Consider the following 71570-nt stretch of genomic DNA (forward strand, 5'->3'; position numbering starts at 1 on the left):
ATGCACTCGTTGCAGTCATAATCAATTTTTTCTTTGAAGGTAACTATTCACACTTTTTTACCTTCCACACACTCTTATTACGTTTTGTCAATTGATCTTCTTTAACCCATTCAATCGACGATCATAAATTGATAGCGGTGCGTGAAAGGTAAAAATAAATGTGTGAATAGCATCACCCTTCTTTTATATATACAACGACATACTTACTATTAGGGGTGAGATGAAAAATTAGTATTAAACTCGTTATCTACAAGATTTGAATCTAAGATAGTGAGACACTAACAAATAAATAGCGTAATACTAATTGGCTGCAATCATATTTAATTTTGATTTCTTTATTTATTATTTTCGTTTTTGTAGGTCGGTAAAGATAAAAGTGCCTCATGAGGACTATAACTACCACATCAACTAGTCTAACTACCACCCGCATTTATAGGGCAAAGGACCAAATTACAAATCATTTTGAGAGAGAGTCAAGTCAATAATATTCAAGAATTCTAATTTTATTTTCCATTTTTTGGGCATTTGGGGTCAATTTATCTATCTTATTTTAAATCAATTGGGCACGTTGAGAAGGAAATTAAACATTTTTCATATTGCTAATTACGTCAAATATTCATCGATGAACATGGGCTAGCTAGCCAGTGCTTTACGCTAAGAAGCCACATGGTCCACATGGCTTTGTTGCCAAGAGAATGAATGTGCATATATACATTAGTACTTACGAGGCAAAAACCCAGTTCATAATTAAATTTAAGTTTTTTTATGGGAATATTTTAAGGTTTTTTTTGTTTAAGTCAAAGGGATTTTGTGTGTTAATATATACATTTGTTTGAGATGACCAGCTAGCTGATAAACCACATATAATGGGCAATTGGAAATGACCTGTCACACCTTAAATTTGGAGTCGGTAGTGAATTTCGAATTTCATACGCGAGTTAAAAATAAAAATAAGTAAATAGAAAAACAGAGTAAAACATGGTAAAAATTAAATTTCTCTCATAAAAAAATAATAAAAAATTCCTTTTTATGCTAGTAAAAAATTATATCCCCAAAAAAAAGCCACATTCAAACTCAACAAAAGCACCCAAGAAAGGATGGATTAGATGAAGGAGACGTGAGCTCTTATCTGTTTCGAAGATAATGTGTCTGCAAGTATGTCAATTTACAATGAAAGAGTTGAAGCTTTGAGAACCATTGGGCCAATGCATTTGAAAATTTGAATGGAGTTACAAGGATTGGAGGCTTCATCAGGAATATAAAATATTAATGATCATCAAAAGAACTAAATTAAACCATGTAATTAATTTCCTTGCTTTTGGATTAAGAGAACGTAATGCAGTTTAGTGTATAATTAGTATATAGAACTAGTGTTTTCTTGTACTAAGTATCATTCGACATGATTATGTTTTTTTATCTATATAGTTGTGATATTCTGTTTTTTTTGGTCATGAAATTTCTCTAGCTTAGATTTGGTTCCTGAACCAAATGTCGGTTCGGTAATCATTTGGTTAGTTTTTATTCTTTTTTATTTTTATTGTGCTTGAGATGCAGGAAAAGTGTATGGACGAATAAAGGGATACATAAGAGTGGTCTGAGGAAGGAAAGAAATAAAGAACAATGAATGAAAACAAAATTTTAAAAGTGAAAGTAACGTAAACTAATGTTTGGTTTATGATTTTTAGTTTTTGTAATTTGTGTCATTTTCCTTATACATTTCTTCAATATATCTCCTAGAATCCCACCATCAGCCTCCATTGTTTTATATCCTCATTTCCTCTATATCTTTCCCTCCATCACTAACACAAATTTACAAACTAAATTGTTCTCAAATGTACCCTGAGATATTTAAATTCTTCAAGTGTGAAGCATTACTTCCTTTCAGAAACCAATTTGCTTACATGGTAGGACTAAAACCAAATTGTTATCAAACGTGCTCTAAGATATTTAAATTTTACAAAATGTGAAGCATTAGTTCCTCCGCGAAACCAATATGCTTACGTGGTAGGACATGGAACCAATGTTATACAACTTCGATAAAAAGGATTTGAAGTTGGGTTGGTCTTCCCAAATTACCCTGGACCACCTCATCCAATTGGAGCCCAAAAACATTTTTGGGCAGCTTGGGAGAACAAAAAGCTACCCAACTATCAAGGCTTGGGTTGGGCTGGTTAGATTTTAACTAAGTAAAGAGCCCCAAAGAGGAGGTATTTCACAAAAATCTGCTCGGCGTCCAACTTATAAGAATGTTAAACTCTAGCCACGGAAATTTGACAAAATAAATGATGATAACAAATAATGTTTTTGCTCACCACCTTCAAGTGGTGTTAATGCTCATCACTTTATTTATTATCGTTAGATGAATTTAAATTTTAAGATTTATATTTATTCACTACACAAATTTTGACATTTAAATTCATATAACGCTGATAAATAAAGTGGTGAACATCATCATCACCACTTGAGGGTGCTGAGCAAAAATATTCCTTGATTACGATAAGGCATTTTGTGATAAACATCATCTGGAGATGTGCAGGTAGGAGGTAATATCAATGTTAGTAATAGGCCATCTATCATAAATATTGACATGGTATGATAGCATGCTGATTAATCGGGCTCAAGTTAGAGGGCCTTACTTGAGTTGCCTGATTTAATATCAATGATTTGGCAGCGAGCGTGGCCCTATTTGGTGTTCTTACTTGTATAGTCTGTACCGACTATTTTTAATAAAACTTCGTTAGTAGTAGTCGACTTATACAAGAATTTCTTGTGGTTTAGGCCATTGAGAGACAAATGCTAATTAGCACAACTCTTATATACAAATATATCTAATAAAGTAATATATCCAAGAGTATCATTTTTTGCAGACATGATTCAAGATTCTAAGGAATTATTCACCCACGATCCTTCTTGTTGTGTTGAATCTTGAAAAGCAAGCACATATATACATATATACATATATATATATATATATATATATATATATATCAAGCCCTTTATCTAAAGAGATCTTTATTTAAAAAAAAAAAAAAAAAAATAGAGATGAGTTGTGGGGGTCACACTACGTCGAACTTTAATGATTCAGACCGTCTATTTTTCAAGTTGCACCTTATAATTTGTCCTTGCAAAATATTAGCCAAATCAAAAATATTAGATACATCTAATTGAGTTCAAAGAAATTGACGAACATTTTGTTCTCTAAAAAATAATGAATTTTATGATGATAATTAAATAGGCAAATGGTTCCTTCCATCCTACCGCCCACCCTTCCATCCCTTTTGTTTTAGCTGCAACCTGTCTCTCTCTCTCTCATGTGACATGCGACAATAGCACAGCTAGCTAGCCAAAGCTTGGACGGAGCTACCAAAAGGCAACGACGATAAGGGTCTATCAACAAGAAAGGAATATTGCAAACAAAAGATTTGATGTATTAAAGAAGAAAATTAATAAAGATTTACGTGAAATGTATGGTGCATGGAAAGGTGATATGTCCCAGAACAAAAGAAAAAGGGCACGTGATTGCTAGCTAATTGAGCAAACACACTCCTACAGTCCCACTTGGTTCCCAATTTGTTGGCTAGTCATTGGCTTAATCCATTTGTTTAGTACACTAATCACCCCTACTTTATTCATTTACTTAGCGTCTTTAAGTGACTTGACAACTATCACTTGCATTATTGATGATTACCTATTTGTGAATATACTATTTCTATATATCAAGATTTCTAATTAGAATTTTCTTTAATATGTCGCCACTAAACTCTAATTACGAGAAAAAAAATTACGATATTTATGATCACAAAATTAGTTGTTAATAATGTCGATCTTAGCGATATCTCTTAAGACAATATTATTTGTTTGATAGTGTTACTAAAATGTTTCCACCTTCACACATAATCAGTATGATAATAACTCAATACAATATGTGTATGCTCTTTCTTCTTTTAGTACTCATCCCGCGCGACGTGTATGGTGAGTGGTAAAGAAATGTCACAAGATTTATATTAAAGGAATAAGGGAGTGTAAGGGCTACACTCCTCGTGACATTCAAGTAATTTTTCTCTATAAGTAGGAGAAACATATTGTGTCATCATGAGTAAATCTTTTAAGGCAAATTGAGACTAAACCAATTTTAATAGAACTTTTAAGGAAAACTACCAATCCCTTCCCATTCTACTTAGATTAAGCCCTAAATTGTGGGCAAATGTATACACTTGTAAGCATAAGGCCATTTATATTTTTATTCTCATTGCACATGACCCACATGTCACCAATGCATGTGCCAGAAATTGTCGCCCGACCATAGTCATTGTGAACGAATCTTTTTTCTGATCAACGAAAAATTTCAAGTCATGGTTCAACAATGACTTAAAAACAATATTTGGAACATTTTCATCTTCAATTATGTTTTGTTGTGTGAGTTTATTATTTTTTTACATGTATACAAAATAAAATTAGAGAACTTATGAGAAAATTCATTACTTAATATGTTTTTTTTTTGAAGGTCACTTTTGGACAATGACATTGAGATTGGAAAATTTGATCAGTCGGTTGTCAAAAAATTTGATCAATTAGTCACAAGGAAAAGTTTGGCGGATTGAAAAACGCGGTAGGATTGAAAAACACGGTAGGATTGAGTGACAATCATGTAATTATTTTTTATTATAATAGTATTTATAGAATTGTTTTGGTTGACTTTTTGATTGGTACCTAAACTAAAAACATAGCATTTTAGCTAAATAAACTAAAAACATAGTACTTTAGCTAAAAAATTTCATATAATTGGTATTTAAACTAAAAAATCGCTATCTATTATCTACAAAACTTACCACACGACCATAACTTGTGCTGTGGATATTTAGGACATGTTTGAGGTTCATTCTCTAAAAAAACACTTAGTTTCATAAGTGCTTTAACTATAGTTGTTTTGATTTTTTTTTAATTAAAAATCAATAACTTAGAAAAGCATTTGAAAGTTCTTTCTTGAATGAGCATTTAACATGTGTTTCTTCAAACAAGCATTTTTTGAGTCATAAGCACTTCTAAGTCTGTCTACCAAACAAATTTAGAAGTGATATTGAATGTTAGAAATCGAAATCAATTTAGCCCTTTTAGAAACAATCTCAAACATACCCTTAATAAGCATTGTAGACATAAAATGATACATCTTGGTTGTAGACAAATTCTCTCCATAAGTAACTCTTCAAAATGCTTGCTACTAGTACTATAACTAGTAGTATGCCTATTCACTTGACTTATAAATAAAATGTTTTATGTTCGATTTTTGTAAATATTTAGTTGATATCAATTTATTATATTGACAAGTCGAGGCATTTAATTCAAATCTTCATCACTTTGTTATAAAAGTAAAACTATCGTTGCATATAAAAAAGATGAGACTTGCTTAAATCCACGTAACATCAATCAAAGTACATTAATCTCAAAAAATGGAATTGGATCCTCTTCGAGGCAAAGCCTCAAGATTCTCCTGACCCAATAATACGGGTCATTGGAGTTTGATCCAACGACTATAAATAGAAAGCTTTTTTAAAAATTATAATAATTGTAGCTGTTGGATCAAAATCCAACGATCCGTGTTAATAGATCAAGATGATACCAAAAGCTTTTCTTCGAAGAGAATCCAATTCCTTAAAAAATAAAATAAAACAAAAGCACATGAAGCCCATTTCACTTTAAAATAATAAAAAAAGTAGGTGAAGCCCAAACTCCAGTAGACCATAAACCCAATCCACTCGCAGCCACTCACCCACCAACCAGTCCAAAATGTAACCGACACGCGTGTAAAAAGCAAGAGGGTGACCGGCTACCGGATACGTTGGCGGGCGTGGCAGGACAGTTACTGTGGGTTTCTCGAAGAAAGTGAAGGAAACGTGCAAGACAACTTCTAATCCAGATGGTTTTGACGGGATAACCGCGAAACCGCATTTGGCCACTCATTCCGTTATCTTCCATGCCTTCTCTGCGCGCCACCCAATCAAATCCCCTCCTCCTAGTAACTAACGCCGTCAAATATTCTCTGCCTTAATCCGTGTTTTTTCCACTACCACCACTTCAACATCTATGTCCGACTAGGACAGACGACAAGTCATGTAAAAGTGTTGCAGTAATTCCACGTGGCGAAACATCGTAATCTTAATTGATCGTGTGATGTTAGAATTATAGATTTTAAATAATCTTTCTATGCAGAAGTGTAAAATCATTTCGTTTCTTTTCTTTTTCTAGAGACAAAATAATGTTAGTAAAAATAATCTTATTAGTGACCGGATAAATAGTGTATAAACCATTAAAAGCTGTTGCTTAGGAACACGCTAAGTGTTAATATATAAACAAGTTGGCATCCATATGACAGGCTGAATCTGTTCTTTCATTTAAATAATGGGCCATATTAGAATATAATTAAATATATTTGCAAGACCATAATTTCTACCCCTCTGGAATAGTGAAGCCGCCAAATCAATCCGTTGATCTGTTTCGGAGTGAGTCACGCACTCTGGATGTTACCATAACAAAATGTCAACGAGATCCTCGAAGCCATTCAATTGTTGCAGCCTTAATGGGACTACGCGGTCAGTCGCGCGTAGGCTCTCCAATATAATCTACATCGTGCCCAACAACTCCCACTAGATACCACCAATCACCAAACAGATCCTAATTGCCAAATCCTAACTGCATGTATGATTGGCCAGACTAATGGTACCCTAACCCATGATGCGCCTACTACGAGAGAACGAGTAAGATTCTCTCTCTTTCTTTTTTTTTTCCTTTCTTTCTCTTTTTTTCTATTTGAACGGTTACGGTTAAGTTACGTCAATATCTTATACTAATTTTTTATAGAAAGAGAAAGACAAAATAAAAAATGTGAGAGGAGAGAATGAAAGAGGAAATAAAAGAATTCTGGTCCGTTGTCTTGTCCCATGTTGTTGATGCAACTTGGCATTAAGCCTTATTTTTAACGACTCAGACATTTGGCATAGCACTCACAAACTAACTCCCGAACGCCTATAAGTAGGCCATTCGACTCTTAGATTAGACACTCTCATCCCTCTCAAAATATATAACTTACCATCCATCACTCATTTCTAACTTGATCGTCGGAACACCTACGTCGAGAATTATCCTCCCCGACATCTAGTTTCGTGATCCTTCCCTTATCTTTGTTCTTGCAGGTTCACTCGCCAACCCGAGTAGAATTTGGTCCAACAATATTAAAGGAAAACTAATGAAAATGACTTGAAAACTTTGAGTTTTAATCAAAAGGACAAAAAGGTGTTGTAAGTGAATAATACTAGGAGTGACTTTTTAGAGTAAAAATGTCATTTTCGTTAAAAGTGAACAGTACGAAGAGTGTTTCGTTAAAACTTCCCTAATATTAATGGATAACAGTGAATTGTTTGAAGTGTATTTTCGTAATTTGATTAGACACTTAATTACTTTAGAATATACAATTACACATTATTGGGGGTAAGAATCTACGATCACATGGCTATAGCCAATAGAGATGTATGTGGGTGATGTCAAAGGTTAAATATTTTATTCTTTTGCATATTCTAATTATTCTAAGATCGATCGATCAAGGATTCATGAGTGATATAATACTACTATTCAGTTTAACTGTTTACTAGAGATTAATAGTTCGTTTGGATGTGTTTTTAAAATGACTAAAAACGCTTTTAAAGAAAATATTTTTGGATTTCAAAAACACTTTTAAGTACTGTTTTAAGGATTTATTTGCAGTTTTACTAAGGATTGGTATTGAAAATATTTTCACTAAAAGTGTTTCTAATCATTTTAAAAGCATATCAAACGAAGTCTAATTCGATGGTTGTAGCTAACTGGTACAAAGCAAAAGGGTTAGACTTAGCTTTAAGAAGATGAAAGAATAGGTTAACAAATACTCCATCTTCCTCTTTTACAAAATAAATTTGAGTGAGTGATGATAAAAGAAGAAGAAGCATTTTGTCTCGGCTTCAAACTCTGTAGTTGAAGAGAGTCTATGAAGAATCGACTTTTGAGAGGGATTCATTAGCATTTCTTTTTTCATTTTCATTGCCCATTCCAACAAAAAAAATTATCGTCCGAAAATAAGAAAATTGTTATTAACATTCCGAAATTCTCATTTTGCACTCTAAACATTTTATATTTAAAAAAAAAAAAATACAACATTTGTGACAATTATGAAATAAAATTTTCGAAGCGGTAATAACAGTTCTCGAAAATAAAAGGAAAACAAATATGACTTGGGAGGTATACGTGGCAAGAGAACTCTATCTCCACCTCAGCTGGTGGATTGATGGATGTATAAGAAAAGGAGGGAAGGAAGAAGAGGAAGAACTGGTCCAAGAGATAGAGAGAGAGAGAGACAGAGAGAAAAAAGAAGGAAAAAAAAGAAGAAGGGGGTTTAGGGAACCTGCAATTACCCGGACATTATTGCTCTTTTACTGGCTCGCCTAGTTTTGTGGTCAGAAAACCATGAAACATATATAAGAAGGGGTTTAAGGCCACTGTTTCTTCTGCATGGTTTTTGTATATACAAAATCATTAACATTTTACAATCCAATTGGGTTTTTCCTTTTGCCTTTTTGTAGAGAGATTTAGAGAGAGAAACCACCAATTCTTGCTTCGTATTCTCGCAGATCTCTTACACATTTCCCAGATTTTCTGTTTTTTCTTTCCCTGAAAATTTGTAGATATATTGGTTTTAGATTTAACCCAGAAGAAGATCTTTGTCCAAGAGGTGAGTAAATCGAGCTTCTCTGCAAGGATTTTGGTTTGATGCAATTTGGGTTTTAGTTTTTGAGAATTCAGCGCTGTTCTGGTCAATAACTTATGGGTTTTGCTTCGGTTGAGCAATTGGGTGTGTTCAATTACTGCATGCAATTTTGAATTTCGATTGAGATCGGGACCTGATTGGGGAATTTGGGTCGTGTTTGGATGTGCTGAATTGGGTTTGATTGAGAATTTGTGGTCGTGATCAGAATCATGGGTTTTGTTTTGCATGAAGTCCATTTCTTTTGATCTGAGGTTTATGGGATTTTAGTTTAGCTTTGAATTCATTCATCGCTGCGTAAAACAGATTACAGAACTAAGATCGGAATTGGCGTTGGATTTGTAATTGCTTTTGCCGAATTGGATTTGATTTGGAATTCTTCTTGTTGTGTATTCAATTTATCAAATGGGAATTCGTTTTCTGGGTTTTGGGTTTATGAAGTTAAATGCAATTTACATTTCTAAGTTCTTTGTACATTAAACAACTAGTTTCAGATGTGATTGGAGCCTTGACTTCCAATTTGGTTCCGGTTCATGCTTGATCTTGTATCTGTTCAATTACCTGGAATTTTCTTTTGAAAAGACCTCTGATTAGGGTTTTAAGATCTGGTTTATGATTTTCTGCATACCGCGGAGCAGATTAGATTAGTTTAGTTTTTATTATGTTTTCGTTTCAAGCTTTGGTTCAAGTCTTTCGAGTAGTTTTATATTCCAAATCTTACCGTGTTGGATTTTGCTATTGTTCCTCAATCAGTCTAAGGGATCTGTTTGATTTCTAAGAATTGTGGGAATGATTAGGCACTTACACCTGGAGAGGTGGTTTGGTGGTTAGGAGACTTGGAGGCCTAATCATGAGTTTTACGTTATTGATCACAGAGGCAGTCTATTCTTGCTATATTTTAGTTAATATGCATCTTTAAAGAAGGAACATTATATCACTACTTCGATCTCATTGTGGGATTTTATTTTATGTTGGTTTTGATATAGTAGTATGACGTAGGATTCTGAATTTATTGTTATCTTCCTTTTGTGATCAATGTGATTTTGTTTCGATTATGCAAACACATTTTCCCCAAGCTAAGCCTGACACGTGTTCTTTCTATGAAATGAATATCTTATGACAGTGAACTGAATGCGGGATTGATGCTTCTTTGTGTTTGATGAGTTCAAATTGCCATGTATGCTTGAGATATGGTGTTGAAGAAGAGGCTCGATTTTGGATTTAATGGCTTCCAGGTCCCTACTATACCTAGAGCTCCCAGATCAGCTAGGGTAAGCAGTCCTGAAATTCTAGGGTTGCCTCTTTTTGTTTTCTCCTTACCTTTTTGGTTTTGGATGATAAACCCTGTATTGAATTCATGAATTTCGGTTACTGGTTTCAGAGGCGCCCACATAGGAAGTCGGTTGAGGATGGCCAATTCTGTGCATTTGAATTATTGGCCTCTTTAGCTGGAAAGTTATTGCAGGAGAGTGAAAGTTCTGCCTCCAGTAATGCTTCTGAAGGAAATTTGCAGCCTGCCTTTGGCATAGACGTTAAGCAGGAAAGACAAGATGAACATAAACCTCTGAAAGAAGAGTGCCCTGATCAGGGAAGCTCCCAAGAAAGCGTTTCTTTAGGGCTGACATCGCAAAATGTCGGTCAGAAGGGCATTCTAAAAGAAATTCTGTGTGCCAACAGTGATACTGTTTTGGAACGCACTTCAGTTATTACAAGTTCAGACAGCTCTGCAAAAGCTGGGCGCCGGGCAAAGTCTGTAATTTCCAGTAGCAGGCCCACATTTCAAAATTATTCTGGTAAGGTAGAGGGGGGATCCCCTGGTATTGTGGAGTCCTGTTATGGTAATGTAGCAAATGGAATTGAAGTACAGGAAGATAGTAAGCTGTTAGAAACTGGAGCTTTGAAGATAGCTAACCCATGCAGTTCCAAGGATCCAACTGAACTGCATGCAAAATATCCTGCAATGCTCAATAGAGACAGCAATGTCAAATTGTCATTGTTCAGGGATCCTGTTCCTAATGCTTCTTTTTCCAGGCATAGGAATGATATTGAATTAGGTAGCAGAGATGATGACGAAAACTTTACTAGGTGCATTAAACCTAGCAACAGGGTGAAGGTCTTTAGGCCTCCACCACGTGTTGGAGACCGAAGAATAAGGAAGTTACTGACATCCAAGTACTGGAAAGCGGCTCCAAAGTTGAGGGAATGTGAGCACTATAGATATGGTAAGTTTCTTATTGTGCTTTGGTTAGCATCATAAATCGATGCAAATTCATTTAATGTTGAGCTTATGTTTTTGGTTTTTCTAGATGGGGGAGTAAAAACTATTTATCACAAAAGGAAAACCTTTTACAACCGTGAAAGATCTCAACGTGACACTCTTTATAAGAGGAGGAAACTGGTTGACCGGAGTTCGGTAGTGACTTCTGATGGAGGGTTTAGTGGTGAAAGTGTTTCTAACTCACCCGATAACGGAGATAAAACTGGTCCAGCTGGTATGCTACTTTGGCACAATTATGTAGATATTTTGTTGTTACTGTTTCCTTATGTGTTCTTGGGACTTAAGGCTTGTGGTATTGGTTTTTCTTAATAGTTATTCTTCTGTGCAGCAAACGGAGTGTCAGCTTCAGTTATTGGTCATCAAACATCTTTCTGCTCTGAGGAATCTCATGGTAATTAAAGTTTTTAAGATTTGGTGTTAAACACTTTCCTTATTCGATTGTATAACCAGTATCATTGTGCATTATCTTTCCTTCTGCAGTGAAATTGAGAATCAAATCCTTTAGGGTTCCAGAGCTTGTCATTGAGGTCCCAGAAACTGAAACAGTCGGTTCATTGAAGGTATTAATTCAGATGCATTATTTTATTTTACGTGCCATTGGCCATAAAATAATGTACGGGTTGCAGGTCTTCTCCTTCCTCTTTACGATAAGAATTTTCCTCAAATGGCATGGAATATGATTGTTTATTCGCTAGTATTGGGTCTTGTTTAGCAAGTAGTTGTTGACTATTCATCACTTCTGGGCCTGAATATTTTACTTTTGTGATATGAAATTTTACAGAGGACAGTCATGGATGCAGTGAATGCCATACTTAGGGATGGTTTAAGTGTTGGAGTACTTGTTCAAGGGAAAAACATAAGAGATGACAACAGAACGCTAATGCAGATGGGAATTTCTTCCAAAGACAGTTTGGATTCTCTGGGTTTTATGTTGGAGCCTAGTCCCGTGCAAGCTTCTGCATTTTTGTGTTCTGGCGATCCTCCATTTTCATGCGAGATGGTGGCCAGGTAATTGATGTGTTGTGAGAAGTCCCTTGTCTAAAGTTGGAATTTTTTTGATTGCCCATTTGGGTCGACTTTGTTTTCTTTCATAGTTGTTGATATGCATGCTGAGATGGTATTTTTCTGCTGGAATTTATGACGTTTGTTTTGTGTATTTAATTAAGTCTATAGCTGCTTATACAATATATTTGAGGCTGTTTAGACAATTAAGAGATGAATTTCCCTCCGGTATGCGTTATTTGATTTAGTATCATAAATTCTTAATTAATGCAATTTTGTAGGCAATAGTGTGTGCTAATTATTCATGATGATCGTGTTATGATGCATATGTGGAAAAAAAAATTGTTGAGCTTTAATCTCAATGGATAGGACAAGTTTTGCATTACGGTTCTGCTCTGTTGACTTGAGGAACAGCTTTTCACATGTGTTCTCATTACAACAAATATGCATCGTTGTTTCAGGTCCCCAAGAACACCCGTCTTGGACTCTCCAATGTCTGATGTGTTGTCTGACATTCCTCCTATAACCAATTCAGGGAGTCTTGCTGAAACTAAGCATGAACCAGTTTCCTCTCATATTGACATATTGACCAACAAAACAATGCTGGAATCCCAGGCGATAGTTGCGATTCCAGAAATGAGCATGGAGCCACTAGCCATAGTTCCCGTGAGCCAAAAAACTAAGCGATCTGAGCTTGCACAGCGTCGAACCAGGAGACCATTCTCTGTCTCAGAAGTCGAAGCATTGGTGACAGCAGTTGAGGAACTTGGAACCGGAAGGTGTGATGTTCGTTACCACTTAAATAGTATCAGTGCGAGATGCATGATTCCATTTTGAAGGATAATAGTGGTTTAACAATGTTATGAATCTGCAGGTGGCGCGATGTTAAATTGCGTGCATTTGAGAATGCAGATCATCGAACTTATGTGGACCTGAAGGTAAATTTTGTTTGTATGGTTATCTTGTCCTACATCACTCGATTATTATTTTGTTTGCAGGTACATTGCCATTGAGTGCTTCTCTGGAAAGCACAAGTTACATGATTTATGTTGTATTTGATGTGCTTTGTGGTGGTTTTATGCAGGACAAATGGAAAACCTTAGTCCACACCGCAAAAATCTCTCCTCAGCAAAGAAGGGGAGAGCCCGTTCCTCAGGAGCTTCTGGACCGAGTGTTGGCTGCCCATTCTTACTGGTGCCAACACCAAGCAAAGCAACACAGCAAGCACCCGGCCTTGCCAGCATTCTGAAGATCACAGACGCACCCGACCGATAGGCAGGGAGCTGAAAGGTATCCGATTGTATGATGTAGAAAAAAACAGGAAACGTTGACAGAAACAGGGAAAGAAGAAGACAAATGTACAAATGACCCAAAATTTGTGTAAAATCCTCACCCCCACAGTTTAAATTCAATTGCCGGCGTCTCTGTCTGAGGGAGGCCGGCAAATGTAAATGGTTCGTCGGAATAAAGATTATTCTAACAGAATCTCACAGTTGTTTGAATTCAATTTGTTTTTATTTCACCAACTTGTAATGCAGAGAAATGTGAATGTTCATAAACAGGAATAAACTTATTTTAATTATCTTCAATATGTTGCTTCTGTGTTAATAACTTCCATGTGAATGTGATGTGAGTTTCTTGCATTGCAAGTCAGTCAACGTCACTGTTTTCAATTCAAAGATGGGTTGCAATTGAATGATTGAGTTGCGTATAATTTACACCTTTGCTGTTGGACTAATTATTTATCTAATTTTTTGAATTGGCCAACTAACTTGGGCGGTGGCTCTGACATATTAACACATTTGGCACGTGCACAATCACGTGTAGAGATGAAGAAAAGAAATATATCCTGTTGATTTGTTATCTGGCAAAGTTTGTAGTGTACTACTCAACTTCTTGCCTACTTACCTACGTATTTTGAATTGGTCAGCATATCACCAAGGAACTAAATTGGATCTAAAACACCTCAAAACGGTGCGGGTTCGGGTCACCCGTTTCTTTTGCGGGGTATGGAGGCGGATAACGCTCGTTCAAGTGTATACCTGATTGCGCATGTCCAATTGGTTTAGTGGTACCCAGTTTTCTCTTTGATAAAAGTAGATCTCAAGTTCGGCTCACTCGATTATGATACCTATATATCTATATATTTGTTATGATTTTAATAATAGGTTGTGATTAATATGCGAGTTAACCTTATGTTGTAAAAGTATCTTTGTAAATATCTGTGTGCGAGTAAAATTTCATCGGTTATGGATATGTGTTCACAGGTCAATATTGTTCTGTTCACCATATGAGGGCCTCTTGAGAATCTGATCTCCTCACTCTTGATCACATGGCCATATTATCTTTGGGTCCTTGGCCCAAAATAAAAAAATTAAAACAAAATAACACCCAAAAAAAAAAAAAAAAAAAAAAAAAAAAACTTCAAAAATGAAAGACTTAAATTGAGTTGAGCTTGGTGTGACTCGTGCGAGGCAGCAAGTGTGTAACTAAAGAGGACATTAAATGTAATTAGTTGTGATGAAGAGGGAAGAAAGGGCTAATTAACAGGCACGCAAGTGATATTATTTGTTAATACATAATGAAATTCGCATGCATCAACAATTGACGGTCACTTACACGATCGTGAATACTAACTTTGAACGATTTCTTTATCAAAATTGTGCACCTTCCCATCCAATTTCGAGTAATTTGGGCCCGGATTTGAGCACGAATTCGGATGGGGAATCATCCGAGGACTGCGATTTTAGTGATGTAGTTCTCAAGTACATTTAACAAAATTCTTATGGAAGAAAAGACCCAAATATATCATGAGCCTGCAGCACTTGAAGCTGCTGAGCTATCATTTTATGAGCTTCTTGGAGAGAAGCACTCTCTTTCTCCTCCTTGTGACATGACTTCGTATGCTGATCAAAACAATGAAAGCCGAGATGAATGTCATCCTTCGCGTTCTAGTGATTACAATACTACCTCTTGGATTGGCTTCGGGGTTGTGATTCGCGTGAGTACAAATCCTTGCATGTTTCTTCTCAGTCCAATTCTTTGTCATTCCATGCCTCATCAAATGGAAGTGGTAACGTTGTAGAAAGGGTGTGAATTCTTTTCCGAGCACTCTAGAGTTCCTCACTTTTTGAATTGAGATTGAGTCGGCTGTGCAATTTGAAAGAGGCTCTGAGGAAGCAAGTAGGTTTCTTCCGAATGGTAATGCACAGATTGTTAATTTGGAAAGTAACACGATGTTACTTAACGAGGGGAAGGCAGATGCTATACGTATGGGAGCTGAGGTAAAGAAGAAGAATGAGTACTTTTTCTGATGGGTGAAGAGGAAAGAAGAATCCTTACTGCGAAAATGTGAATGTAGATGCAGGGAAGTGTAACAAGCAATTAGCAGTTTAAACTGAATCAACTGTGAGTTCGGAAATTGGTGATACGGTTTTCACAAATTGCGCACAAGAACAATCTGCTCTTGGGACAATCAAGAATGTACACCAGCATGGTCAGTCGAATGAGGCCAGTGGTAGAAAAGGCCGTGGAAAGAAGTGGGGATGTAAAAAGGAAGTGGTGGATTTGAGAACTCTTTTGACTCCTTGTGCACGAGCGGTTGCAGCTAATGATAAGAGGACGCGCAATGAGTTGCTTAAGCATATCAGACAGCATTCTTCTCTTATGGCAATGGGAAACTCGCTGCAAAGACTAGCTCACTATTTTGCTGATGGTCTTGAGGCACGCATGGCTGGATCCGGTGCTCAGATTTACAAAGATCTTGTGTCCAAGCCACCATCAGCTGCAGATATCTTGAAGGCTTACTATCTATATCTTGTCGTGTGTCGTTTAAGAGGCTATAGTTTTTCTTCTCAAACAAGACAATAATGGAAGTAGCTGAGAAAGCAGCAAGGATGGTATGCAGAAACTTATAAAGTTCCATTTCGGTTCAATGCAACAGCACAAAAGTAGGACACCATTCAAATTGAGGATCTTAAAATTGATCGTGATGAGGTGCTTCTTGTGAACTCGATGCACAGTTGTTTTAAAACTGATTAGGACCATAAATCCGGATATCTACACATTGGGGATTTCGGGAGGGCCTCTTCCACTTTTCCACATTGTTCGATATGATTGAGATAAATGTCCCGCATGATGCTCCAGAGAGGATTTTGAATGCGAGGGAGGTCTTCGGTAAGCAGGCAATGAATGTCATTGCGTGTGAGGGTTCGCAGAGGATTGAGAGACCAGACATACAGGCAGTGGCAGCTGAGGAATCTGAGGGCCGGGTTTACGCAACTTTGAATCAGGAGATTGCGAAGGTAGCAAAGGACATCCTCTCTCTGTCATTTGTCAATTTGTGTCACGTAAGATATGCCAAGGACAGGTCCTGCTAGCCAGATTACTCGGAATCATAATATCGGCAGCTGAAACAGCGTATGGTCTTCGGGCGAGAAGAGGTTTGTTGTTGAAGAGCGGTAGCGAAAGCCATGATTACACTCTTTTAAGAAGGATCAGCAAATCTAATCCGGTTGCCCAGAGGCTTTTTCTACTTGATAGCTACTTCCTGAATCCTCTAGTTTCATGCCGCTGTTTAAATCATATTTCTCCCGGTAATTGCGGCATCCAGCATGAGGGACAATCTTGTAATTTTATTTATCTTAATTTACAGTATCTGTAGTTTCTGTTGTACTTACAATGACTATTTTCATCCGCTATTATTTACTCCAATAAGCCATCAACAGCAAGAAATTTGAACTTGGAATTGTAGGGCTTTACCCCGAAGGGAGCCCTTCCAGAAATTCTCAGAGGCCCAGGCTGAACCCAGGCCAGTGAGGGGGTTTGGAAATAGTTTTCAACCAGCAATAGACGCGCCTCGGTTAGAACCTCATTAGCTGCGTCATTGCCCCAAGCGCAAAGATGGTTTGTGATTTTTGCTTCTGTTCCATTTTATAATCTCTCCAGCAGCTTCCCATCTATCTCTGGGCGATGTGGGACAAAAGCAACAACTTTGTCTCACCAATTGTATTGTATTCCTCGCTTTTCCCCCATTCAACAGCTACCTACTTTATCCAACAAAATTGCATTTTATTGTAGGCAATAACCCACCTCAGAATTCAGCGCTATTACGATTTACACGTTTCAATTTCCTCACAATAATATTGTATTATGAGAGTTAAAAGTCGTACTTATATGCTATTTAGTACTACGGTCTAGTGATATTCCTTTTCATTTGTAAGTGAGAGATCTTAGGTTCAATTCTCGCCAAAACAAAATTGAACCATATTATTACTAGCTCATTGAGAGATTTAGCCACTCCCTCACCTCTTAGTGTAAATAGTATCGTTTGTTTAAAAAAAAAAAAAGTCGTACTCATATATATCTTTTAGCTATTTGCTAATTTGATTGTTTGTCAAAATAATGACATGATAAGTATCGATTCGTTTGTGGATTGGTATGGAAACCAAATTGGCACAACATAAACAAAAAATTGTCATCATGGAGCTTCGTTTTCTTCCCGGTTAATATTTAGTTATTTAGTAGCATGAAAAGAAAATCAATCGCACAATTTAGTCACAATTCTACCGCATTATCAATTTAATTAAGGAGATTAAGGGTGATATTTGAAAAAAAAAAAAGAAAAAAAAAATGGGAGTTCACCTTAGGTGACGTTTTTGGTCATATACAAGTTTAAAAAAAAAAAAAAAAAAAAAAAAAAAAACTCGCTGTTGGTTGGGGTTTAGGGTTTTATTGCGAAGAAGAAACAGAGAGGAAGAAAGGGGTAAAGATGAGTGGGGCAGGAAAACCAGATTTCTTCTACAGAGAGGCTCAACGCCTGGGCTATGTGGCTCGCTCGGCCTTCAAGGTATTCATTGATTTACCATTTTTCCTAAAATTCATGTCTCTAATTGCCACTAACCCACCCACATCTTTCAACAGCTGCTTCAGATGCAGAAACAGTACAAGCTCATAACCCCTGGCTCCTCTGTTCTCGACCTCGGCTGTGCTCCCGGCGCTTGGCTTCAGGTCCTTTTTGGTCGTTTCAAAATCCTAACTTTATACTCAAATTTCGATTGTCTTCTCATAACATTCATGGGTTTTTGTTGAAATTTGCAGGTGGCTTGCCAGAGCTTGGGTCCCCTAAAAAATGGCGGCCTTGTTGTCGGGATTGATCTCAAGGTCTCATTTTGCACTATCCTTTCGCGATTTATTTTCTTTCTTTTTCTGTTTATTCGATCATTTATATAGAGTAATTGGGTTGTGAAATGCGGAATTTGCAGAACAGAAGGTGAAGGTTCCAGCTGAGCATTGTGATTCGAGGGTTCAAACTGTTTGCGCCGATGTGATGAAACTCCCCAGAGCCCATGTCAGGGAACTATCTCCACAGGTATTGTTGTCTTAGCTTCTTAGCTTTAATTAACAATGGTTCAAATTGCTTTTGCTAATTTATGTCTTTCGATTGTGAGAACAATTCAAATCTTCACAGCAACTTTTTATGACCAAGAATTGTTAGAAACTTGGTTAAATATGCTGTTGTTTCGATTTATGATCACGTTGTCCTTCAACCCTGTTTCAGGATGTTTCAAGGTGTGAGACAAATAATATTTTGGTTCCTTGCCAACTTTTGACATTGTACCATGTGCACATGAATTTCCAACTTAATAAAAACCAACCTTAGCTTTTTGCGAAGGAAAACGTTTATAGGATCCTCTTGCAGATGTAGGATAGGAATAGGGAAGAGATTCATGGTTTTGCCGTTGTGTTTGTGCAGCAGAAAGGGTTTTCTGTGGTACTCTCGGATATGTGTCCCCTCGTTTCTGGAATCTCAAGTAAAGATGCAGCTTTATCGCTCGAGTTAGGTATGCAAGCACTGAATTTGGCTGTTGGTGGAGCTGCCTTAGCTCATTGCAATAACGAAATTCAAACAGAGGAAAGTAATGATGGGGCAACTATAATTTCAGATGATAACGGTGTATTGCGAAGGGGAGGCAATCTTGTGATAAAGCTTTTAGAGAGTGAAGATGTGCAAGGTCATTTTCTTAATTCCTTTCTTGTTTTTCCCCTTTGGTCTGGTAACATAGTAGCAGTAATTGCTCCATTGAAGCTCTGTTTGGATATATTTTTTTACCCATCTTCTGGCCGTTTGTTCTGTAGAAATCAACAAGATTTGCAAACCGCTGTTTAGAAAGGCATCGCTGTTGAGGCCTAAAGCTACAAGATCATCGTCAAGAGAGATTTATTTGATATGTCAAGGTCTGCAGTCGCAGGCAAAGACTTAGAACGAAGATTGCACCCCAAACTTAGGAGTAGAAATCCAGCATTTCTGAACATTGTAGGTGTTTTGCAAGACGAGTAAACTGATCGATTGGCGGCTGTGAATTATTGTGTCCTGAATTGAACCATACCACATTCCTTTCAACGACCTTGTACTAAATGTGTCTTTCGAAAGATTACGATTGAATGTTACTGATGTTGTTATTGGTTTTCACTTCTATTTTATGAACCAAGTTGCGATGTCGTACACGTTTCTTAGATCTTTGAGCTAACAGAAAGGAACTGATGAAAATTATGAATGTTAGATAGGAGGCTCTGGAAATGAACACCGAAAATGTATATTATTGAATTTCTTAATCAGACGAGAACACTTTACAAAATCCAAAAACTTCGTGTGGGGTAAAAGAACCAAAGAAAAAGAAGAAAATTTGTGTTTTCACTACCGATAAATTACAGTATTCTTCTGACCACAAAGAAAATAAGAGCATCTCCATTTACAAGATATCGCTTCATGTATATGTGCAAGAGAATCATCGAATCTGAGTTCGTCCTAGTGACCAAAGACCTGTATCCTTCACTGATGTCTGAAATAACAAACGAAAAGAAAAGGATCAGAAAAGAAGTCGTAACAGATTTGGGAGGGAAGATTGGATCATGATATTCATGCATACATGTGTCTTCACAGATGGGAAGACGTTCCAGAATCTTAGAGTCTCATCCCCGGCACCCGTGACTATTGTCTGCAGTAAAAGCAATTTTATTTGGGTTAGAACAGAAATTTAGGCTTAAACAAACAAGAACTTGTGCGTATACAGGGTGGCGTATACGGGGTGGCAAAAATGGTGCAATACCTGACCATCTGGTGACATTGCAAGGTACAGAACTCGCATGCTATGGCCGGTTAAAGTGGCAACCTATACAAGAGGACATTCCGGAAGGAATTAGATAGAAAGCTTGCAACCAGAAAAGGTTTTTTCTGCATTTTCTTATGCTTCAAGTCGATTTGAACATTTACAAAGTTTAAAATGAAAAGGCCAACCTTTCCCATGGATGGATACTTCCAAACCATAATTTGATTCTGGGAGTACCCATGAGTGCTGACTATCTCATTCACATTCTTACTCCATGTAAGATTGCAGACCTGTAAGTTTAAGTCGACTCGAGTGAGTTGAGGGTATTCTCTTTGCTTGTAGGAATAACAGAACTGAAATGTACCTGGCTTCCTGTGTCGATGCTGTTCAATTGGTGGCCGTTTGTAGTGTTCCAGAACCGAATACTTCTGTCAGCAGTTCCGCCTCCAGATGCGAGAAGGCCACTCTGGTGGGGTGACCATGCAATGGCCTTGACAGCAGCTGTGTGCTCTGTCAGCCTCAAAGCCGGTTGCTGAGAATGCTGGTTCCAGACCAAGAGCTGGTCACCAACAAGCCACTAAGTTAGCCATTGACTGAAACATAGAAGAGAGCAAGAGAAGAGAACACGAACGGGAAAAAAATAAAAAATAAACAGCTTAGTAATGGCTACCTGATTATCATTGCCACCGGATGCAAGTTCCCTGTCGTCATTGGACCATTTCAGCCCACATACCTGAAGAATTGAAATTTGAAGAAAAGTTCATTTTGTTTGCGTTTTCCCAAGAACCTCATTTAATCACAAAATCTTTTGAAGTCTTCATACCTCAGACTTGTGGCCAACAAGCTTGCTGATGTAATTGTCTGGGACTCGAAGATCATGTTGAAGTATGTTCCGGTCTCGGCTTCCTGAAGCTAATATGCGCGAGTTCCACGCCAAAACTCCAGTCCTTGTTTGATGCCCGCCCATCGTTCGAACCCTCTTGCACTGCGTCCCATCCCAAACCTAGAACAAAACATCACAATTAATGGCCATCTGTCTATCAAGTGTAAATCAGAGGACTATCGATTCAAACAAATAGCTACCTGAACTCGACCAAGACTTGTGCCAATTGACAAGTATGACCCCTCCCGTGTCCATTGGACAGAGCACACGCCGTCATTAGGCCCCAAGTCACAGAGTTTTGTCACCTGAGGAAAAACAATGCATCACAAACTACTACAAACTGAAGAAAGTGGCAGAGACAGCTTTTGGATTAGACTTCGAAACCACAGAATCACAAAGTTGGAAATCTATGTTTAAACTCACCTTGCTGTTTGATGCACTCCAAAGATAAACACTGGTCCCCAGTCCAACTGCAAGGACATTTTGGGAAGACCAGTCCACAAGGTTCAAGTAAAAGTCATCTTGTAGTGATGGAGCATCCAGAACCTGCAACCCATCAAGCCTTTTAAGATCAACCATTTTAATTTTCCCCTATAATTCCCTTCTTAGCCATACCAACAAAATATCAAGCTATTACTTACACGATATCAACATCATAATATCGACATAATATCATATTATCAATGCTAGTATGATGATATACCAACTTATCAAAAAAAAAAATTATGACATGTATCGAGTAATCCTGCAAACTAGCATAGGAAATGCAGCTTTTCAAATCAACCATTCTCGTAATCTAAGACCACCTCCAATGGTGGGCTAAAAGCCAAATTACCCCCCCCCCCAAAACCTCTCTAACCCAAGGGGAAAATTTGGGCTAAATGCTAAATGCTAAACCAAGGCCAAATTCCCCCCAAAATTTAGCCCAGAAATCGAAGTGGACTCCACCCAATATTTATCAGAATTTAAATTTTTTTAGATTAAAATGTTCATAGAATTAATTTACGGCAGTCTGCATATTTATTTATTTTTTTAAATTTAATTTAACCAAAAAAAAAAGCCTAAGTTCATTATTTAATAATCCCAGGCTAAAATATTTTAGGTTAGAACGGTTTGAACAGAAAAATTGTTTATAGGCTAAAAACTAAATTTTCCGGGCTAAAATATTTGGCTTTTAGCCCAACTATTGAAGATGGTCTAATCCATCAGATCAACTTGCTACTGCATTACAATTAAGCTAATTAAGCTAAATTGAGCTGAATTAAGCTATATTTAGCTAAATTAAACTATTTTAATCACTTTTTTCTTAGCAAGGTTCTGTCTTTCGTATTCCTAAGCCGCCAAAATTTTCAAAATTAACATTAAAAATTAAAGATCTAAAGAGGGAAGAACAGGTTACAGGGGATAATTAATTACCTTATGGGGTGTCTTGGGGACCTTGCGAGGAGGCTTGGGAGGCGTCGTCTCACTGGAAAACCCACTGTCATTTCTCAGAAGGGAAGGCGAATACGGCGAGTTGGGTCCAGAGTTCTCCGTCTTGAACCGCAACATGTTCTTGCTGGGACTCATTGGGGACGCCGCACCACCTGCAGGAGAAAAAGACCCGAAATCAGACCCGAAAAGCTCCGATTTCAACAATCTGGCATACGCCTCGTTGCCGCCTTCTTTCACCGGCGAGGCCTTCTCGTTGAGCCCGAACGTGTGAAGCCGCGAAGAGGATCTGCAGGGGATGAATCTGTCGCTGCAAGTCGAGGACTTGGACGGCGAGGACAGGTTCGAAATCGCCCGACAAGAACCGGGCGATGCTGAGAGACTGGAAACCGCCCGAAAGGAAACCGGCACGGAATCGAGGCGGAGCAGTGTCTCGGACATCCCGGTGGGGAGGTTGAGCCCGGATTTCCTCGCTTGAGGTGACTCCATTGCCGGGTTTTCTCGGATACGGTTCTTGGTTGCTTGGAGGAGGAGGTGCTGGGTTGCTGGGTCTGAAGAATGTGACGATATCATATAGGTATAATTAATGGGGTTTTTGAAAGAAGAAAGAGGAGGCCAAAGGACCAGCAATGGATGGAAAGTCCGGCCTCTCTCTCTCTAGAGTTTCTCTCTCTTGGTTCAGTGTGGAGGAAGACTTGTAACGGTCGAATAACAGTGGGGTTTATAGGAGCGGTGCTGGGGTTTTTTCTTTTAATTTAATTTTTTTAAATTTCTGTAAATAAAAATGTAAGACGCGCAATGTGCATGTATAGAATGCTACAACGGTCATTTTTTTTGCTTTGCTCGAGCTCGTCTAAAGCTGGCAGTTTGGTGTAGTTACAAAAGTAGGCCGTTGCTTTGAAGTCAATTGTTTATTGTTTGGCATTTAAATCTATTGTGATTCAATGCATCGGAATTTTTTATCGTTAGATTATTATTCATTAAATTCATAACTGTATATCCCATATGTGTCGTATACTAAAATGTAGTAGAATTTTTGGCAACAAAGAGCTACCATTGTGCTTTTTACCATATATTCTTTCTATTTTTTATGGAGGGATTGAGTAATTATGGACTAGTAGTGATACTAATCCACGTGTTATGATATGACTAACAGAAAATATATATCTCAGGGAATAGTATATTAAGTACAATGTGTTATACTATTAAATATTTATGTATTTGTAACGCAACATTATTGTGTCATTCCTTAACTAAAAAGTTCTTTTAGGGTTTGGGTTTGGTTTGGATGAGTACAATTGTCGCCCGAGTACCGCATATTAGAAAAACTCTCACACCAAGAGAGATATGCATGGAGTTTTAAAAGTGTGAGAGATAGAACATTAGCATTCCAAGGGCCATAAAACACAAAATTGTAACAAATGGAGACGCTCGAGAGGAATGAGGCTATTTCATCAACGATATTAACATGTTGTATGCATCTAGGTTTAACAACATCAATAATGCCATACAATATCAGCGTGTTATGGAAGAAGCTGAGTTTAGTGCCATTCAATGGACATACAGTAAGAAGGGTGACCAAAACAAAACAACCACAATGTATAATACCGAAACTGGTATCTCCGGACACAGTCTTCACCCTACTCATAATACTCTTCCTTGCTGAAAGTTTGTGTCGGGAAATGGGACTCAGCAGCGTAAGTGGAAGCCCCGCGCCATGCATCTAATATCGGATCCAATGCCTTGGCTATCCTTATGGGAGAACCACACGGCAGCTTCATCCGGATTCCAGCCTCCAAGCCCTCGCTCATGCCAGGAAAAAGACTACTCCCAACAGTCATAAATATTGAACTGGTTAGCCTCTCCTCCAGCTCTTGGACCTTAGTCGGCAGCCTCCTCAGTGACACCCCAGTCATCTCATCTAAGCCTGCCTGGTTGATCCCAATCCAGTTGGGATGAAATAAGATCTCTGGGCATCTGAACCTTTCAATGCCGAAAACAATTTCAAAATCTTCCTGGGTGAGAGGACAAAACCGTGGTGCTTCAACAGATTGAGGGTTTGCATTATCTGGTTTGGGAACAAATGTTGGGTCTACTTCCTGTCAAAGCAATGATCCAAGATAAATAATCATGAATCGAACAACAATGGAAATCACAGGCAACACATAAGTGAACCAGAATAAACTGACCTTGAGCCTCGAAGATAGATGTGCTAGCTCTGCTTCATCCACATCTGATCCCCCGTCATCATCATTGTTATCTTTGCTCATGAGTTTGTACAGTTGCCAATCTTCATCTTTGGCACCGAAAGTATCCTCACCCTTGCCGTGATCAAAAGCTGCTGTTGTCAAAAGGCGCAACCTTTCCCTTTCTGCAGCATTTAATCTCTCCCCACGGCCAACATTTCCAGAAAAATTATTCCCATTTGTATGAGCCCCGCCATTTGTCTTAAGTCGTTTTTTCTGTTCAACTTTCTCAGAAAGATCTTTATATTTAGCATGCAACTGCTCCGGATAAAGTTCTGGGTTTTCTCCACAATAAAGAGAAAAGGAGAATACAAAACTAATTGATGAGGAGAAAGTACACATTACAAAATCCCTAAAATAATCAAGAGGAATCTAGCATGCTAAGCAGTGAACCACACAAAATCTTAATTTTGGAAAACATGAATTAACCCTTCTCTCCTTAAAGTGTGACCACAACAAATCGATTTTTATTTTCTGGTTCAGAAATTAAAAAAATCATGTGTCACATACAATTGTTTTTGCTCATCTTGTTGATTTTTCTTTTCCCGCGCTAGTTCTTCTTCATGACCTTTCTGTTTAGCTCGCTACCGGCCTTCGGATGTGGTTTTTAGGAACAGCCGTCTCTTTTTCTCCTTCAGCTGTCAAGAGAACAATACCAAACGACTACATTAATGACGAGAGGAAACCTAAAAGTATGAAATAAGGAAAAGCTCTGACGCCCTCTGGTTGACGCTGTCTTCAAATGTTGGGTTTACGGAGAGGACTTCAGGTTTTTTGAGTCGTAAATAAGTTTCAGAGCAATGAATTGTGTGCAGACTATGCATACATCTTGAAAGTGCAATAGACAATGACTTCAAAATGGTGGGGAATGTGAAAGAGAGTTGACATATACCTGCTCAGGTGAGCATGTTGTCAGGTACATTTAAAAGAGGAAACCTTTCGCTTCCTACAGGTTCTGTCTTCTCCTAAAGCCAGGACAGATAACAAGACCATGTTTGTCACAAACCCCATGCCGCTGATTATACTTGTAGCTGAATGCAGCATCAACATCATATGCTGTAAGTATGGAAATGAAGAAAAATTAAATAACTGAACAAAAATAGACATAATAGAGGGAGCAAAAACTACACAGGACCAAAGGCTCAGTGTGGAAGCATGTCTGAAGAGATAAAATTTTAAGTTACCGTTGATACCTATAGATGGAACTCCACATGTCTCAAACAAAAGTTCAGCCATTTTACTGCAAGAGTGAACTGGGTTGCCCACGCATTCAGTAATCAGGATCGGATGATCAATCTGTTCTGCCCTCAAATGAACACAAACTTAAGGAAAAGGTCTTATGAATTGAATATACAAACTGATCTGAAACCTTGCATAAAAAAAAAAAAAAAAAAATCATTAAATTTAAATACGCTTGTAACAATCTAGAAAAACAAGAACACACTATTGCATATCATTCATGCAAGCTGATATTGGCAATCCATCATTAAAAAGAACTGGCTTCAAGATAGACAAAATCATGGTAGAAAAGAAATCTGCTTTTAACAAAGAGAACCTTCATAATCAAAATCTAGAGCTTCAGCAAGTATAATAAAACGAAGAAACGAATGGTCCATTTTGCGTGAGGCTACCAATATAGAATACAATCAACAGTAAACTGAACTTACATATTCCATAATTTCAAACCGGAAAACAACATTGTTGTCAAAAGCTGAGCGAGGTCCTGACCGCGTGCAATCAAAGTATTTCAACAATGCAGGATCATGGTCCCCAACAATGGCCACAGTTTCCCCGGAATACAGTTTTTTTAATTTTTTGATATATTTTTTTTAAAGTTACTACCTTCGATAATAATACAAAATTGTGCACGAATCTTGCAAATTAAGCTCCCAAAAATACATAACAGTGAGAAAATCAACCGTACCAGTGGCTTTGTGTCGAGGTCTCTGAACAATGTTGCGGAAAATAACACGAGGCTCGGTCTCTCCTGCCCACCTGAAAATTGCTCCCAAATAAAAACGAAGAAATGAAAAAAAATAGCCACAAATTTATGCACACAGAAGTTGAAATTAGGGTTCTTGCGAGGCTATACCCGATGCGGAAATAGGAGGCGCCATTGTCGATGACGATGGGAGTGGAGGAGGGGAAGCGTCTGTAATCGGACTACCGTTGAATTTTGGGGATAAACGGCATTTCGAATGGAGGAAGCCGAGGCCATGCCTGCGTTTTGTGCCGTAGCTTTCTCTGCTTCTTCTGTTGCAGTTCGAGTGTTCAACCATGGTACAGAAGAAGCAGACATGCACAGTACCAGAATTGAACCGGGTCGGGTTTCAAAGCTCACTGAAGTTTCGCTCTAACAGGTTTTGCCGCCAACATATTGAAGCCCACTCGGAAGTTCCTCCCGCTTTTCTACTCTGCTGGGCCCCCAAAAGACTGGGCTAAATTGGGCTCAGACAAAGCCCATATTATTGTTTTGCGTCCCTCTGGGGAATTTAGTTGCATGGAATTTTACTCGAGCATCATAAGGCTATATGCCATTTTTAGGAATTTTAGTGATTTGTTTCTCTTTAATACGAGCTGTTGTAACAAATTTACATTCACGTTGTACAAGTGATATTGGAGAACATGAGTCAAGAATCGAACAGAATACCTAAAGTGCATGAAATTATGAATAAATGTACGTTGCGAATCACTTTAATTACAAACTCTTTGCATATAAAAAATAAAATAAATGATAATAGTAATAGTAATAAATATGAAAATTTTGAAATTCCACCATCAAATCTACATCAACTTTCACAGTATCATTGTCAATGGGGCCTAACTTATTGTTTAACAAAACTCAAAACCGAAGAGTTAAATCTCTTAAATGCCACTTGATCGTGGTTGGTGTTCTTTCTTATCTAATTTTACCGCTCCATCGAAAAATATCCCTTGTTTGAATCGTAGTCCAACTTGTTAATTTCTCCATCACCTGCCTAGAGTTGAGCCCTGAAATTTGATGACTATTGATTTGAGAATCATGAAAATTGGTTTACAATTTTGGAAAATGCAAAATTAACATTGGATATCACTCTCTTAATGTAAATAATATCATTTGTTAATAAAAACACAATTAACATCGTCTAACATTTACTTGTTGAAACTATAATAACAGTCCAACAGACATAGAGTTCACATGTGAAAGGGAAGTACAAATAATAAAAGTAGTGGTAAAGGCATTGAAATTAAGGCGTGGTGATGAAACATTCCAGGTGAGGATATCGTCCTTTAGGGATTGAATTATTGTACCATTGGCAATGGCACTGGCACAGCCAAATCTCACTCAGTCAAGAACATTTGGAGTACAAATGATCTGTCTAATTGTCCTACTAGGGAATCATTGAGGTTTGGGATCGATATATGTGCATTGTTATCTGTTAGATTTAGATATCTCGCATTGGATACCACTCTTGTTTCACTCTTCAAGGGTTGCTTACCGATCTTCTTCAATTAAGTAATCCTTAATACGTTTTTGGTTAACTAAAAACACTTTTGACTGTCTTCAAATTAATTAAACATACCATTGAAATTCTTAATCTTTGAAGCCCCAAATTAGACCTGGCAGTTTCTTACATGACATGAAAATGATACGAAAATAATGGGTTTCGGGTCAACACGATAACTAATCGAGTCATTATCGGGTGACCTGTTAAGAACTCGTTAATAACAGGTTCTTAATGGGTATACACGCGCGTAACCCGTTTTGACTGGTTAAGAAAAATAAATTATAATTTTAAAGTTTAATTACAAAAAAAATTTATTATAAAATACAATAGCCATATTGTATACATTGGTATATTCTATATTAAATATATATTTTTGTATTATTATTCTATATAAGTTAAAAAAATTAAGTTTTATTCATTTATTTATTTTTATTATGAGAGTTTCTTATTATCATTAACAGGATAAATTTTACTTAACATGTTGTTGTCCAAAGTAAAATCAACTAGTATAGTATTAGTACAAGCAATAAGACATTCCTACAAGTATGAAAAAAGTGAAAGAATATATAAACACTCGTGATTCATCATTCCTCCATGAGTAGACAATGGTTACACTTACATTATCGTTTAGATTTTTAAAACCCTCCAAACTGTCATGAATATTGTTTTTTTATTTGAGTGTAAAAGTAATAAAATTAATAATAATTATTGTAGAACTCTAAGAAATGTAAAAAAAAAAAAAAATTAAATAAATACAATCACTCATAGTGACAAGCTTTACAACTTTCGTAAAGGGGTCAACTTTGAAATCCAACACTATAATCCATAAACCTTAAATTTGTATTTAACCATCGACTGTCGTTTAGCCTTTATTCTTTATATTGAATTTCATTTTTTAAATTTTCTTTTTTGAAAACATGATCTACTGGGGGATGTAGGAAGATGAACGGTTCGGATCTTTGATATCACATCCTGATATTTACGATTAATTGAAACATGAGTTGATGTTATATAGTTTGTAGAGACTTTATAAACACCAAGCAATATTTTCACTAACGGTAAAACTTTGAACATAATATCAACGATCCGAACCGTTCATCTTCCTGTATCCTCTAATAGATCATGTTTTCAAAAAACAAAATTTGAAAAAACAAAATTTGGTGAGAAAAATGAAGCATAAATGTAAACAACAATCGACGGTTAAATTTTGATCTATGATTTATATGATTATAGTGGCACGTTTCAAAGTTAAGCCCTTCACGAAAGTTGTAAAGCTTGTCATTACAAGTGTTTATATATATATTTTTTGTATTTTTCACATTTCTACATTAATTAAAAAACTATTAAAGACTTTACTTAAACAATAGCCATAGGATAAATGAGAAGAGAGTGCTAATGTAGAAAGCCTCACTGAAAATATCATCAATATAACTCTTGAAGACAATATATCAAGCCAAAGTTCCAATACCGTTTCCCATGGTGATTGATGAGAATTGAAGAGTTTGATTGTAAGAAAATGTGCAAGGTTCCAAACCTTGAAACATAACTCCCTTAATTTTGCAAATCTTTTGAACATTTGATATTTTGTAATGTTCTAATGTTTTTTTATTTTTTATTATGCTCTTATTTTGGGTATGTAAATATGTAATACTTGAAAGAAATACGTTTTTATGTTTTGAATGTGATAATATGGTATGTTTATATTTATTTAGTATTATGTTTTTCATTTGATTATTTATTGGTTCAAAATATATGTTCCTTAACAGATAACGGGTCAGGTTATATTACCTGTTAATATTATGAGGTCGATTTCGGGTCGAGTCATTTTACCTGTTTATTTTAGCGGATGTTACACGACACCACCCGTTAAGATATTGGGTATGACACGAAAACGATATGAACACGAAAAACACGATACGAATGCCAGGTCTACCCCAAATGCTACATCCAGCTTGTACTTTGGAAGAGTGAAATTAGGGTTTACTCTTTTAACCAGTTTCCTTTTGCCACGCGCAAAAGCCCGAAGAAATGATCACTTTCGTACTATACCATGGCAAGTTGTTTGTACGTAGCAGCCGAGAGAGAGAGAGAGAGAGAGAGAGAGAGCTAATTAAATAAGATGACTCAGAGTGACAGGCCAATAAGACATTTTCTTAGATATTTAGTTGTGACGGAAAATTTTAAATTTTAAGTTATTAATCTTTTAACACATATAAATCATTATTTATATAGGGATACGTGGTGTACCATCTCGTATGATGGTCACATTGAAAAATCTCTTGTTATAAGGTAACACGGCGTCGTAGCATCGCATGTGATGGAACAAAATGGCCAGAGAAATAGGGGAATGTAAAGATATTTCCAAACCCTAGTTTTTTTTTTTCTTTTTCGCAGAGATGAAACCCTTCCCTATGTGGCTATATAGCCATGCCATGAGAGTTGCATTGCATGGCATCACGAACAATTACTACCCAATTTATACGTACTTTTACTTTTACCCATCCATGATTGCTCTGGTTGAAACTGTTGGATTTGATTACTAAAAAGTAAATCTAAATATATAAATATGAGAGAGAGAGAGATAAAAAGAGCAGTTCAAGAACTGTGTAAAAGAAAGGACCTACCAAAACGGGAAATCTGAACCTTACGAGCAAGAGCCCCGCATGGCACAGTTCGTGTCTTCCACCACAACACAGTTCATATATATCTACGTACGTATACTCAGTCAGAGTCAGATTGCTCCTAAACCCAGAAAGAAAAGCCAATTAACCTTTTCTCCCGTGATCATCCATCTGTCGACTCTCGATGCATGGGATCACTGATTTGATATAATATCTTTGTCACCACAGAACCTAAAAGTTCTCCATTTGCAAACACACAAACAAGTCGAGACTTGTAACTTAAATCCTAACTAGTTGATCTAAAGTTCTAAACACATGGTATTACTACAACAATTAATAGTTTTTTGTTTTTTTAATATACTTTCAATTCGGTTGGGACAAGTATTTTTCCCTCAATGCCTCTTAATTAGTAGAGAGCAAGAGCTTAGGATTTTTCGGGTTTAGGGTTGAAAAAGTAGAGAGCAAGAGCGTAAGACACCGAGAGCCATTAAAGATTTCTAGCCAAAATCATTTGAGATTCACATTTAACCATACAGTTAGAAATTTCTTAATCATCAAACTGCACTCAGCAATGTTACATGTATATACTTTTGCTGGTTCGTGCAAAATTTGCAAGTCTAATAATTGGTTGATTTTTGCTAAAAGCGAATTTGAACTTCATTATTACAATTTCATTTTGAGACTTAACCCACTCTCCCATCCCCTTAGTGTAGATATTATTGTTTATTAAAAAAAAAAAATTAACTGGTTGATAGTCTTCGTATGGTGTTCTCAAAGGGTCTCCTGAATCTGGAAGTGGAGGAAGACTCGAAAATTCTTATTGATGCTTTGAATGGTGTTTCTCCAACTCCCTGCCATCTTCTCACCCTTGATTTTCAACGTCCAGAAGTTGGCGTGCAGATTTCATAATATAATTTCATCCTGTCTAATAGGAAGCAAACTTAATTTGTTGTTGACGTTTGGCGTCTATGGTCATTCGTCTTCAATCCCTTCTCTGTAGTTGAATTCCCTTCCTGCTGAGGCGAGACCAGCGTGGCTTTGGGATTTCGCTCATTTTTGTTGCCCTGAGGCTTCACTCTGTAATCTTTATTTTTCGTTTAAAAAATACATTATATGTACACCCACTAAATTTAGTGGTTAGTTTTATTTATTTATTTATTTAACCAATAAATTTAGATTATTTAATGATATATAGTAGTTTTCATTTGTTCATAATATCTTATTTATTTAAACCTAAGGCTTTCATTTATTTGTATCAAACAAAAATTAAGATCTATCGCCATGGTGACAAACGCTTAACAATTTATTTTCTCTTCATCTATATTATAACACGTGATGTGCTGATTTATGTTCCAAGTACACTAAAAGTCTCTTGTGTATTGGGTCTTTTGATGAATTATTAAGTGAACAAAATTAATAACTCTAGCATGATATTTTTTTGGTCGAAATATAGATGACTCAGATGATTAGGTAGACAAGAGAAAAAGTTGCTACTTAAAAGTATACATATATATATGTATATATCTAATACATCTGAGCTGAGCTAACGTACAGATATATACACCAAAGCAAAAAACAAAACAAAAGGTGGGAAGGGAAAGAAAAATGAGAGAGCATGTTGAGAAGAAATGAAGAAAAAAGGGCAGCTGAAATGAGGCTATACGATGTGCAGAGCGAGGACATTGTAGTTTCTAAATGGGGTAAGCTAAACCTATATATCCTAGTGCAAATTGTAATGCAACGTAGCTGCCTGCAGTTGTCTTGTGTCAAAACACAGTCCAAGTCCTCAGCGAGATTTCAGGGCTTCGTTTTTGACAATCATTTCGAAAACCAGTTTAGGCCGTGCGCCCTAGAATACTAGGTTAGGGTTTTGTGAAAAAAATTATTGTGCTCCATTGTATATATGACATGTACCGGATCACCGGTGCAACTGAGGCTTAGCTAGATATGCGGTCAAAGATTTAAGGGTAAATTACACTTTCATACCTCAGGTTTGGGGTCTATTTCAATTCCTTACAACATCTTTTAAACATTTCACTTTCATACCTTAACTACTATTTTATTTTAAAATAATACCTCCGTTAGATTTTCCATCCAATAGTCTGTTAAATGCTAACGTGGCTGCCATGTGGCAAAAAAATAATTTTTTTATACATTAACAATATTATAATATTAACCCTAAAAATAAAATTAAAAAAAAAAAAAAAAAAACCAGAAAAACCCGAACCCAACCCATCCTCTTCCTTCCCCCTCACCTCTTTGCAACTCCTATTTACAAAATCCCTTCCCCCTAGAAGAAGAAGAAACCAAACCCGTCCGTTCCCCCCCCCCCAATGACCCACTTGCCTTCCTCGACGGTTGCAGGTATTTGGGTTGTGGTTTTGCAGGGGTTTCTAAGAAAACCAGTGAAAAAAAAAGCAAAGAAGTGATTAAAGGTGGGGGCTTTGAGGTGGGAGAGGTGGAGGGGGATATGGGTTTTGGGGCAAGGAGATGCGTGGAGGTGGGAGACGGAAGGTGGCGGGGGAAGAGGCGGGAAAGGGGTGGAATTCGAAACTCAAACCCTAGAGAAGGAGAGGGAAGGAGGGAATTGAAAAAAGGGTGTTAGGGAGTGTGTTGGGGTTAGTGTGGAGGAAGAAGAAGAGTGGGAAAGATGGGTAAGGGGGTGGGGACGAACGGACGGGAAGGAAGAGATGGGTAAGGGGGTGGGGATGGACGGACGGGAAGGAAGAGATGGGTAAGGGGGTGGGGGTGGGATGTGGGGTTGCGGGGAAGGGGATCTGGGTTCGGGTTTTTCTGGTTTTTTATTTTTAATTTTTAAATTTTTTAAGGTTAATATTATAATATTGTTCATGTATAAAAAGTTTTTTTTTTTTGTCATGTGGCAGCCACATCAGCACAAATGTGGCAGCCACATCAGCATTTAATAGGCCATTGGATGGAAAATCTAACGGATGTATTATTTTGAAATAAAATAGTAGTTAAGGTATGAAAGTGAAATGTTTTAAAGATGTTGTAAGGAATTGAAATAGACCTCAAACCTGAGGTATGAAAGTGTAATTTACCCAAGATTTAATGGCAAACATCTAACTATTTTTGTTTATATTATCTACTGGTGCATACTAAAAAAACTCTAGGATTTATAATGTTTGTTGGTTTCTCTAACGAAATTAAAATATCAGGGCATGGTAAATAAATTTTGTGTGATTCAAAAATCCATAATTGCATCAAGTTTTAAGTTAATAAAGTCTTTCAATCACGTTTTTGACATGGTAAACATAAAATATCGGAAAAGTTTCTTCTGAACACTTGACTGGAAAAAGGTCTTAAATCGTGCCTCCTAAGAAGACGATTAACACTTTACCAACTAGTTAAGCATAAACTATGCATCCTAAGATGGTGCTCATTAACAAAAGAACAAAACAAAAAGGAAAAAGAAAATTGGAGGACTTGTTTGGGAGCACGAGAGGAGCACGTAGTCCCCACTGGCCACTGGTTTAAAAGGAATATTTCTCAGCAGATCAAAAAGCAAAACCTCTCTCTCAACACCCAGCTGACAGATATTCAGATCCTTCTGTTTTCACTCTCGAACTGTGGAATTGGCATTGGCATGTGAAAATGATCCAAGTCACCATACTTGGGCTCCTAAAGCTTTCTGAATATATATAATTTAATTGGGTAAATTTACATTTTGCACTTTTAAGTTTATATGTTCTATTGCAACTTCATACTGTATCTTTAAAACGTTACAATGTCATACACTGACTTATGATTTCGTTGAAATGTCATACATTTAATAGAAAAAAGATTATTAGTCAATGCGTTTGTTTGACCGTTAAATAACAATTTGGGAATCTTAGAACCTAAATTTATGTTGATGTAGATGTCAAAATTTTCACACACATGGAAAAATGAATTTAGAAATAAAATAAATAACATAAAGTCAAAAAGTGCGGGATATTGACTTGAACTTTCCTAAACGTCTCAAGAATGTCTTTCTCATGCTCCTCCTTCTTTGCTTGCAAAAATCTGTGAGGAAAAGGAACATTGGGTGGAACGGGGTTAGAATTAATTGAATTTGAACCCAACTTACCTTTGGTGGCCAAATGGGATGGAATGGACGGATTTTGGTCCTTAAGTGCTTGCAGCAAGGGTGTTTGTACCCTTGCTGTGGGCATGCTTGCATCCTCCTCCTCATGTTGCAGCTTCTACTCTTCATTCAGACTTGTTTTGGGTGGTGTGGATGTAGTACCAACTTCTTTTCCATTCCTCAAAGTGATTGCTTTGGAATATTAGAACCCTCCCTTTGGATTGACAATGGTTGAGCTTGGGAGCTTGCCTTGGTCTCGGAATTGCCCTACAAACTCCGCAATCTGCCCAATTTGCTTCTCTAAGTGGTCCACCCTTTTGTCTTGGTTTTGCATCGCCTTTTCTTGGTTTTGCAATGCTTTGTTTTGATTTTCTTGCCCCTGAGACAAATTGGTAAGTAACTTAAGAAGTGTAGCATTATCTAAAGACGTACCTTGATGGTTTTGGGCAGATTGGGGTTGGGTTGAATCATTGCCGTAGGTTTTGGTGTAAAAGCCCGGGGGTTGCTGCCTAAAGCCTCCTTGTTGTTGAGGTTGTTGAGGTTGTTGAGGCTCCCTCCACTTGAAGTTTGGATGGTCTCTCCAACCCGGATTGTATGTGTTGGAATATGGATCATTCCTTGGCTGATTTTGGCTTGGAAATCCAATGGCATTTGCACTACCTCTCCCCCTAACAATCCACCACTAACTCAGACCCATGCATCCCCGATACCTCCTTCCCCAGCCTAACCTACCCGACAGACAACCGCCACCAGTTCACACCTCTTTTCAGATCCGCTCACCATCCTCGTCTCCAGCTTCCAATGTTTTGCTTCTCATAAAATTATAGTATGAGGACAAGTAGTGAGCACTTAATCTACTTGTTATTTATTTTTCCTATGTGCCAAAATTATGACATCACACTGGCATAAATGTAGGTTTTAAGTTTGTCAAATCATCAGTTAACAGTCAAATAAACAGATTGATGAACAAATGTATGACCTTGCAATAAGTCATAAGTTTGTGATGACATTGCAATACTCTAGTAAGAAAAACTATTTGCACGATGTGTGACAAAGCAAAATCGTCGCGCAAGTGCGTTTTATGCAACGAAAAAAACATCTTCATTGTGCAAGGTTAGTGCCACTTTGCACAACGAAGAACTTTGTCACACAACAAAGTTTGCACAATGTAAAAAAAATACTCATCGCGCAAAGTCAATAAGAAAATTGCGAGTAATTTTTTTTTTGGCACGAAAAAAATACACGACGAAGATTTTTCTGCAGCTACCTTGGGCTACAAAGGTGTCGTCGCGCAAGGTTTATTCAATTTTTGGGTCAAAGCATTCAGTGCATGATAATTAGCGGAACATTTGCGCGACAAAGGATTTGTCGTGCAAAATCGAGTCAGTTTATGTTTACGTAAACTTCGTAATTACAATCCATTATGTTCATCGCGCAAAATTTTTAGCGATGACAGATTCGTCATGCAAAGGGCGTAAAAAACATGAATGACCTTACCGCCATATTTCGAATCTATATGTTTAGGTGATAAAACCTTGTGCGACAAAGGCTTCGTCACGCAAAGGTTGTTCAGTTTTTAGGTCAGAGCAATCAGTGCGTGTGAATAAGAGGAATCAAAACCGTATTTATTGCAGATGTTTGCACGACAAAGGCTTCGTCGCACAAAATCCCTAACCTTCCTATAAATATGCGCTTGTACTCTCCTTCTTCTTCAGAATGAGTTATGAAAACACTTTACAATTTTGTAGATTATAATCAATTTGTTCTTTGATTGTTGGTGCGATGGCCGACGGTGGTGCACGTTTGTCAAATACAATGGATGGCGAAGGTTCTAGAAAAGGTTTGCATTGTAAATTTTGCATTTTGTATAAAGTTTTTATTTAGCCTCAGTATTATGAATATATATATTTTGTTGATAGATAAGAAGAAAATAGCTGGGGTACGGGTCTGACACACTTATGGTGGGAGCCGTTACCAAATCACTGCTGACGAATTAATGGGGGTTGTAAAGTTAGATATACGCGCCAGCTTTTGGTTCGACGTTGGAGCATTGGTGCGTGACAAATGTGTTGCGGATTGGGAGTCTTGGAGAGCCATCCCCAAGAAGCTGAAGATCCATATGATTGATGAGTTAGCTGTATGTGTTAAGTTATTAGTTAAATAATAATTATATTGGTTAAATTTAATATAATAGTGGGATTTTAATTTATTAAGTTTCGCATGACAGCCTAATTGGGACATTAACAAAAGTAACCCAAATATGATGAAGGCAATCGATAACATGTTCAAGTCTCGTTTTCGAGAATGGAAGTTTGATAATCAACGTGCGGCAAAACTACAGCAAGAACCAGAACTACTGGCGGAAGAGTAGAATAATGTTTTTTATTTTAATTTTAGTGCTTATTTAATAATGAGATATGAATTAGAACTTTTTTTTTATATTAAGAACGGTTTACTTAAATATGTACTTAATGTTTATTTTGAATAAAATTAATGTATTTCACGCGTACGTTTTAAAATTTTCGGAACGGGCTGTCACATGAATTGCTAGACGATCAAACACGAGGACTAGTTAGCTTGAAGCACTTCTATTTATTGTTGCTCCTTATTCATAAATTGATGTTGAGTTCTAGAGTTTGTGAAGTGTTGCAGCGTGCATACGAACCTCAAACTTATATAGCCATCTGTCTCAAGGATCCTAGACATTAACGGATTCTAGAAACCCTATTGTGCCTATAACTAGAATACTAAAGTCCATAAAATTGTATTCCACGCAAGTTCCCTTAGCCTATGGAAATTAATCTGGGTTTCACTCTTCCTCGTGGCATAAGGAATAGTTCACTAATTATAACTCAAACCCTAGTTTATTTCAGTTACAACTACGTAAACTAATCAGAATACATCAAGGTTCTAAAAAACGCTAGGCGGGGTCTAGTGCCTAGGCGGATTTAGGTAAATTTATTGTAAATAAGTGCATATTGACACTTACAAAAAATTATACTTATATGAAATCCATGGATAAGATAATAAAAACACAATAAAATGCAAAAAGAGTATCCAACAAGTCGAAATTTTAAAAACACATTAAGCATATATGCCATATAACTATAGTGAGGAATAGGATAACACATGTACAACAAGTTCACAATTTTAAACCACTTGGACTTCGATAGGATTTTTTATTTTATTTTTTAATTTCATTAAAAATAAAATAAAAACCGTGTAGCTCCGCCTAGAGCCCATCCAATTTTTCTAACCGATTTGCAAGAAAACATCTCAGTTCATCACCGCCCAATGCCTAGGCGGCCGTCTAAGCCTTTTTTTCAGAACATTGGAATACATAGATTTTTTTATATATTTTATTTGTTATATAAGTGATATTAGGAGGTGAATTTGGATTAAAGACTTTAAGTGCAAAAGTGAATGTCGAGGCTACAGATTTTTAAACTTTTATTCGTTGGTAGGTCATAAATAAACTTCTTTTAGAGGAAACATCAGAAAAGATGCGAGTGTTGCAATTAGAGTAGTGTTATTAACACACGTTTTTTTACTTCTTATACATCCTCATTGACTTTTGTTCTTGATCTATTTCAATTAATTCAAGTCGACGGTAAAAAATTAAGAAGGTATATGAGAAGTAAAAATAAAGGTAGAAGCTTGTGAACCAATAAAATCTCAAGACTCCATCGTGAAGTATTTTCCTACTAGAGAAAAAAATAAAATAAAATAAAATAAAAACAGTAGTTAGATGGACTTGATTTAGGATTAAAGAACAATAAACTTTGCCTTGATCTAAGAGCTGATTAGCAGAAACCTCAACAACCCGTACGAGGTGGAGTCTCAGGACTCGAGAGATCAAGCGTGTTTTCTGTGCGCGCGCGTTGCTCGCTTTGATCGAGTCGGATTCTTGCATGATTCTCTGTGAGGTTTTAAAAATTTATAAATTGTATCTGTTCATCATATATTTTAAAATTAAAAATTATTTTAAATATTTTTATTTAAAAATAAACATAAATTGTACTTGATAAAAACTGATCACATAATTTACAATGAATGAACACAATTCACGAATTTTTATGATCCTCATAAAAAATCTGAAAAAGATCCTGTTGGCTTTGATCCACTTCTCCGTCTTCGACGCCATGTCCCTCTCTCTCTCTCTCTCTCTCTCTCTCTCTCTCTCTCTCTCTCTCTCTCTCTCTCTCTCTCTCTCTCTCTCTCTCTCTCTCTCTCTCCCAACCCTATGCATCCGTACAATTTCAGTCACATCAACACAATTTCAGTCACATCAACTCTTTATATTCTCACTGCTTCAAAGTTGACAGATTCCAGCTCCCTCCGCCCAATAAAAAAGCTTTGTAAAATTATAGTGGGACCTCTGCCGCTGTGTACTAATCTGAAACTATTGTTCTTTTACTGATTGGACGGAAACAGTTGCTTTATGGTCTTTGTATTATATAAAATATGAATTGGCGACCCTAATGCAAATTTGTCAAAATCTATTTGTTCGGTTGGCTTTGTTTTCTTTTTGTTGCTTGGGTATATTTATTATTAGAGAGTTTTAACAAAAAGTTCACAGTACTGTTTATTTTAACGAAAAATTACTTTTTTATACTAAAAAGTCAATCCTATTACTATTTATTTTACCATTTATTTTATTCTTATCATTAAAACTTAAAGTTTTTAAACTCTTTTTATTAGTTTTCTTTTATTATTAAAGGGTTGAGAAATTTGAGTTAATTCATATCATAGATTAGTCATAACAAGTTTACATCGAACTCGCAATCTAAACTAATCGAACTTAAAACCTTTTTCAAGAAAGGTTCTTAAAGCCAGTGAATTTCAATTTGCTTCTTTAATAAAGCTTATCTTAGACGCCATAATTATGATTCTCTTCCAAATCCTTTTTCTTTGGTTGAAAATGATATCTTACCCCCTGCTACGATGCACTGCAGATTTTCATTTATTCTAATTTTGGACCACTGCAGTTGTCCACTGAAAATGGGAAAATTGCGTATTCAAATGACTTTTGAGTCGTGCAAAATGGCTGATTCAAGTATACTTACAAGGCACCTAATAATTAACATGAAACGTGGTTAGTGTCATTGTGTTAAGGACTCAAGGCAGACAGTCAGTAGTAGTGATTAAGTTTATTGTTTCTTGTACGTCAAGTATCACGCGTGTATATAAACGCACCTTGTGGTATCAATAATATTCATTCAGTTTTACAAATCTACATGGTATCAATCATCCCAGTCTCTTTTATATGACACTGCTACCAAATACGGGTCAGCACGATCTGATTTGGTCTGGTTTGAGCATAAGCTTATTTCATTACCCTTTTTTTTTGGGCGTTATGAGACTAAAGCCTAATTAAGCTCACAAGCCCAAAACAAACGAAAGCCTCGCTTCATATGCTTCGAACTTGCCCATCTAACTTGCCAACTCCTCCTGATCCTCGTCATCGCTCTCTGCCCTACTAGTCGCCACCGCCCCCTCCTGATGGTCTATACAGTTGGAGCTTTAAACCGAAATCTGTTGGGTTTACGGGCATATTATTGGAATTAATTTAATTTAAATAACTAAATAAGCAGCTGAAAATAATAACTAACATGCAATATGTTAACTTAATTATATATCCAATTGATTGTAATTGGTAAATCAACGAAGTAAGGAGTCAAGGAGATTAACTTACTTGAATCTTTAGCCATGTGCCACATGATTAGATCACCCCTATGCTTGCAATCTTCCTCTTCATGATTAATCACCCGAAACTCCCCAAGTGTTGAGTCTTCCAATAGTATCCACACTAATAAAATTAGCAATGGATTATGGAGTGATTGATTTGATGTGCTAGCAGTATCTCTCACTTGGATCAATATAGAATGGGCGGCACACAAGGTGTTTTGGCTCATGATTTTTCTATCTTTTCTCTAAGGGACAAAACTGAACAACTTTTGCATTGTGGTTATGAGAGAAACACAAGGAGTATTTATAGACTCCTTGCCACACCTCTCTAGGGTGAGGCGGCATGAACTTGTTCCATGTGCCTAGCCCAATCACTTGCTCACTTTGGGTTTGTGACTTAGACCCTTTTTTAATTACATAAAGCTCAATGTCTATTTAGTTAAAACAATGTCCAATAAACGCAAATAATTAATCCAATATAATTAGCAATTAGTTATATCTAATCAGCATCCATATAAAGTTACTAGAACTTATCATATATGTGTGACCTCTTAGGTTCTAACTAAAGCTGGCAGTGAAATTAATTAACAAAATAATTTAACTCCATAAACCATGAGTGGCACTTAGTAGCATTTCATGATTGCCGAGATTAGTAGAAGTATACGCGAACTAATCATGATACTGTTTCGAACCTTGATTGTAGTTACAATCCAACTCGATTCTTCTTTCATCCATATCCCGCTCAAGATTTATGTGATATGGGTTTATGTCAAATCACATACAGTCATTTATGATCGCCATGATGAATCTCATGTTAAAGCAATTATTACAAATATAGCTTGATCAATAGTTACTCTGGCAAGAGATTTCCGAGATGAATCTTCAAGTGGCTTCGAGGGATATCTTCTTTTATTGAACAATTACCAGAAGGTGATGAATTCTTTATTGCACATGCATGTACCTTCATAATTGTACATGTGAAGCCCATTTGCTACACTCAAGCAGTTCGCTTTCCTGAATGGAGTGCAGCCATGATGATGAATTTAATGCTCTTTTGAAGAACCACACATGGCCTCTTGTAGCATCTCAGCCCTTTCAAAATACGGTTAGGTGTAAGGGTTGGTTTAACATTGATGTGCTTTGAAAAAAAAAAGTTGTTTCTGCTGTGCTGTGAGAATAAGCTCATTTTTGCAGCTTCACGTTTTCAGCTTTTTTTCCACAAAACTGTGAAAATAAGCTGTTTTTAAATGTTTACCAAACATATTTTTGAGCTCAGCTTTTTTTTAGAGCCACGTTTTATAAAATCACTTCAGTACTAAACCAGTACTAAGTGGGTAATTAAAAGCAAATGTAAAGTCGATGGCTCTATTGAGCGCTATAAAGCGTGCCTTGTTATGAAAGGCTTCCATAAACAACATGATTTTGATTATGATGAGACATTCAGTCCCATAATGAAGCCCACAACCATTCATTTTGTACTTAGCTTGGCTACTTCTTGAGGGTGGTTTTTTCCCTAGTTGAGTTCAAGGATACAGTTTTACATGGGGTTTCTCAAAGAGGATGTGTATGTGGCTCAACCACCAGGTTTTGTTGACCCTAGTTTTCCTTCTCATGTTTGTAAATTGCATGCATCTATGGGCTTAAGCAGGCACCTTGAGTATGGTTTCATTAGTTTAGCTTATTTATTAATTCGCAATGGATTTCGACAAAGTCAGGCAGATCATTCCCTTTTTATTTTTCATTAGGGAAATTGTTAGATGTACTTTTATATGTTGATGATATTGTCATCACTGGAAACTTGCCTTCTACCATTGTCTCGTTTATTTCTTTGCTTATCAAGGAATTAGAACTGAAGGATCCTGGCCCGCTGCATTACTTTTTGGGCAGTAAAGTTCAACGGTCTTCTACTGGCCTTCATCTCACTAATCAAAAGTATATCGTTAACCTTCTCCATCGCACTAACATGCTTGACTGCCGACCAACCATTACTCATATTGCTTCACGCTCGCAATCTCCTTTCGAATCCGTAGGAGTTTCGAAAAATTCTTGGCTCCCTGCAATATCTTACCATGACGCGTTGGACATTGCTTTCACTATCAATCATATTGCTCAGCTTATGTCTTGTCCCACCATGACTCACCTTATTGTTTAAAAAAGGATCCTTCGCTATGTTAAGAGTTCTTTGGAGCTTGGCTTGTTTTTAGGCCTCATAAGGGTCCTCTTCTTCTCCGTGGCTATTGATGCAGATTGGGCTGGTAGAGCTCTACTAAACAACCAACAGTGTCACAATCTAGTGTTGAATCCGAGTATTGTGTTCTTGCTTATGCCTATGTTGAGTCCATTTGGGTCTCTTATTTGCTTCAAGAATTGCAATTCTTGACTCTTCCACCCATAACTTTGTTTTGTGATAATCTTAGTACTACGTATATGGCGGTTAATCTAGTGTTTCATGCTCATACTAAGCATATTGAATTAGATTATCATTTTGTTCATGAGAGGGTTAAACTTAGGACGCACAACGTGTTCTTTATTCCTTCTTTGGATCAACCTGCAGATATTCTAACTAAAGGGCAATATCTCTAAATAGCGGTTACTCTTTCTTCGTTCCAAACTTTTCTTTTCTCGACCGTCAAGTTTGCGAGGGCATGATAAAAGTAGCGGGATACTCAAGGAAACCAGCTCTCCTTAGTTTTAGTAATCCTTTCATAATTGTATTTCTTATGTATCAAGTTACTATTTAAATAATATTCATTCAGGTTTACAAATTTACAATGACCTTATAGAAGTGGGAAGGGGTGGGGATCAGAAACCTCTCATCGCTATGCGCATATTGCATGAGTTGACAAGAGATAAGGCTGATTTGGTATTGCTGTACTTTGAAAAGAAAAACTGTTTCTGTTGTACTGTAAGAATAAGCTCATTTTTTTGCTTCACATTTTCAGCTTTTTTTAACTCAAAACTGTAAAAATAAGTTGTTTTTAAGTGCTTACCAAATACCTTTTTGAGCTCAATTTTTTTTTATAATAAGCTTTTTTTTTTCTTTTTTTTTTCTGTTTTTTTTTTCCCCCAAACAAGTAACTAAGCTCAACTAAAAACATAAAAAGTAAATCAATGGGATTGCTTATTATAAATTATTAATAGGAAAACTAATGAAAAGAGCTTGAAAACTTTGAGTTTTAACGAAAATGACGAAAAGGTGTTGTAAGTGAATAGTACCAGGATTGACTTTTTAAAGTAAAATTATGGTTTTTCGTTAAAGTGAACAGTATCGGAAATTTTTCGTTAAAGTTCCCATTATTAATAGGTGCGTAGTGATTGATGGGAAAGTAATTAGCCATCAAGAATTGGGGGTGACTTGAGCGAAAGTAAACATAAACATAAGAGCTAGAGAATAGAGGGGCGCTTAGGAAGACTAAGATGGATTAGACATGTAGATTACTGGACATTAAAGGGCATAAACTTGTAAAACTTAGTCCCTCAAAAGGAAACAAAAGTGGAAAATGAAGGATCCACACAAGGAACCTTAAACCCTAGCTAGAATTAGATATATAGAGTCTCAATTAATACACGAATGTCAGGGGTCTGGGTGAAGGGGGCCTGTCAATTGATCCCGACCCTCAAGAAGAAGAAATATTCTTGTGGAGGACGCAACATATTTATCCTCAAAACCTAAACGCCATCCGCACACTACCCCAAACATCAACAACAATAATATTTGAACAGGATCACTATCACCAAGTGGACTATTACTGGTTAAGTTTTCATTTTCCAAGCTACTTAGTACTATGGTCTAGTGGTATTCATCTTCACTTGTAAGTGAGAGGTCTTAAGTTCTATTCTTGCCAAAAGCGAATTTGAACCGTATCGTGGTTGTGGAGACTAGAACTTCTACACGCAAGTAGCGGACAATCATGGCACAATCAAGGTCAAAAGTGATCAAATATGTATTTATTCAAAATCTATTTCATCCATCCTCATCAATCCTCCCCACAAGGTAACCTTCAAATTATTTATTCAAAATAGGATTAATTACCTAAATTAATTGATTAATTCTCTAATTAATTAATTAATTTTCTAATTGATTGCAAGATATTATTTTGACATAATATCTTGCAATTACACCAAAAAACTATCAAATGTGGCTAGTTCCCATCTCTCCAAATAGGCTGGCCACACCCCTATAAATACCACCTCATTTCTCCAAAAACCTAATTCCAACTCTCTTGCAAAATTTTCCAAGTTTCTATAAAAACTTTTCCCTCAAATTCTAACTTTGGCATTGGAGGTTCTTTGGCCAAAGCCCCCTTCTCCCCCCCCCCCCAACAAGAGGCTCTTGGCCTTGACCTAAGGTGTAAATTGTTTTGCAGGTGCATTTTTTTCCAAGTAGAAGAAGGTGGAAAATTGCATCCACAAATTGGTGCTTTCATTGAGAGTTTGAGTCACACAGTAGTAGAAGACTCTCGTATTCAAGGTTTTTTGTTTTCTTGTCCATTTGTAGATTTTTTGTACATTCTTATTCTTGGAATTTTTATTTATAAAAATTCTTCGATAAAACGTAAAAGAAAAGTACAATGGCAAGAGATTCGGAAACCTCGACGAACTGAAATTCCAATGTTCAAGAATTAGGAACATGGCGATCCACAAGGCTCAACACGACAATGAGTGAAGCGGCACCACCCCCACGGGTCACCACCGTAACAACCACCATGACAGCCACCCTTAACAAGGTCTATGGCGTCATGACCACGACCCAAGCCGTGCCATTGAAGCCCACTAAAGCCTAAGCCCAAGGCCAGCCGGCCCGAGCCACTCAAGCTCAACGCGAGCCTAACACATTGCTGAGCTGAGCCCTAGCCTCGCACCTACGTGCGCTGCACACCGAGCAACCCATTCCAGTGACCCTGCCCACTCCCGTGGCCTTCCAAGCAACCCAAATCGGTCCAAGACCAGTCCAACCTTCCCGACTTCATATTTATGGGCCGATGATTGAACCGGGGGCATTTTCACCACATTTCTCCATGGATTTGACATTTCCCAACTCAAATCTCGCTCCCGGAGTCTACCACACTTCCACTACTCAAGGAGATGCGTTCCTTCCAAGCTATTCCAACCCAAATGGGGGAAAACACTTGTCCCGACAAGTTATGGAGTTGACAAGCTCTCTTGCCCAGCAAACAACCTTGGTGAATTAGCTTTTTTAGCGCACTAAGACGTAACTTGCCCCAGACAAGGTGTTTCGAAGTAGGACAAAGGCAGACGAAGAACCTCTCCAGCAGCGTCCTGGTAAGCAGCCACTCGACCAGCCACGAACCGAGCATTCTGGTAGTGTACACACCCAACTGGGCCCCTAAGATAGTGCATACTCTCGTCTTAGCGCGCGGAGGATGGTGCACTCTCAACTAGGCCCACGGACAAGCATACACTTACGGTTAGGACCACACACCAATAATCAACATAAGAAACCTTTCAGGCGAAGTGTTCATTCGCGGTTAGGCCCGCAAGAAGCATCATCTACCTCATATTGGAGTAAGCAGCACGAAAGGTGGAGAGAAGCAGTCACTCAGTCCGGCTCAAGTTCAACCAGCAGCCTGCGAAGAATTCCCCCGCCTGCTAGGAACGAACCACATACACCGCCACCGCAACATAGACTAACCGAGCACGTAGAAGAGTAGCCTAGACCAGTAGGTCAAGATCGGGGGCAGCCAAGGCTCTTAAATAAGTGATTGCGTGACTTCTAACGCAACGAAGTCACTAATGTGGCACTACAATGGGACATGACCAACATGAATAGGTCACCCTTCACGGACGAAATCGAGCAGGCAAAACCTTCACGTAAGTTTAACATGCCACATTTCACATATTTCAAAGAAGATGGAGATTCGGAGAGGCACTTGAAGCACTACCGAAGCACAATGGTTCTTTACCTGAATAACGATGCTCTTATATGCAAGATATTCGCCACCACTTTACAAGGTGAGGCATAAGATTGGTTCCACACCTTACCACCACGATCCATTCAGAGTTTTGATGATTTTTCCTTTGTTTTCACCAAAGAATACTCATCCTATTGCTTGATCAAGAAAAAGTTTGACCACTTGTTCAGCGTGAAAAAAAACCTAAATGAGTCATTTTGTAACTACGTGAAGAGGTTCAAAGCAGAGAAGGCAAAGATAGTCGGATACGACAACTCAATAGCAAGTGGAACCTTCCAAAAATGACTTCCAAGACCACCTGCTATTTGGGGAATTGATCATGAAAGAAGATCTAACTTTGGCAGACTTTTTCACTCTAGTAAAGAAGCATGCACTTTGGGATGAGGTTCAGCGAGCAGACAAGGCACTCGAGCAGCCTAGAAAAGAGTCGGCAGTGGCTAAAAAAAAAAGAGAATGGGAAGCAGTACAACAAAAGCAGGTAGGAGGCCAAGCGTAGAAAGTAACCCACAACCAAAGAATGTCTGACGACCAAGAACTACTCTAAGTTCTCAATCTCGATCCACCAAATCCTTCGTGACATAAAAAATGAGCCATGGTTCAAGTTATTGAAATAATCAAATGGAGATACTTCCAAGTTGGATCACACCAAGTACTGCACATTCCACCAAAGTCCCGGTCACACAACCGATGACTACTACACTTGAAAGAACTACTTAGATAAGCTCGTGAAAGAAGGCAAAGTCGACATATACTTAGACAAGTTGGCTACGCAGCTTAGAAGGAATGCAGATGCCGACGAAGAACCGCCCAACAAGACGATTCGGATCAATGACATTTTCGTCGAATCTGAGCACTTGGAGGGCACCTACAATTCAAAGAAAAGGAAGATCCAGCAGTCTCTACTAGTCTCGCAAGTCCAAGTAGTCGACACCCAATCTTGACCCATTATTGGCTTCACCGAGCAGGATGTTGAAGGCATCGATTTCCCACATGACGACACACTGGTGGTATCTATCCAACTGGCCTATGCCATAGTCGACAAAATAATGATTGACAATGGAAAGCAAAATCATACGTCAAGCGGAGGTACTCACCGAATTCAACGAACACACCTCGACTGTCATCTGCCACATCACACTTGATGTGAAAACACCGCCAATTGTCTTAAAGCAGACATTCATAATAGCAAACGACCCGTTTACCTACAAAGGGATTCTAGGGAAACCTTGGCTAATAAAGCTGGATGCCATCATTTCCGTCAAGTATCAAAAAATCTGATTCCGCATCCCAGGATGAGGAGTCAGAGAAATCAAGTATGACCAAGCTGCATCTCGACGGGTGCAAGTATTGAAGGAATCAAAGAAGAAGACCTTTACCCTCATAGAGGCTACCGAGGTTCAAATGGACGATAAAGCTACCAAATAGCAATTACAGTAAGCGGATTAAGAAGATGGTGTCCAAACCAACATGTTAGCAGATGAGATAAGATGAAAACCCGAAGAGGACGTCGCACACATCATTCTTGATCCCACACAGTTGAAGAAGACTGCTAGTATCGATTCACGTCTGAGCCCAAAGGAAAAGGAAGAACTCACAGCTTTCATTTGGGAAAATCATGACATCTTCGCTTGGTTACCTTCTGACATGGCTGTCATCGACCCCAAGTTAGCTTGCCACAAGTTGCATGTCGACCCCATTGCCAAGTTGGTAATCCAAAAAAGAAGACATTTTGCACCCGAACGAGTGACGATCATTGAAGCGAAAATCGACAAGCTACTAAAGGCCGGATTCATAGAAGAGGTAGTACACTCAGCATGGCTTGCCAACGTCGTGCTAGTAAAAAAGAAAGAGAAGGGCAAATGGAGGGTTTGCATAGACTACACAGACCTCAACAACGCATGCCCAAATGATCCTTATCCACTTCCCTGAATCGATCAATTAGTAGATTCGACTTCTAGGAACCAGCTGCTCAATTTCTTGGACGCCTACTTCGGCTACAACCAAATAGCCATGTCCGACCCCGATAAGGAGAAAATCGAGTTCATGATCGAGCAATGCATTTACTGCTACAAGGTCATGCCCTTTGGCCTCACGAACACGGGAGCCATTTACCAAAAGTTAGTAAACATAATGTTCAAGAAGCAAATTGGAGTAACCATGGAAGTCTATGTCGGCAACATCATGGTGAAGGGCAAGCAGCGGTTAAACCACATAGGTAACCTAGCAAAAACTTACGACATCCTTAGAAAGTTCAAGATGAAGCTCAATCTCGCCAAATGCACATTTGGAGTATCTTCAGGCAGATTCTTAGGGTACCTAGTAACCCAACGAAGAATAAAACACATCCCAAGAAAATTCAAGCGATTCTAGAGATGAAATCTCCAACCACCTTGAATGAGATCCAAAGCTTGACTGGACGAGTAGCCGCCCTCAACCGCTTTCTTTTGCGGTCCACTGATCGATGCAAACCTTTTTTCAAGGCCATCAAGAGGGCACAACAAGACAAATGGGATGATGAGTGTGAAAGAGCTTTCCAAAACCCGAAGAAGTATCTCACGTCATCTCCCTTACTATCCAAGCCGGAAGCAGCAGAAGACTTATACATCTACTTGGCAATCTCTGAAGTAGCAGTGAGTTTTGCCCTCATACGAGAAGTGCTAGAGGCCTAACTGTTGATATTCTACACTTCTAAAACTCTTCTAGATACAGAAACTAGATATCCAAAGATCGAGAAATTAATTTTGGCCCTAGTTGTTCTCGAAAGCTCAGACCGTACTTTTAAGCTCACACAGCCATCGTCATGACTCAATATCCTCTACGATCAATCTTACATAGTCTGGAAGTTTCTCAACAAGTGATGAAATGGGCATTAGAACTTGGCCAATACAGTTTAGTCTTCCAACCTCGCATGGCGATAAAGGCCCAAGCCTTGGTGGACTTTATAGCAAAATTCACGCATAGCCTAATCAACGCAATAGAATGGCCCAATGATGCCCCGGAAGTAGCCAAGCATACCTTAACCGCGCATACTCCCTCCAATGGAGACTTCTAGCATTTTCATGTTGACAGCATATCCAACTACAAAGGCTCGGAAGTAGGCGAGGTCCTTGTCACCCCAGATGGTTCGATGCTCTAGCACGCAATCACTCTAGGCTTCAAGGCATCTAATAACAAAGTAGAAAACGAGGCCCTACTAGTAGGCTTCCGAATGGAAAAAAACTTGGCAATGAAAAAGCTCACCATTCATTTCGATTCCCAGCTAATCACCAGCCAGACTATTGGGCAGTACACGGCAAAATATCTAAAGATGGCACAATACCTAGAGAATGTACGCAAACAACTTAAGGCATTTCAGACTTACATTCTTACTCAAGTTCCGTGGGCGGATGCGCCAGCCGGCCTAGGCTCTGCCCTCGACCACCAATTCAAACGCTCTATTCTGGTGAAGTATTTAGACAAGCCAATCATGCAGTGAGCAATCGACTTAGTAGGGCCAATGCCGCCAGCTACTGGGGGCAGGGGCATGATGATTGTGGCAATCGATTACTTCACTAAATGGGTAGAAGCAGAGCCCATGACGACCATGACTTAGGCGGATATAGAGCGTTTCATATGAAGGAACATCATTTGCCGATTTGGCATCCCTTAATCCATCATCACCGATAATGACCTGCAATTTGTTGGCAAAGTTTTGGCATAATTCTTCCAAAAGTATGGCATCAAGTAGCATATGTCCACACCTAGATATCCTCAAGGCAATAGGCAGGCCGAAGCATCCAACAAGACGATCCTCGACTACCTCAAGAAATCTTTCACCAACAAGAAGGGAAAATGGCCAGATAAACTCCTTGGATGTCTATGGGCATATCGCACCACCGAACGACGAACCACCAGTGAGATTTCTTGCTCTTTGGCATTTGGTTCAAAAGCAATCATTCTTCCCAGTCATCGTGCCAAGTATCAACACTTTACTACCAAGCATTAAGCAGAATAATAAGGAGATGGCCATAAGCTTAAATCTGGCAGATGAGAAGCGCGAACAGACCATCACCCGCATCGCAACCTACCAGTAGCAACTCTTCTCCAGCTATAACAAAAAGGCCAAGATCCGGCAGTTCAAACCTGGAGATCTAGTCCTAAGAAAAGCCTTCATCACTGCCCGCAAGGAAGGCTCTAAAAAGATGGATCCCATCTGGAAAGGTCCGTACAAGATTAGTAGAGTAGACGGCAAGGGTAATTACACCCTCCCTACCATGAACAACAAAGAGATCGAAAATCAATGGAACGCCTACAATATGAGAAAGTACCATGTGTGACCTCCCACTACATCAAAGCCCAAAGAACTCAAGCAGCTCAACGAGCATCACCTCGCGAGCCGAGGATTATCCAGTTGTTATACAATCTCTACTTTACAACTAAGTTTTCGTTCGTTTCAATAGTTTTTCAATAAGGAATTCATCAGTAATTTACAACTTGGCTCGACTACATGTCTACAATAACTGATCTCTCCTGCACTTCAAAAAGAAGACTGCGCCCTTCTTAAAGACTTATCGCAGGAATTGCATCACCTGAGGAACCAACCATGCTCTCCAGTGTGAGAGGGTAAACCAATTCCCTGACACTTATATGGGTCTGCTCTCCAAAGCAGAAGGATAAACTCTACATTCCGAATATCAAGACGTGGATGAGTTGGGCTGCCCTAATATAACTAGATGCACAATAGTTTACACCGAGATTCCCAGAAGTAGCCACAATGGTCTTTTTCAAGGCTTAGCTAGCTGAAGGATTTTTGGTCTCTTGGCCTAATCCACAAGGAATCAGGCCCTAGAGACGGAGACGGCATATTATGCAGTACGCCTTATGGACGAATGCCCTGGAACCGTAAAGCTGCTACTGAGTGAACTAAGATAGCCTACAGTTTCCAGAAGACTGCCTGCGGCTTGTCCTTCGAGTAGTAAGTCACGTTAAACTTATACAACCACACATTTCTGTGAAAGGTTAAAGCGCGGAATAACCTACGCTAAGTCTTAAAGTGTTGTGATACTTGCAACGTAACCTATGAAATTAGAGAAAGCCAAAGTTAACAGCCAAGTGATCACGCCGGCTCGTCTGCTTCTGTAAGTAAGACATCCGACTGCAGAACTTATGGCTAACAACTTTGCAAAGTTCCACACCAACACCTACGGCTGCATGGGCTAAGCATACCTGTCTGTTTATAAAAAAAAGTAGCACGTCCGCCACTGGTCTATAAAGTCTAAGGTTAGGTCATGAACAAAAGAAGCGAAGATGGAGAAAAGCGAAGGAAGCAAATTTATTAAATTTTCTAGCAAAATTGATAAACAACTAGCGAATACCAAATGAGTTCAAGCAAAAAACAACAAGGAAAACAAAGAAAATCCTAAAGACTACCTAGAAGACTACATTTTAGCATCTTGGATGATCCACGACTGCTTAGTCGCCACACCTTCAGCAGCAGCGGCATTATCTGGAGCTTCACCCCCCCGTTGCTCCAGCTTGGGCATCAGCTTCTCCGACTACTTCACCAATGGAAGCCTCGAAAGTAAAGGTGAACAAGTCTTTCGGAGAAATAGAGAATTGTCATGATGTCTTTACCAGAAAACTCAAAGTCAGATGGTCTCCCAAAGAGATGGTCTACATAACCTAGCTTGTAGAAATCAGCTTGACTTTGAGTAAGCAAAGCCTCGAACCCTTAAACTACTCATTCCCATCTAGCAGACTAACACGGACCCGCTTCAGCTTCTCTACTTCCTTCTCCTGACTGTCATTGATCTTCAAAGCACTTTAGAGTTTCAACACTTGAGGTTCAAGCCTATCAACGACCTTCTTGAAGTGGATCACTTGGTTATAAGTAGCAATCGGCTATTCATCCTTTGAGTAAGCAGCGAAGCCAAACTCAGAGATGGCACGCTCAAGGTCATGAATTTGAGGTATGTAACACCCGATCTCCTTCTTTACACTTTCATACTTTATTTGGATTACGTCAAGCCTAGTCTTCAAATCCACGATCTCCTGGTGAGCGGTTTCAAGCTACAGAGAAGTAGGGGCAGAGATATTAGACCCCTTCAAAGCGGTAAACTCAGATTCCAACCTTTTGACCTTCTCGGCCGAAGAGTAAGCATCAACTGCCACAATCTTTACCACTTTCTTGGTAGCCTTGGTGTCCTCTTGATTAAGAAGCATAGACTTGGCTGCTAGAATCGCCGTCTTCGACATCATAGCCAGCATAACAGTCATTCTATACTCAGTCGTGTGCTTCGCAAAGGAACTTGGGCAAACAACCCCTTTAATGTCATCAACAAGCTTGGCACACATATCCATGTCTTCAAGCAGATCTGGTTTCAAGAGTGCATAAATCTCAGCAATTTCTCCAAAAGCAGACTTGGTGAATTTCTCACAACTGCCCATACGAGTATTCTCCTTCTTTTCAGCAGCCAAATTGATCTCAGCAGCAGAGAGAACGGGTTTTAGCGCCACTTTAGCAGGCAAAGGCACCTTGTGGTCTTTATAATAGCAAGCGTCTCCAAAGGTGAACTAGACTTAGCCCTAGACGGATGTTTGGGCACAAATTTCAGCGTTGGGGGCACAGTGGAACTCCTACGCTGAGCAATCATGTCAGCAATCGAACTAGTAGCCTCCTCTTTTTCGCCCTTGGAGGAAGTCAAGTTAATCATGAGCTTGAGAGCAGCCGGCGAACCTTCGTGAGCAACGGAAGAAGTTTTTAGCTTTTTCTCAACCGGCACCTCTTGAGCAAGTGGGGAAGATCTATTTTTCTCACCTTCATTTGCAGCAGGCTCCATAACAATGATCGGGCAAACCAACACCTCAACCTTGATTCGCTTTATCTCCTCTCTTGGGGGCAGCCCACCTTTCTCCCGATGAAGAAGACTAAGCAGCTAACGCCACTCACGATACTCAAAAGGGATAACTAGTGCAATATGCACCTTTTTCATGTCTGGATAAGTCCTAGGAGTCGAGCCGAATTCCGAGTCTATAAGAGTAGAAGAAGATAATCAGTAAATTATATAACAGCTTAGTGAAAGTACAAAGCAGCCGAATGATTGAGCAATCTACTTACTGGAGATGAAAACTGTCAGAACACACAGCTCAAGGGAAGAATCAGACTCCCATTCTCCGCTTATCTCCAAAGTCTCATTGGCCCAGTCATGGTCTCCTTTACTCGAGTGATCAAAAAGCCTATGGTGAGATTGCAGCTGTCTAACTCCTTCAATATAGCCAATGTCAAAGAAATACTAAAATCCGTTGACAGTCAAATCCAAGTTAAAGAATTGGCTTAGATTGTGAAATCCCACCATCACGCGAACCTCATTAGGAGAACATTGGGCAGGGGCACACTTCATGGAGCAGAGCACCTCTTGGAAGAAGTGCGGCATGGGAAAAAAGAATCCCAATATGAAGTAATAAGGATGGAACTTGATGGCTCTCTGATCCCCACCACATGGCTCACGGCTGCTACTTTCCTTAATGCGTCTTACACACACCCCAAACATAATGGTATGCCTATATGCCTCAAAGACTCGTCTTGACGATACAATGGCGGCACACCATCATCATTCTTGTGGCTCGAGGAAGACATGCTTGAAGAAATTCTACAAAAACATGAGGAAAATTCGTTAAACGACTACACACCAAAAAAAAATTAATGGGGCACGGCACAACAAGCCCTAGGGCCCAACAGGGCTCTTGGCTTCTCTCTTCCTTTCTTCTCACAAACGAGCCCAAGCTCGGCCAAAAAAAAAAAAGAAAAAAAAAAGAGGCATTCAATCCCCGCGGTCCAAAGACAGCAACCCAAGGAGCCCAGCCTGAGCTGTCTCTCCTCTCACCCTCTCGGCCTATAAGCCTCGCAGCCCTATCCAACCACAAAGGGGTTGGCGCCCCCACATTTTCTCTCACCTCTCCCGCACAGGCCCAAGCTCAACGATCCAAACGTCGACCCAAGCACAACGACCTAAGCCATGGCGGCCCAACGCCTGAACCCGAGCTAGCCCACGGCTCGAGCCAACTTGACACGACGTCGAGCCACTCATGGCAACAGCCCTACCGTGGCTTCCCAGCCACATTTTCATACCTTCTCGATCCCCATCGAACCCAATTTCAAGCCTTGAGGCTCCCAAAAATCAAGAAGACAAGGAAAATTAATTTTTTCTTACCTAGAAGCGACGAGGAAACGAAGCAAGCAACGAAAGACAATCCTTTGCACATGCAAGGTGTAGAAGTTGCTAGTGGAGGGGGAACAAATATCCTCTAGCTCTCTTTTTTGTAGGGTAGAATAAATTGCTCTCTAAAGTTGATTTACTAATCTACTTAAGGTAAACTTAAACAGACTTTGGGAGAAATTTATTTCCCTTTTCTAGAAGGATCTAATTTCCTATTAAAGAGGGAATCTACATCAAAATAGGAAACAATCATCTGTTTCCTAAAGCAAAAAGATCTTTACACCTGCTGCCCTTTTCTGCAAGCAGCCCAACAGGTGTAAGGGCATTTGTGAAGCCAAAAATAATCGAGAAAAATATCGAGGCAACACGTGGATTCTTGGGTAAAAAAGGATAAAATTACCCTCGAGACACACCGGAACTTTTACGCGTAAGCAGCGGACAATCATGGTACAATCAAGGTCAAACGTGATCAAAATAGGTATTTATTCAAAACCTATTTCATCCATCCTCATCAAATCCTCCCCACAAGGTAACCTTCAAATTATTTATTCAAAATAGGACTAATTACCTAAATTAATTGATTAATTCCCTAATTAATTAATTAATTTTCTAATTAATTTCCTAATTGATTGCAAGATATTATTTTGACATAATATCTTGCAATTACACCCAAAAACCACCAAATGTGGCCGGTTCCCATCTCTCCAAAGGGGGCCGGCCACACCCCTATAAATACCACTCCATTTCTCCAAAAACCTAATTTCAACTTTATTGCAAAATTCTCCAAGTTTCTCTAAACACTTTTCCTTCAAATTCTAACTTTGGCATCGGAGGTTCTTCAGCCAAAGCCCCCCCCCAAAACAAAATGTGAGGCTCTTGGCCTTGACTTAAGGTGTTAATTGTTTTGCAGGTGTATTTTCGTCCAAGAAGAAGAAGGTGAAAATTTGCATCCACAGTAATGTAGATAATATCGTTTGTTAAAAAAAAAAAAAAATCATTTTTCAATATCATCTTAATTTAATTAATTGATTGTAGATAGAGAGGGGTGGCTCTTTTAATTCTTTTTCTGATTTTTTTGCATCTGTGGAGCACAGACTGGGTCAGAGAGGATTAAAGTTTTTGGTCAATTTGGTACCAAAGATTACGATTGATAACTGTTACTCCTCCTCATATCTCTCGTCACCAACCAATCTCTCTATCTCTCTCTCTCTCTCATCAAATTACCACCCTACTCGCTCTGCTGAATCTCTATATATTCACGCCCTTTGACTCTCATCACTCCATCAGTCTTGTTCTACATCTACTTCCCTTTGAGCCTTCAAATGATTTCTTTTATATTTTCACTTTTTCATAGCCTGTTTAAGCACAGAGAAGAACTATATAAGGCTTTACCCTTTCTTTTTTTCTCTTTTCACCGTGTGGTCAATGGGTCTGTATATATAATTATTCACATTAATACCTTTACTTTCAGTTATAGAGTCCTTCTCAGTCATCCCTCCTCCCCCTCCCCCTCCCTTAATTTCTCTCTCGATGAGATTTAGGGTTAGATCGATATCTAGGGTTTCCTCTACCTCCTGTCGATTCGATCGATTTTTTTTTCAAACCTCTTTAGCATGGGAGTGATGATGGATGCCGTTAGAAAAATACCATCTAAATACAAGAAAGAAAACCCAGTCACTTTTTGCGGGTGGAGCATCATCAAGATTCACAATCTTACTTGGGTTCTAATTTTAACCCCATTTGATGATATGAGAATCTTGATGATGCTGCAGCAGCAATAAATGACTAATATCATCATATGTTTTAGGGTTATGGTGGATCATCAGCATCATGGGGTGCAGACTGGATACTTACTACTAGAGGGTAACTCCTTCAAATACGGGCGAATATTTATTTTTACAATTTTTAGGGTTATGGTGAATTTGTTATTTATTTGAGAGAATGGCATTATTATCGTTTTAATTTGCTTTTAAATAACTCTAATCTATGTTTAAGGTCACTAATCTTGACATTGCTGCTTTGTTTTGTGTTCCTATTGCCTATTCGCAAGTTGATTTTTTTAACCAGCTAACCACACATGTTTATGGTTTGGGTTCTGTGTCGGTTTGCTTGGCTTCCACCTGCACCATTTAGAGTTTTGCGATGCTGTCATTTTCGAGAAAAAGAAGAATAAGGGACTGTTTTTTCAGATGGGGTTTGATTTTCTGAAACTGTAAACCTTGTCCTGATCTGAAGACTGTCTGTACTTTGGTTGAATGGTACAAGAAATCATGGCCACCTTTTGTTTATTGGGTACTTTTGAGCTCTCTAAATATCCCGTTTTATTTTGGCTTTGGTTTTCCTACTCTAGATCCATTTTTACCATCTCCTATGGCGTTCAGATTTGTGGCCAGCTTTTGCCCTTATAGTTAGACATGATTTATTTGAAATATGAAAGAAAGTCACACATACCAATAATTGTTTTGCATCCTTACGGAAAGATAGCTGAATTTTAGTCTGTCTCGTTCTCAGGAGATCTTTCTACATATTTTTTGCAATCTTTTCTATATTTTTTGTTTGAGTTTATATGGTGCGCTTATGGGATCCTGAGGTTTTGAATATAAAAAAATTTGACTTCGAGTTTTCATTATAGATATGGTACTTTAGGGTTTGGAGAAGCCAAACCTATCGCTATATATGTGACTTGTTTTGTTTTCATAAATGTATAATTTACATTCTTTAGAACTGTCTGTCTTGTTTATCCTTATTAATTGGGTTTTAATTTACTTACTGTTACTACCAAGTATGCTGAATATCTTGTTAATTTGATGCAATATTTGTTTGCAGTATTTCATTAATATGATGCATAAGCTGGTGGGCAAAAATTATTAGGGAGGTGAATTTCGCTCACACGTTTTGGCTTCTCACAGACCCTCTTAGTTTATGGGCATCATATTGGATAAATCAAATGAAATCAATGAACATATGATGTATCAGGAGTGTGTGAGTAGCTAAAAAGAGTGTTTATCATTTTCCTAATTATTACACACTTTTTAGGTCTCTTGATGTTGCAGGAGTTTTCATTTCTGAAGGTGAGTTGTTCTTATTTGATGGTACACAAATAGTACGTAGCATATATTAACATGTCAGAAATTGTTATAAACGTACTGAAGTAATTTTTTAGCATTACTTGTTTGCATATTGTTTTGAGAGATCCAGAGCAGCAACAATCAGTAGTGATCATTTATTCATACGTCAAGAAACATATAGAGCCAGAAACATTTTAATGTGCGTAAATGTTTTAACATTAGGACATTTAAACAGGGCAAAACTTGTACCGAATAATACATTACTGAGCTCACCTATCTCAAGCGTGAATTTCCTTTGTCCTCGAGATATCGTGTGTTTGTGTGTGTGTGTGTGTGTGTGTGTGTGTGTGTGTGTTCTATGGAACCTGTTCTATGCGATTATGTGCATATATGCTTAAAAAAAATTGTAAATTTATGTTGTTTTTGTAAGCTGTTTGGAAGAAGATTTGAGTGCCATTTTGTGTTTTTCAATTTTTTTTTTTTTTTTTGGGTATAGCAGTTAGATAGCTAGATGACACCTTTTGTTTAAAAGGGAAGTCTTATCCAATTTGACATGACAGGATATAAACTGACGATTAGTAGACAAATCGAGGCATCGATAGGCACTTTGAGAGGTGGAGTAGCCGAGATAGAGACAAAGGCGTGAACTGGGTTGTAGTTTGTTATAGTTGCAGGGTCTTAGCCATGGAAAACATTGGCACCCAAATACACGAAGTTTGTGATAATGCAGATTGTGTCCAAAGAGAGTGGTGTAAAGGGTAGTCTTATCCAATTTGACATGACAGGATATAAACTGACGATTAGTAGACAAATCGAGGCACCAATAGGCACTTTGAGAGGTGGAGTAGCCGAGATAGAGACAAGGGCGTGAACTGGGTTCTAGTTTATTAAAGTTGTAGGGTCTTAGCCATGGAAAACATTGGCACCCAAATACACGAAGTTTGTGATAATGCAGATTTTGTCCAAAGAGAGTGGTGTAGGGAGAGACGTTGGCAAGTGTTTGTGTAGGCATACAATTGATAAGGTAAATAGCGGTTTGGAAGGCATATGACCAATAGGAGAGAGGTATGGAGACATGATGGAGAAGTCATAGATGGAGAGGATGAGACTTCCCTTTTATTGTTTACCATTGTGGAATGGTGATTCAATCTTTGGAATCTCTTCCATCATTGAGAAGAGGAGTATCGACATGCCAAAACTAGTTCAGTAGATTTGATGACATCATAGACCTGCAGCTGATCACATGCATGGAGGAATTTTTAGGGTTATATGTTTGTGTTCAACAGACAGTCTTGAGAGAATCCGCCTTCTTTTATCATGTTTGGTTCTTGTACAAATATAAAAACAGAAATAAACTGAAAGAAAAACAGTAAGAAAACTGTTGATATGTTTTTCTCTTCCACATCTCCCTCTGAACCAGTTAATGATGCGTTTTGATTAAATTGTAATCTGATGCATGCCTTCCAAGCAATACGGTGGTGGAAAGTTGGTGAAAAGTTCTTTTTAATATATGATTTTCCATAAGTTGGTGAAAAGTTAATATATGATTTTCCATAAGTTGGTGAAAAGTTCTTTTTAATATGGCTTGGCCTTGGATCAGTACTGGAGGCAACTTCTATGAATTCCTCCCTTAATTTTTCTTCTGAGGAATATTTGCACACTCCTTTTGCATCTTCACGCTCTCCACTCTGTTTCTAGGCACAAGATTAAATTACGAACTGTAAATTAAGGTATAGAAACAAGTCGAGGAGTAAATGGGTAGAAAAAGAGAGTGAATTTCCTTCCCCTATAAATTTTGCTGCATTTATTTTTGCCTTAATCTTTGGAATCACAAATTGTACAGACTGGGCTATAAGTTGTTGCCGTTGAGTGAGGGTAGAAAGCCCAATCCATTGGGCGAGGGTAAATTTATTGGGCTATATTTTAATTTGGTCTTTATGTACACATTGTATATTTGGGGAAACTCATCCTTTGTATCCAAATCTCAATGGTTGTATATCTATAGCAACTTTAGGTCATCTCTATCCAGAACAGCTATAAACATAGTTCCGTTTGAAATTATATAGTCATTCACAAAATTATTTCTAAATGAATAATGTCAGGCCATACTTATATACTGTATTCAACTGAAGGACTAAACATAGCATCCTCAATAATTTTTTAGTTTTAAGTTTATATTTTAAATTTACTGGCTAATTTAACTAAACTATCGTTAGATGTTTTCAAATCTAACCGTTGAATTTGAATTAATTATTAAAAATAAGGAGATGGGCCCCAAATAATTGGCTAATTAAGAGGGAGTCTACATTTGGCCAAGCCAGATGCCTCGTTGGCCAAATAATGGTATAGTGGGCTCTATATAATTATAGCACAACCATCAATTGGAGATGAGTTTTTAGATAAATTAGACAATTTTTTTACTTTTGGACATTTAGCCATCTGCATTGGAGATGGTCTTATGCTCACAAGTGATTTTTGTTGAAAGTGTTTTTTTTTTTTTTTTTTTCAAGTACCTAAATTTTTTTTTTTTTAATTTTAAGTCATTTTTTTAAAAGGACTTTGAAAGTATAATTCTTTTTCACAAAAAATTACTTTTAAAACTCAAAAAATATTTGTTATATGAAAGCAAGAATCACTTTTAACTATTTTAAAAAGTCCTAAACATGCCTTAAATAAGACATTTGGGTATTTGAAACAGAAAGATCAGATTAGTTGCAAAAAGCATGAGGAATCAACATTTTCATATACCAATTTGCATGGTCTTACCATATGACAATATCATTTTTGATTCATCTAATCTGAGGAAGGGGAACAATATCACTTCCAATCATGTCCATAATCAACCTAAGATATCAGAAAATATTAACCAAGAACTAGAACTAAAATTAAAACATGATAAGGCACTAAATTGCCTTAGTCGATTTCTTGTCATTCTAATTAATTCTCTTAATTTAATTAGTTAATTTGTTTAGATTGCTCTCTCGATCTTGCTTGAAAGTTGAATGAGTTTTGGTTGCTACTTGGTTGTTGTTAATTGTTTTGGTTTATATTGTGTTTGTTTTTTAGTTTTATGTGGGTAGTGGTCATAAGCACATGTAACTCACATGGAGATAGATAGTTCTCTCTTCCCACTTGATCAAATTAGACAAGGATCTAAATGTAATTTAATCACCATTACAAATAAAATCTTGCTATGCTTATACAATAATACCAATCTTCCCAGGCCAGAAGCATATTCTTGAACTTCTGATAAATAGATATTATTCTTAATCTAATTAATTAAATTGCCAAATAGGACGCGACCGAATAGGACAACAAATAAATGTTAATTAATTTGAATCAATCACATTGTTACTTAGTCAAACAATCCTACAACTTTGTAGAAAACCATGTTCTGATATAATATATCTTGTAAATCCTGGATATATAAAAGATTATTATTATTATTATTATTATCATCATCATCATCATCATCATCATCATCATCATCATCATCATCATCATCATCATCATCATCATCATCATCATCATCCACTGCTGCAATTACTTTTCAAGTTTGCAAATATGCAAATCAATCTCAGGGTATACGTATCTTTCGTTTAGCTGTTTGAGTTTTTCCAAGTTGATAGTATGCAGTAAGCATAAGCAACTTTTCTGTCAATCATTAGCCCTAATCACTAATTAAGCAGAAAGAAAGATAGCATGCCGAAAGATTTGAAGGGTATTATCATATGTTCCCTCATCCAATTAGTAACATGGCATAACTTAAGGGAGCTGCTAATGATTTTGGTGCCTGAAAAAGGAAGGTCCAACGAATTGTTTGCAACGTATCGAACTTTTGGTCCATGGAAAGTAATCAATGCAGGATTTCTTTGTTGTAATCAAGAAGAAGGTGTTGCTGCAAAAGAAGATAAAGATTTGTTCAAAGAGAGATTCATCAACTTTATTAAGTTTAATATTTGGTTGTGTTATTATTGATCTGCTGTAATGGCAGTTGGTTGTTTTATATACATCTTACACACACGCATGCAATAAACAAATGTTGTAAAGGTGGCGTGCTTGCTGCCCATGCTGCAACACATCAGAGCACATGAGCTGAAACCATGTGGTAGTCTGCTGACAAGGAATATTGTACCCACGTGCAGTATTCCTTCTGTCCAGGTTAGTGGGGCAAGTTCTCTCAACACTCCCCCTCAAGTTTGGAATGAATGTTGATTATTCCTAACTTGCAAAGCAAAGTCGTAAACTGGTATAAGCTCAGTGGCTTTGTGAAGATGTCGGCTGGTTGTTTCATGGTTGAGATGTGAGATGTCTCGATCATTCCACGTTGAACCCTTTCTCATACAAGATGGCAGTCAATTTCTATGTGTTTGGTTCTTTCGTGAAAGACCGGATTCGAAGCGATGTGAAGTGCCGCTTGATTATCACAATATAACTTGACTGGACGTTTATGTTTGATACCCAAGTCTTGTAGAACAGATTTCAACCAAGTGACTTCACAACAAGTTGCTGCCATTGAACGATACTCCGCCTCTGCACTAGAACGTGACACAGTATTTTGTTTCTTGCTTTTCCAGGAGATCAAGGATTCTCCAAGAAATACACAGTATCCGGTGGTAGAACGTCGTGTGTCTCGACATCTGGCCCAATCCGCATCACAAAAAACATTCAATTGAATTGGACTTCTTGCAGAAAGAAAATTACCTTGCCCTGGTGTGTGCTTAACGTATCGTAAGACTCACTGGGCTGCCTCCAAGTGTGGAGTTCGAGGCTTCTCCATAAATTGACTAAGAATATGGACAGCATACACCAAATCAGGGCGCGTGATTGTCAGGTAGATTAGTCTCCCAACAAGTCGTCGATAAGAGGAAGGATCAGTAACCCATTGTCCTTCGTCCTTTCTGAGTGATAAGTTTTGCTCCATAGGAGAGGTGGCTGGTTTTGCGCCAAGATGACCTGCATCCTCAAGTATTTCAAGGGCATATTTTCGCTGTGAGAGGGTGATCCCCTTGCTAGAGCGAGCAATTTCAATGCCCAAGAAATATCTTAATTGGCCAAGGTCTTTCAACTTGAATTGCTTCATAAGAAAAGACTTGGTATCTTCAATTGCTTGTATGTTATTTCCTGCCAAGATAATATCATCAACATAGACAAGGAGGGCAATGAATTTACCATCATGGTTTCGGACGAACAATGAATAATCTGCCTTGGATTGTTGATAACCGGCCTTTCTAAGAGCACAAGAGAGTTTGATAAACCATTGACGAGAGGCTTGCTTAAGCCCATACAAAGATTTATGAAGTTTACAAACTCGTGTCTCCCCCTTTCGTCCGAAACCAGGAGGCAAGGACATGTAGACATCTTCTTCAAGATCACCATGGAGGAAAGCGTTATTAACATCAAGCTGGTGGAGGTGCCATTGTTGGACCGAGGCAACACCAAGGAGTAGACGAACTGTAGTCAATTTTGCAACCGGAGCAAAGGTTTCTCGATAGTCTAAGCCTTCAATTTGGCTATAACCTTTGGCAACCAAGTGTGTTTTATATCTCTCAATGGATCCATCGGATCGAAATTTGATTTTGTAAACCCATTTACATCCAACCGGCTTCTTGCCAGGGGGCAATGGTTGCAGAGACCATGTCCTATTCGCAGCAAGGGCTGCCAGTTCTTCTTCCATAGCGAAATGCCAGTGAGGGTCGCGTATAGCCTGTGAGAATGAGCTGGGTTCTATGGCAGCTGAAATGGAAGTGGTGAAAGCACGATGTCGAGCAGATAAACGATCGTATGTGAGGACATCAGACAAAGGGTAAGGAGTACCTGGTACTTTGGTCAATGCCGAGTGAGATGAAGGGACGGACCGAGAAGGGAGGTTGATGTCGATGTGATATTGTTGAAGATAACCAGGTGCATGAGTGGGTCGTTTAAGACGAGGTGGTGAGGTGGAAAGAAAAGGAGATGAAACCGAAACAGGACTCACCGGCGAAGAAGAGGATGGATCGACGGAATCCTGCTCCAATAGAATGGACGGATGAATGATGGGATCATCATAGGCAGTATCTTGAGTATGTGGAAACACAAGTGGTGAAACTGCAGCAGAAGATGAAAAAGGGAACACATGTTCATGGAAAATAACATCACGGGAGATAAATATTTTACCCGTGTGAAGGTCGTAAACTCGATATCCCCCAAGAAAAAGACACCGTGTGGCTCTTGCATCAAATTTTGTGGGACGATGGTGGTGGGTGGAAGAAAAACATAAGCAACCAAACACTCGCAAATGTGCATACGCTGGTTGTTTGTGGTGAAGTATTTCATAGGGTGATTTGCCTTGAAGAAGAGGAGTGGGAGTCCGATTTATGAGATAAATGGCAGTGAGGATTGCATCACCCCAAAATTTCTTAGGAAGATGAGATTGAAAAAGTAAGGCTCTAGCAACATTGAGTAAGTGGCGGTGTTTGCGCTCTGCTACCCCGTTTTGTTGGGGAGTAGAGACACAACTTGTTTGATGAAGAATCCCCTTATCTGAAAAAAATTGGGTCATAGAAAATTCTGGACCGTTATCACTACGAAGAACCTTGACTCGTCTAGAAAATTGTGTTTCAACAAGGTGGATGAAAGTGATGAGATAAGATCGTGCATCTGATTTGTGATTCATTAAATAAACCCATGTGCATCTTGAGAAATCATCCACAATAGTTAAGAAATATTGTGCCCCTGTGATAGTGGGAACATGGTAACCTCCCCAAATGTCAACATGAATTAACTCAAAAGGAGCCTTTGTGGTGATAGAACTCAAAGGAAAAGGAGCACGTGTTTGTTTGGCTAATGGACAGATCAAACAATCATCAATGCTACAAAAATTCAAATTTTTAATGCAAGTAGAGAGATGCCGTAAGGTCTTGTTGGAAAGATGGCCAAGGCGTTAATGCCAAAGCTGAGAAGAAGAAGAGGCAACAATTGACGCTGAATTGCACCTGGTTTTCATCACATTATCAAGGTAGTAGAGTCCTTCTCGTTCAGTTCCCGTCCCAATCATCTTCCCCGATCGTTGGCCCTGAAGTAGACACATTTTATCAGTGAAGATGACAAAGCAAGATGAGGTATTAGTGAGTTTGCTGACAGAAATTAAATTCAGTTTAAATGATGGAACACAAAGCACATTGTGAAGGGTGAGATCATTCGAGAGATGAACTGTGCCAATATGTGTGACATCGGCAAGTGCATGATTGGGTAAGTGCACTTGTCGATTGTATACCGGAACACTTGTGGTCATTAAGCTTGGTGAGCAGACCATGTGGTCTGTGGCGCCTGTATCGAAAATCCAGTCCCTTCCCTTATTGAGAGCAGAAGCACAAAAAACTCTACCTGACAAGTTATTCATAGTAGAGGTGGTACCGACATGATTAGATGTGGAGTTGGATTGACTCTTATCAAGGAGTGCAAGCAGATTGTGATATTGCTCGGAAGTGAGGCTGTAGGACGAATGAGATGTTGCTGGAGGCGTTGGCTGGGTATCAACATGATTAGCCTTGTAATTGGAACCCCTGCGATCCTGATAATCTCCCCTATTGCTGTTGTCTTTCCCTTTTTTCAGTTTGCGGCATTGATCAATGGTGTGACCTTTCCAATTACAGTAGTCGCACTTGAGGTGTGCACGACAGGTATCTGAAGTGTGTCCAGTTGCATCACAACGACCACATTTTAGATGGGAATTTCTTGGAGAAAAATTCCTACCAGAGTTTCGCATGTTATCCCGCACGGCGAAAGCTGCGGTATCGGTGACTGAGGACCTTTCAGGAGCATGCATTGAAACTGTTCTTTGCTTCTCATCTTGAATAATAAGTGAGAAAGCTTTGTTGACAACAGGGAGGGGATCCATAAGTAAAAGTTGCCCACGAACCGCAGCGTAGGATTCATTGAGGCCCATGAGAAACTTCATGGTTTTCTGACTTTGCTGAAACTGCATTAATTCTTTTGCAGCTCCATATGTATAGGTTGGGAGAGTGCACATGGCATCACGTTCATCCCAAAAACTTTTCAGTTTGGTATAATATGCACCAATGTTCAAATTTCCTTGAACACTTCCATGTATCTCTTGTTCAATATGGAAGAGATGTACACTATTTGTGTGAGAGAAACGTTCCTTCAACTCATTCCAAATATCAGCTGCAACATTGTTGTAGATGACACTTGCTCCGATATCTTTCGAGACAGAGTTGAGCAGCCAGGATTTCACGAGGTTGTTGCAACGAGTCCACTGTTGGAATTCACTTGTGGATGCAGACTCGGGCCTTTTAATGGATCCATTGATGAATCCTTCCTTGTTCTTGGCATTGAGGGCCATGGCCATGGCTCGGCTCCAAGTGGAGTAATTTTCGTCATTCAAAAGGTGTGTGACGAGGATCGCTCCAGGCTGATCAGAGTGATGAAGATAAAGAGGATCGTTGGGATCTTCGTATTTGGTGTGTTTGCTGGAAGAGTCAGTTGCCATGTCGGCAGGCAGTGTGCAGTGGTTGTGCTTGGCTGTGCTTTGCGGCTGTGCTTAATGGCTGTGACAGGTAGAGCAGCGACGATGGCTGTGTAGCAGCTTTGCGACGGCAAGGCAGCGAGTGTGCAGCTTGCAGTGCACTGGTTGCTGCCGTAACAGATGTCGTTGTTCACAGTATAGCAGCGGAAGAGTGAAGGCAGAGCAGAGCAAAGGATTGCCTGTGCTCTGATACCATATTAAGTTTAATATTTGGTTGTGTTATTATTGATCTGCTGTAATGGCAGTTGGTTGTTTTATATACATCTTACACACACGCATGCAATAAACAAATGTTGTAAAGGTGGCGTGCTTGCTGCCCATGCTGCAACACATCAGAGCACATGAGCTGAAACCATGTGGTAGTCTGCTGACAAGGAATATTGTACCCACGTGCAGTATTCCTTCTGTCCAGGTTAGTGGGGCAAGTTCTCTCAACAAACTTGTTATTTGTGTGTGCGTTTAAAGCTATTGAATAAGTAGAAATCTCTGTTTGGGATTAGGTTCATGTGAGTGAAAGTAATTCATCTTATAAATATGGAGCGCAACTGAATCCACTTGGAGGGACACAACTCAATTTTTATGTAGGAGCTGGTAATGATTGAGTTTGCTGCAGAAAATGGTTCATGGAAATTAAAAGTAGTCTATGCAGAAAGTGTTGCTGCAAAAGCAGATAATAATGTTTGTTCATAGAGAGTCATCAATTTTTGAGTGTATAACCAATGAGTGGAAAAATTATATACATCTTTGTCTGGGATTTTGGTGCATGTGTGTTAAAGTACCACTAAATCAATCAATCAAGATTCCCAAAAAAATTCAGACTCTTGGAGGGAAGCAAAGGAAGCTTTGCTTTGCTGCTTCACTGAAGCTTTGACTTATAAACAAATAGTAAACTACGATGAAAGTTAGGTTTCTCCATATGGAGAGTAGCTCAACGTATTTTAAGCCTATTAGGTCTCTCATGCCATCAATGTGGGACTCATTCTCAACACACATCCTCACTTGTGTGGAATTTTTAAGCTTAACACATAGGACAACCTTCTCTGATATCATGAAGAAAGTTGAGTTTTCACCATAAACCCAATTGGCAATATTAGGTGTAGCACAACTTACTTATAAACCCATGCAATGTCCCGCTTCCCATCAATGTAAGATTCATTCTCCACAAACTAATGCCTGGCCTTAGAAAAGACAATGCGTTCTTGTTTCATAACAGGGAGGAAATTTGAGAATACTTTGGGTTTGAGTACATTCAATTTCACCCCCCCAGTGCTGCAGATACAGTCACTTCGTTTAATCTGCTTTCTTTTGCTCACTGAACCATAGGTGCCTGCTTATGCTTTGGAGTGCAGAAATTGCAGTGTTTTTATTAGTTCTTATTGCTTACAACTGGATCAATTGCTTTGCCCTGGCTTCTTCAGAAAACTCTTGAAAAGTAATCACATTGCAAATATTGTCACAATATTGGCCACAAATATCGATGAATTTCATCAAAAAATAAATTAATAAATTGAAAAGAAGAACATGCAGCAAATCTTAGTGAGAATTGAATTAGGAGATGATACAATGAACATAGAAACTAAAAATTTTAAACAAATCATTGTCGTGATTATCATTAAGCCAGTAATCAACCTTGAAAATGAAGTTATCGGAATAGAAAAATTGTCTGCAATCGACTTAAATGATTTCCTGCTGATTCATATGTTAATTTAAGCAAAGATAGGTTAGTCATTCTCTTACTTTCTTTGTCTCTCTGTAAAAGATTTCAGTATCTACATAGCTAAACACAGCAGAGGAGGTAATGCTGGAAGCTTAGTGACCCAAGACATATTTTGCAGCACTAATTAAGAGAGAATTATTAGTTGTTTTTACTTGCAATGATATCTTTCTTGTTTTGTGGTAATCTGCATAGCAGACAGCTAAACAACATGAAGATATTATCATACATATATATATATATACATATATATATATATATATTCCTATTCAAACGGATTAAGACTCCTAATCAAATCAAAACGTTTCTGGTGCAGCTGCTGACTTGTTTACCAAGTCATCTTATATCAAGCTGATGAGGTATGCATACACCATAAGTCCACATGAAATTTAAATAAATAAGATAATCTCAATAAACAATTTAATCAGAAACTAACAGAAATATATAGAGCTAGTAAGTACATATTAGAATAGCGGAGAGTCTATAATCTTTGCTATTGCTTCCAACAAAACTGAAAATCTAGCATTATTAGTGGTCCCAAACCTTGAATTTAAGAAAGAACAAGGGGAAATTAAGACAGAGAACCAAGTTGGACAAACTGGTTTAATCAATTCAAAACTTTATTAATTGAGGACACACACATACATAAATATTTGAGAAAATTAATCACTTGTCTCGGATTCCTAGCATCCTGGATTTTGTTGTTTGAGAAAATTAATCACTTGTCGCTGTTTAACAGGCTCCTTGTCAGCGGCAAGAAGAGTGGTGGGGCTGGATTTGTGCCGACGTAACCGAATAAGTTGTGACCCAGAAAAAACAGCTTCATCTAACTAAGTCAAAGAAGGTAGTTGGAATCGGTGAGTTTTAAGAAGTGAGCGACATTCGGACCAGAGAGAGGGTCCATTGGTGGTAGAGGAGGAAGAAGTGTTAGTGGCCATGGGGGAATGGGTTGTTTGGGGGGTCCCAGGGGGGTGGTGTGCGGGGCGGGGTGGGGCGGGTCACGGCAAAAGGAAATAATAGGGGGAATTACTTGGGGTGGGGACGGCTAGGCTTTTGAGAAAGAAAAGGATTTCTAGGGTTTGACCAGGAAGGGGAAACCTAAATGAGCGGTACCATATTGAATTGTAAAGTGTTAGTTTATTGAATTGTAAAGTGTTAGTTTCATTGATATCATAATAGTACAAATATATACTAGTCAATTGGCTTCATACGTGAGACAATTTACTCTGATACCATAAAGAAAGTTGAGGCTCTACCATAAAACCAATTAGCAATATGGGGACTAGCCCCACTTACTTATAAGCTTATGCAAAATCCCTCATCTCTTCAATGTGGGACTCACTCTTAACACGCCCCCTCGAAGTGTGGCGAGTTTTCAAGTCAAACACGTGGACAACACAACGAGGTGACGTGAAGTGCGTGTGCTTATAAGTAAGTTGGCCTAGTCCCCATATTGCCAATTGGTTTTATAGTGGGGCCTCAACTTTCTTCATGGTATCAGAGCAGGTTGTCCCACAGGTAAAGCCTAACGGCCACACGCACTTCACGTCACCCCGTTGTGTTGTTCACGTGTTAGACTTGAAAATTCACTACACGTGAGGTGACGTGTTGAAAGTGAATTCGACATTGATGAGAGGAAGGATCTTGCATGGACTTATAAGTAAGTTTGGTTGCTTTCCATATTACCCATTGATTTTACTGAAGGACCTCAACTTTCTTCAATTAGATGTCGCGCTCATATGGTATAGATATGAACATCGACATGTTCCTTGTGACATGTTGTCATATAGTGTTAGTACTGTCGCGATATGTTATATGTACGTATATACACACTTTGCACATATTAAACATGTATGCTTTGTCCAATTCACATGTAGTAATAATAAGAAACCATATATAACTTCCGCATAAAATATTCAAAGATGTGATTTGCAACCATTAGGAGGAATGGCATCTTTAAACACCTAGCTATATTTATGCATGACTTAGCAAAAGATGATCTAAGAAGGGGGAACAAAATCTCCTTCAATATGATCATAATCAACCATAAGATCACGCAATTGTTAGAAGAACTAAATTAAAATATTATAACACAGTCACTTATATTAATCATAATTATAAGATGATTTCTTGTTGCTCCACTTCATTCTCATTTAAGTTAATATGTTAACAAGTAGTCGACAGCAATATGAAAATAAGTTTTCATTTCAACAATAATATGGGGAAAGGTGTCTCATGTCCCCTTAGCATCTCTCTCTCTCTGTCTCTCTCTCTCTCTCTCTCTCTCTCTCCCTACACACACACACACACACACACACACATATATATATATATAAGTTGACTGAGTTTTGCTTGGTAGTTGTTTTAGTTCTTTTGTGTTATGTTAATCCCCGGAGCAATTAGTCGCTTGCATCTGGACAGGTTTGGATTCTTTGGAACATGTAGCTCACATGGTGTCGTCTGAGATATTCTAATCTTTTCCCATTTGATTAGAATCTTAAGCAAATAACTAATGCAGCTAAGTAAATTCCAACTTGAACTCATGCATCATTAGGAAGAAATTCAATCTTCTTCTCGTAATTAATTAAGCTCATGTAAATTTCAGCACCCTTTGCTTCTGCGAAGTTAAACACTAAAACTAATTAAAGCAATAAAAGGAAAATGCATGCATGGGAATGTCCTTTGCTAGCTCGTGACTAATTCACTTTCAAACAAAAACACAAGAAAAGGAGGAGGGAGCACATGATGCATGATTATTTAGTTAAGTAAAAATTATAAATACTTAATTAATCTGCTATAATATTGCTACACCAAAAACATTCATCAACTTCTGTTTAAATAGTATGATTCCAAATAGCCAAATAGGACATGACCAAATCGGACAACATATATGAGTGCTAATTAACTTTAATCAATCAGAATATTTAGTCAAAAAATCCTCAAAACTTTGTGGATCAGTTAGAAATTAGACTATTCTGGTATATATGAGAGATCTGTTTATTAATTTTACAGTCTGCACAGCACTATGAAAATCAACCTAATGGTACGTATCGATCAGTATCTTTCATTTAGCTAGCGCTATGAAAATCAAACGCTTGGTACGTATCGGTATCTTTCATTTAGCTAGCTGTTCTTCTTGTTCCTAACTCCTCCTAGGGTACGTAGTTCCCAATTTTTGGCACTTTCCATACTTCGTGGGTGCAACATCAATAAAAATTCGCTCATGATCAAGTTACAGCTGAGATCTTTCCAAGTTGACATATAGCATAAACAACTCCGGTGACATATATATGTCAATGATGAGCTCTCATCACAAGCAATAAGGAAAGATAGCAACACATTTGGAGCTGCTATTCCATTTGATTTTGGTAGAGGAAAAAGGAAGGATCAACGGATTGTTTGCAACGTATCGGACTTTTGGTTCTTAGCAAAGTAGTCTAATCAAGATTTGTTTGCAATAATCAAGCAGAAATTGTTGCTGCAAAAGACGATAAATGTTTGTTCAAAGAGAGA

At 38.2% G+C, this 71570-nt stretch overlaps 4 protein-coding genes, 1 non-coding gene and 1 pseudogene across 8 annotated transcripts; 3 read left to right on the forward strand and 3 right to left on the reverse strand.

The window, feature by feature from the left end:
- The first annotated feature begins 8349 nt into the window (after positions 1-8349).
- LOC137735081 (telomere repeat-binding protein 3-like) lies at positions 8350-13657 on the forward strand. Its single transcript, XM_068474454.1, has 10 exons — positions 8350-8755; positions 9912-10059; positions 10170-11010; positions 11095-11280; positions 11395-11457; positions 11547-11626; positions 11848-12074; positions 12530-12847; positions 12943-13006; positions 13153-13657. The coding sequence occupies exons 2-10, from the start codon at positions 9979-9981 to the stop codon at positions 13315-13317; spliced, it is 2025 nt and encodes a 674-aa protein (XP_068330555.1). The 5' UTR covers positions 8350-8755; positions 9912-9978; the 3' UTR covers positions 13318-13657.
- Positions 13658-14853: 1196 nt separating this feature from the next.
- Positions 14854-16396, forward strand: LOC137734435 (scarecrow-like protein 14; annotated as a pseudogene).
- A 425-nt stretch (positions 16397-16821) lies between these two features.
- On the reverse strand, positions 16822-16972 carry LOC137735778 (U4 spliceosomal RNA). Its single transcript, XR_011068688.1, has one exon. It is a non-coding gene; the product is annotated as a U4 spliceosomal RNA (small nuclear RNA).
- Positions 16973-17788: 816 nt separating this feature from the next.
- On the forward strand, positions 17789-19545 carry LOC137734763 (uncharacterized). 4 transcript variants are annotated; one of them, XM_068474046.1, is made up of 7 exons: positions 17789-17916; positions 17991-18077; positions 18168-18230; positions 18337-18438; positions 18823-18910; positions 19013-19081; positions 19206-19545. In XM_068474046.1, exons 1-7 carry the CDS (start codon positions 17839-17841, stop codon positions 19328-19330), a joined length of 612 nt encoding a protein of 203 aa, XP_068330147.1. In that variant the 5' UTR covers positions 17789-17838; the 3' UTR covers positions 19331-19545. The 4 variants fall into 4 exon arrangements, with proteins under 4 accessions (XP_068330147.1, XP_068330148.1, XP_068330145.1 ...); XM_068474047.1 differs by having other exon boundaries at positions 18826-18910; XM_068474044.1 differs by having other exon boundaries at positions 18823-19081.
- Positions 19546-19637: 92 nt separating this feature from the next.
- On the reverse strand, positions 19638-23166 carry LOC137734761 (protein FIZZY-RELATED 3-like). Its single transcript, XM_068474043.1, has 10 exons — positions 22476-23166; positions 21483-21605; positions 21260-21364; positions 21000-21179; positions 20847-20909; positions 20541-20735; positions 20365-20466; positions 20177-20239; positions 19997-20065; positions 19638-19909 (listed from the first exon to the last, which is right to left on the reverse strand). The coding sequence occupies exons 1-10, from the start codon at positions 23061-23063 to the stop codon at positions 19856-19858; spliced, it is 1542 nt and encodes a 513-aa protein (XP_068330144.1). The 5' UTR covers positions 23064-23166; the 3' UTR covers positions 19638-19855.
- Positions 23167-23937: 771 nt separating this feature from the next.
- Positions 23938-26975, reverse strand: LOC137735351 (actin-related protein 5-like). The gene is made up of 6 exons (XM_068474773.1): positions 26829-26975; positions 26661-26731; positions 25930-26105; positions 25629-25792; positions 24680-25374; positions 23938-24589 (listed from the first exon to the last, which is right to left on the reverse strand). The coding sequence occupies exons 5-6, from the start codon at positions 25076-25078 to the stop codon at positions 24131-24133; spliced, it is 858 nt and encodes a 285-aa protein (XP_068330874.1). The 5' UTR covers positions 25079-25374; positions 25629-25792; positions 25930-26105; positions 26661-26731; positions 26829-26975; the 3' UTR covers positions 23938-24130.
- Positions 26976-71570: the final 44595 nt, after the last annotated feature.

Source organism: Pyrus communis, chromosome 5 (assembly GCF_963583255.1).
Source record: "Pyrus communis chromosome 5, drPyrComm1.1, whole genome shotgun sequence".
Classification (NCBI taxonomy): Eukaryota; Viridiplantae; Streptophyta; class Magnoliopsida; order Rosales; family Rosaceae; genus Pyrus; species Pyrus communis.

Coding starts and splice junctions, on each gene's coding strand:
- LOC137735081 (XM_068474454.1), top strand. CDS start 9,979: ATGGTGTTGAAGAAGAGGCTCGATTTTGGATTTAATGGCTTCCAGGTC. Junction 11,011..11,094: donor ATGTGAGCACTATAGATATG/GTAAGTTTCTTA, acceptor TGGTTTTTCTAG/ATGGGGGAGTAAAAACTATT. Junction 12,848..12,942: donor GAGGAACTTGGAACCGGAAG/GTGTGATGTTCG, acceptor ATGAATCTGCAG/GTGGCGCGATGTTAAATTGC.
- LOC137734763 (XM_068474044.1), top strand. CDS start 17,839: ATGAGTGGGGCAGGAAAACCAGATTTCTTCTACAGAGAGGCTCAACGC. Junction 17,917..17,990: donor TGGCTCGCTCGGCCTTCAAG/GTATTCATTGAT, acceptor ATCTTTCAACAG/CTGCTTCAGATGCAGAAACA. Junction 18,231..18,336: donor TTGTCGGGATTGATCTCAAG/GTCTCATTTTGC, acceptor TTTGCAGAACAG/AAGGTGAAGGTTCCAGCTGA.
- LOC137734761 (XM_068474043.1), bottom strand. CDS start 23,063: ATGATATCGTCACATTCTTCAGACCCAGCAACCCAGCACCTCCTCCTC. Junction 20,736..20,846: donor CCGGTGGCAATGATAATCAG/GTAGCCATTACT, acceptor GTTGGTGACCAG/CTCTTGGTCTGGAACCAGCA. Junction 19,910..19,996: donor TCCCATCTGTGAAGACACAT/GTATGCATGAAT, acceptor TTGTTATTTCAG/ACATCAGTGAAGGATACAGG.
- LOC137735351 (XM_068474773.1), bottom strand. CDS start 25,078: ATGTGTACTTTCTCCTCATCAATTAGTTTTGTATTCTCCTTTTCTCTT. Junction 24,590..24,679: donor ATCTATCTTCGAGGCTCAAG/GTCAGTTTATTC, acceptor TTGCTTTGACAG/GAAGTAGACCCAACATTTGT.